We start from the raw sequence: 72,089 nt of genomic DNA on the forward strand, positions 1-72,089 counted from the left end.
ATAAGAGTGAGATTGCAGGATGGTGCGTTACCTCTATCATGCCAGGGCCAAGGATGTTTGTGAGAAGGCACAGAACATTCCGAAAGGGCAGGGTGAGCAGCCAGAGGTCATGATCCTTATTAGAACTAACAATAGAGAGACAAGGTCCTTCAAAGAGAATTTAGTGAGTTGGGTAGAAAGTTAAAAAGTAGGAACTCCGGGGTGTTGATTTCCTGTAATTCCGGTGACGCATGCTTGGTACACAGATGTGTGACTAACAATCTGGTGCAAGAAGCATGGTATCAAGGATACAGAACATTGGGCTCTCTTCCAGGATAAGTGAGAATAATGTAAGGAGGATGGGTTACATTGAAGGGGAACTAATATTCTCACAGGGAAGCTTGCTGGAGCCACCCTGATAATTTTTATCATGTTGCATGCGGAGGGGATGTTGAGATCCAGAGCTACATGTTAGTAGGTATCATTGAGCGGAAGGCAGAGATTAGATCGAAGAACCGCAAAATGAAGTCAAGATGGGACCACATTAATGAGCACATTAAATCGCACAGTTTGTAGAACGGTTAATGCAGATGTACTTAGAGCCTGGATTAGTACATGTCACGGTGATTCATCCATTACAGAGATCTGGCTGAGAGAAGGGCAGGACTTGTAACTAAACATTCCAGGATTTATATGACTCAAAGAGTCCAGAGAGAGCTGAAAGAGGTTGAAGAGCTGTACTGCTGATAAGGCAGAATGTCACTAGGTTGAGGTCATCCCAGAGAGTCACCCAGTAAGTTAATGTGGGAAAAACTCAGGAATAAGTAAGGTGCAATCACTGTGATGGGAATATACTGTCGGCCTCCCAAAAGCCAGTAAGAAAATGGAATAGATGTGTCTGCAGGTTGTGGGATGATGTACAAACAATAGAGTAGCTGTAGTGGGTGAATAATCTCCCTAGAATGAGTGTGTCTCCCTTAGCACCTGAGGCTTGGACGGGGCATTATTTGTGAGGTGTGTTGAGGAAGGTTTCCAGAAACATTACATAGATGGTTCACCAAGGAGGGGGACATGCTTGGCATAGTATTGGGAAATAAACCTAGCAAGATGATTGTAGTTTCATTGGGAAAGATTTACAAACTATAATTCTAGAGGTTCTCAGATGTTTATTGATAAGGATGTCTGTACCTGTAGGTGGATGAATGTAAGTTTGTGGAAGTCAAATTACAGCAGAGATGGGCAGGATTCATAGAGTTCATTCTGGAGCTGATGTTACTGGTTGTTACTGGAAGGAGCTGATGTTAGCTGATGTCTGACATGGGAGTGTGACAGACAGTCCAGCTGGTCAGAATTCAGGAGTTACCTGTTCCTGTGAGGAAGGTAGAGAAGGACAGGGACGTTCAGGAGCTTGGGAAGATGAGAAATATTGTATTTGTTTAAAAATGTAAGAGGAGTGACATGTAAGGTGTAGGATGATGAAATTGGACAGGATCTTGGAGGAACATACAGGAAGCAAGAAACAAGTCAGACTGTGAATCAGGAGAGTGGACAGTGACCAGGAAATGTCCACATTGAGGAGGATCAATGGGAATCCCAAGGCATCTTATGCATCCACAGTAAATAACGGTAGAGTGGGGAGAGGACAGGATCACTCCGGGACAAAGGTCTGGAGCCAGAGTTAGCATGTGAATTAGAAAATGAATATTGGTATTCACTAAGGAGAAGGACCAGGAGGAAAGCGAGATCAGAAAGGGGGATATGTTGATATTCTCTGGCGTGTTGGTACTAAAGAGGAAGTGCTGTTGGGTCGCTCGGACCATTCAGATGGGTAAATCCTTTGGGGGATTTAGTCCATTGGGAGACACAGACCACATGCAGTTAAATAAGATGGTTCAATTGCCGGCACCGTTCTGTAAGGACATAGATCTTAACAACATCTGGTCCATATTGCAAGGGAAGGGGACGGTCTGGCATGTGACAGCTCAAGAGAAGTCAGCAATTGAATGCAGGGACAGTGAACTTTACAATATCTAGACCTTCACTGCCAGGGCACAGACCAATAAAACTCTCAGCACTATGCCGTGAGCACACGGACCTGTACACACACAACACTGTACTACGCCGTTAAACACTATTACAACCCCAACAGTTCAAGGATAGAGACCAGTACAACCTCGATAATTAATTACAATTCACGGACACTATCAACCCCCCACCCCCACTGGGCGTCTTTCAGGATGTGACAGAGAGTTGACAAAGGAGAACCTTGAATTATGTGTGCTTAAATTTCCGAAGGTTTTGGAAATGCCATCGGCAAAAAGAGAAGCAGAAAAGTAAGCAGGTTATGGAAAGATGTAAAAGCAACAGAGTAGTGCGTGACTGTAATTTCCCCAATATTAACTGAGACTATCTTAGTGTGGAGACTCAAAGGACTGGAATTTGTGGCATCCTGGAAAGATTTACCGGCACTGACAGTCCATACTATGTCAGTTTCTGCAGATTTAGCATGCCGTCTAAAACTTTGATGATGATCTATAGGTCTATAGTGGAGAATAGCCTGACTGGTCTGGTTTAGAAACAGCAAGGCCCTTGAATGGAATAGCAACTGAAAAGTTGTTCGTGCAGCCAGTCCATCACAGGTAAAGCCCTCCCCACCACTGAACTCATCTACAAGGAGAGCTGTCACAGGAAAGCAGTGACATCATTAAGGTGCTGCTCGATTCTCGATGTTGCCGTCAAGAAGGAGTTATAGGAGCCTCATTTCCCACAGCACCAGGTTCACTAATAGTTATTACCCCTCAACCATCCGGTTTTTGAAGCAGAGGTGAGAATTTCATTCACCACAACAATGAAATCACATTCAGGGAATCCACATCTCATTTTCTTGATAGTTACTTCGCACTTATTATCATTTTATTTTGTTTTTTTTTTGTTTATTTACGCAATTTATTGTCTTCGTTATCTTTTGTACATTGGTTTTTGTCCTTCTTCGATGTGTGCAGTTTTTCATTAATTCCTTTGTGTTTCTTTGTATTTACTGTGCATGCCCGCAACAAAATGTATATGCTGATATTGGTACTTCAACAATAAATTTAGTTTCAACATTGAACTTCACAGAAGATGTCCTGTGACTATAGGCGGAAAAAGATAGGGCTTTCCTCTTTGGAGGGAAGCAGTATGAGAGGTGACTTGAAAGAGCTATGCAAAATAATCGGAGGCATGAGACGACTGGACATCTAGATAATTTTTCCCAATATGGAAGTGGCTAAAACAAGGAACCATAATTTTAAGGTGATTGGAAGGGGATGCTGTCTGAGGTTATCTTTTAAACGCAGAAAATGTGTGGAATTTGCTGCCCGGGATTGCAGTAATAGCAAATGCATTAGGGAAACTTAAGAGAACTTGCATTGGGACATGACCTTTGCAACTGATGAATTTCAGTGAGAGAGCATTTTGAAGACAGTCATCCCCAAAGAAAGACACAATTTTGGGGGAATTTGCCAAACTAAGGACAAGCTAATGATCACCTACCACCTTGTAGTTTATCCTCATCTTCCCCTACCTAGTTGTCTTGACTATTTTTTCCTGTTGAAAGGCCACAGCTCGTAACGTTGATGGTTTACTCTTTTCCGTAGATGCTGAGTAGCCTGCTGAGCTCCTCCAGTATTTTGTGTGTGTTGCATTCTAATGAGAAATATGTTAGGTAGGACTCGGGAGAGCAGAGACCGGGAGCAGCTGTAACTCTCACCAGTCCTGTGAGAGTTATTTAAAGATGAGTAGTTCAAATGTCAACTGGTTTCTGTGAGGGGGAAAGACAAGCATCCAATCTAAGAATATTGAATGATCAGAGATGTTGCTAACATAGTAAAAAAGGAAAAGGAGCCATAACGTAAGTTTTGGAAGTGCAAAGTACATAAAACCATTGATGAATATTCAGCAATATGCAAATTAACAGAGAAACAGCAGTGCTAAATGATAATGGGGGAAGGGGGATGACTTTTCTGAGCAAGATTGGACAGAGTACCAAAGCACCTTGTACATGCATTAAAAACAAAAGGGGCACCGCGGAGAAGGTAGTATTGTAGACTACTTACCAACATGGTCAAATCACCAAATAAATAATTCACATCAGTATTCATCAAACAGAACGTGAGGCAGGAAAAGAAGGTTAGGGAGTATATGCTGATATTCTATGGCATATTGATAACAAGCTGGTGGCGGCATTGTGACTCTCAAAGAACACTAAGGTGGAAAAGTACCGGGACTGGATGGATCATTGCAGGTTATTGAGAGAGTGAGGGAATGTTGCAGATTTCTAAGGCCTTCACTGAGATCTTTGTAGTGTCTTTTTAATTACACATGTTGCTACAAAGGACTGCAGATGAGCCAATATTGTTCACTCGTTTAGCAAGGGCTATAGTGACAAACCAGGAAACTACATAGTTGTCACAAATACTTGGTGCAGTTGTGGACAGTGAGGAGGAATACCAAAGGATTCAGCAGAAAACAGGCCAACTCAAAATGTGGGCAGAAAAATGGCAGATGAATTGTTGTACTCCTGGAAGTCAAATTTCAGATGTTTTCTTCAGAATCCCTCTCCCTATTAGAGTAGCTGGAATGTCAGTTATGCCAGTGACATGGTCTGCTTCAGGACGTGGTAGATCAGGGAGCTAGTCAGTGTCCTCGATAACTTCACATGAGGGAAGTTCACCAGCTGCAGCTCTTGACTGACTTTGTGAAGGAGATGGAGGTGGCGATCGACCAAACATCGATCATCTCGGACACTGAGACCAGATCATAAGTGATGTGGTCACGCCGATGGTGCAGGTTGTTAATGAGTTTGGGGATCACTAAGAGATACAGGAGGAAGAGTCAGACAGTGCAGGGTCGCCCTTGTAGCTGCTCCGCTCACAACAATTATACGATCTGAATACTGATGGGGAACGACACACCAGCAATAGCCAGGCTGCTGGCACTGAGAGCGTCTCTGATGCCCAGTAGGGGAGGAAGAGATCAGGTGGGAAAGTAGTTAAGAGAAGACTCAGCGTCTGTAAAAGATCTAGCAGGATGGTGTGCTGCCTCCTGAGTACCAGGGTCAGGAATGTGTTGGAACGGTTACCGAAAATTCTCAAGTGCTCATGGTGCATATAACATGGTAAAAAGTGTGTTGAGCTCCTACACAGTTGATATGGGGAGTTAGGAGACAGGAAAAAAGTTTTAAAAGACCAACTTCAAAAGCAGTAACCTCTAGATTACTCCTACTGCCAAATATTGGTGAGTATACAAATGGAATGATGATTCAGATGAATATGTGACCGAGGGTCTGATGCATGGGGCAAGATTGAAGTTTCTTGGATCACTGCAATTTCCTCTGTGGTAGGGAGACTTATACAGAAGAGATAGATTGCTTTTGAACTGGAGGTGGACCAATATCCTGCAGATTTGCGAGTGCTGCTCGGAATTGTGTAAATGGGAGTGGCAGTCAGTGTGACCCTGAGCAGGGGATAATACTGTCATCAATGAGAGAACATTTAGTCAACAGGATAGAGAGAAGCACAAACAAAGGAGAGGAAAGATAATTGCTTTAAACTGCTTTTACTTCACTGAAAAATGCTTGACAGGTCAGGTGGATGAAATCTTGTGTGACTGGCTCTGGGACTGCTGGATCACTCCTTTTCATGTTATACGTCAATGATTTGGGTGATCAATGATTTGGGTGACAGAATTATGGCTTTCTGGTCAAGTTGCAGACAATTCTAAGATAGGTTGAGTGGCAGGTAGTGCTGAGGAAGCAGGGAATCTGGAGAAGGACAGACATTGAGAGAAAGGATGGAGTGGTAGATAAAACATCGTGCAGAGAAATGTGATCATGAATATAAGCGGTAATGGCATAGGCTCTTTTCTCAGCAGGAAGCAAACTCAAAAAACAGAGGTGCAACGGGACTTGGGAGTCCTCCTGCAGGATATCAAAAGGTTAACTTGCAGCTTGAGCCAGTGGTAAGGAAGACAATTCAACTGCGAGAATTCAATTCAACAGGACAAGTATACAAAAGCAAGGTGTGATGCTAAGGTTTAACAAGGCATTGGTCAGACCGTACATGGAGTATTGTGAGCAGTTATGGGCCTCTTGTCTGAGAAAAGATGTGCAGGTATTGGAGGGGGTCCAAGAGAGATTCATAAGGGTTGATTGGGGAAATTACTAGGTTAATGTTTGAGGAGTGATTGCTGGCTCCAGGGCTGTATTCATAAGAACTGGGGGAATCTCACTGAAACCGATTGAATATTGAAAAGCCTATATAGAGTGGAAGTGAAGAACATATTTCCTTGAGCGGAGACATTCAGGACCAAAATGCACAGTCTCAGAGCAGAGTGGTATCCATCTAGATCTGAAACGAAGAAGAATTTCTTCAGAAAGTGGGTAGTGAAACTGGAATTCATTGCCACAGACAGGTGTGGAGACGAGCCATTCTTTATAAAACGAAGATGGACGCCTTTTTGATTAGTCTGTGCAACAAAGGGTTGTGGAGAAGAAGCAAGATATTGGAGTTAAAAGGGATAAAAAGGGAATCAACCATCGTGAAATGGTGGAGCAGATTGGATTCGGCTGAATGGCCTAATTCCGCCACTTTGTCTTATTGTCAGAGTGCAGCCATAACAGAAACACGACTGAGGGAAGGGCAGAATAGGCAGATCAGTGTTCCAGGATGCAAAGATGATGGTAAGAGGGGAGGAGGAGTTATCCACCAGAGGACAATGGACATAGTAATGATCAATCAAGAGGGCATCATTCTTACCTGAATCATCTCGTTAGGTCTTGTCGATATCACTTAGACATAAGGATATGGTATTATAGAAACCCCAACAGACAGCAGGAATTAGAATCACAGATATGAGAGAGACTTCAGTTGTTGTAAACATAACAAGGTAGATTTTAAATTCATAACATTGATTGGGCCAGTCATAGTGAAAAGGCATGAAGTTAAATTTGTAAAAAGAAAGCTTCCTTCATCAACATACAGAGGACTGTGATTGAGAGGATAAAACACTGGGCCTGTCGGCGAGCACTTTGGCTCCAATAACCAGAATTCTTATAGATTTTAAATAGTTTTAGTGAACAATGCAATCCATTAACAAGTTAAGTTCCTGAGCATGACCAGACTAAATTTGTGAGCCAGTAAGCAGGATCTTACAGTGGTTGACTGGGCTTGATTGTTTACAGGAAAGATGCCTCTACCAAGTGGGAGGACTTTAAAAGTGCGATGTCAGGAGTTCAGGACCTGCATGTTCCTGTTAGGGCAAAGGAAAAGGCTGGCAGGTTTCAGGAACCCTGGTTGATGACAGATACTGAGCCCTTGATTGAGAAATGGAAGTCATACACAGCATATAAATGATTTTGAACGAGGTAATCTCTTTATCATATATAGATAGGGTAACTATTGAAACAGTACTCCTACTTGCCCATACAAAAAAAAAATAATGAAATCATTAAATGGGAAGCAACATAAATTCCTGGGTCATGTCATCAGAAAGGGAGAAATAAAATGCTTAAGTGGGCTGAGTTGTAGCAGATGGAGTTCAACCCGGAGAAATGTGAGGTGCAAACACGAGGAAATCTGCAGATGCTGGAATTTCAAGCAACATACATAAAAGTTGCCGGTGAACGCAGCAGGCCAGGTAGCATCTCTAGGAAGAGGTACAGTCGACGTTTCGGTCCGAGACCCTTCATCAGGACAATGTGAGGTGGTACACTTTGGAAGGACAAACTCCAAGTCACAGTACAAAGTAAATGTCAGGATACTTGGTAGTGGCAGGATACTTAGTAGTGTGGAGAAGCAGAGGGATCTGGGGGTACATGTCCACAGATCCCTGAAAGTTGCTTCACAGGTAGATAGGGTAGTTAAGAAAGCTTATGGGGTGTTAGCTTTCATAAGTCGAGGGATAGAGTTTAAGAGTCGCGAGGTAATGATGCAACTCTATAAAACTCTGGTTAGGCCATACTTGGAGTACTGTGTCCAGTTCTGGTCACCTCACTGTAGGAAGGATGTGGAAGCATTGGAAAGGGTACCGAGGAGATTTACCAAAATGCTGCCTGCTTTACAGAGTATGGATTATGATCGGAGATTAAGGGAGCTAGGGCTTTACTCTTTGGAGAGAAGGAGGATGAGAGGAGACATGATAGAGCTATAGAAGATATTAAGAAGATTAGATAGAACATAGAACATAGAACATAGAATAGTACAGCACAGTACAGGCCCTTCGGTCCACAATGTTGTGCCAACCCTCAAACCCTGCCTCCCATATATGCCCCCACCTTAGATTCCTCCATATACCTGTCTAGTCGTCTCTTAAACTTCACTAGTGTATCTGCCTCCACCACTGACTCAGGCAGTGTATTCCACGCACCAACCACTCTCTGAGTAAAAAAAACTTCCTCTAATATCCCCCTTGAACTTCCCACCCCTTACCTTAAAGCCATGTCCTCTTGTATTGAGTAGTTGTGCCCTGGGGAAGAGGCGCTGGCTATCCACTCTATCTATTCCTCTTATTATCTTGTACACCTCTATCATGTCTCCTCTCATCCTCCTTCTCTCCAAAGAGTAAAGCCCTAGCTCCCTTAATCTCTGAGTGGATAGCTGGTGCCTCTTCCCCATGGCATCACTGCTCAATACAAGAGGACATGGTTTTACGGTAAGGGGTGGAAGTTCAAGGGGGATATTAGAGGAAGGTTTTCGACTCAGAAAGTGGTTGGAGCGTGGAATGCACTGCCTGAGTCAGTGGTGGAGGCAGCTACTCTAGTGAAATTTAAGAGACTACTAGACAGGTATATGGAGGAATTTAAGGTGGGGGTTATATGGGAGGCAGGGTTTGAGGGTTGGCACAATGTGGGCCAAAGGGCCTGTACTGTGCTGTACTATTCTATGTTCTAAGTTCTATGTTCTAACATTACAAGACCATATGCCTGGGAAACGCAGAAGTGGAAGTTAAAGAAGAAAATATATGGACACTGAGAATCAACTAACAGATCTAGTGTGTGAGATATCATTGACGCTGCGTGGGATCGTTCAATGTGGAAAGCCATGGTCGTCCAAGTGTGTAACACGCAGGGCACATGAAGAGAGAGAGAATCTCTTTATATCTACAAACGTACAAATGTATTAAAGTTAGGACGGTAAAAGTTGGATATGAGAAGGATCTGACAGGCAAGACGGGACAAACGCCCAAGAGATTCTATAGGTATATGAAGAGTTAAAGGGATGTTGGGGAGATACAACGTGCAGTTAAAGATGATTATGGCCACTTGTGTGTGCAACAAAGGGAATAGAAAGGTTTTTTATGAATCTTCATTTATAATCTCTTTATTTTTATTTTGTAGAAACTGATGGAAGTGAAGTCATTGCAGGAAATGAGTGGTGATGTGTTAACCACATATGAATTATCAGGGAGGAGGTGTTACAGCCTTACAGTGTATTGAGTTTGTTAATTCCCCTAGGCCTGACGCCGTGGGCTCAATGGGAAATCAACGATTATTTTTTCAGAGGACCTTGGGAGGTTTTTGCTTCATACCTGCCCACATATGAGGTTTTGGATAACTGCAGAGTGCCTAACTTGCTACTGCTGTTTAAAATGGGAAGCAAAAATAGAGCAGAAAACTATCAGCCAATGCGTCAGTCAGTCATGTCTTAGATTATTTCAGGAGGCAACAGGGATTGTAAGTGAAGATAACATGGTGCATGTTCTCTGTATGGATTTTAGCAAGGCCTTTAACAAAGCATCTCTTGGCAGATTAGTTTTAGAGGTTAGATTGCATGCAATCCAGAGGGAGGGAGCAGAGTGGATTCATAATTACTCAGTGATAGAAGCAGATGATATGTTGTTTCTCAGGCTGGAAAGTATTTTTTGTGATTTGTCACTGTGGTCAGTTCCGGGACATAGGTTGTTTGAAATTTATATGAAAGTATATATCTCAAATGCCACTAAAGTAGGTGGTGCTGCAAATAGTTCAGAGGGGATTATCTAGCAAAGTGGACTGAAGATTGGCAAATGGCCTACAAATCGGATAAATTTGCAGAATTGCATTTTGATGCTGTGAAGTCTGGTGCACTGGGGATTCTAATGGAACAGGATTAGATGAAAGCATAGTTGTTATCCCAGGAAGTAATGATTAAAAACAAGAGAACATTGGTTTAACAACAGAAGTGAGAGATTTTAAATGTTAAGAGTTGAGAAATTTAATTGGATTGCCTTTGTGCATAAGGATTGGAGGTAGACTTTTTAAAAAGCATCCGAGACAGCTTTCTTTACCAGTACATGGATAGTATCACTGACATTGGCAAAACATCAATGGATCAGAACATTGGAACTCGTCAACACAGAACACAGGATGTTTCAAATCAATTCTGGGATAAGCAGATAGGGAGTTCAATTATTACAGTTAATCATAATTTTGGATAAGTCTCTATTAGCTTTGCATGACGTGATGACTCAAGACTTGCCCATTCCTCCTTGCTAAATTTTTCAAGCTGTACCCGGTTAGTTGTTCAGCAATCCTGTGGTGTTGCCTTACATGTTTGATTGGGTTAGTGCCAGGAAGATGACTGGGCTGTTCACTGACATCAATTTTCTTCATTTGAAGCCACTCCATGTCTGCTTTTGCAATGAGCTTTGCGGTGTTCTCCGGATGAATGTCAAACTTCCTCTCCAGTGCAAGCTTTCGAGCAGAATTTTATCCAGGTTCCCTCTGTATTTAGCAGTATTCATGTTCCCATCAATTCTCAAAAGATTTCCTTTTCCTGCAGTTGAAATAAATTCCAAAACTTGAGTTACCACTACAAAATTTTGCAGCGGGAACGGTATTACCTGGCTGACATACAGCATCAGTTTAACAGCACACATACTGTGGAAAGCGGCCAGTGAGTGAGTGGGCCAGTGAAGGAGTGGAGCTTTGACGCTTTGAGCCGAGAGGCTTCGACGACAAGAGGCGGAGGACAAGCTTGCTCGCTGTTAATCATTACAATACCTCCTGAGACGGTGATGTGCCTCTCATGTGAGATGTGGCAGTTTTGCGGGAACGCCCCTCTCCCGCAGAGTGACATCTGCCAGAAGTGCATGCGGCTGGGCGATCTCGAAGACCATGTAAGGAATGTGGAGCAGCAACTGGATGACCTTTGACTTGTAAGGGAAAATGAGGCAGTCATAGATAAGAGCTACAGGGAGGTGGGCACACCTAGGCTGTCGGAAGTAGGTCGTTGGGTGACAGTCAGAGGGGGGAAAGTGAAGGAGAGCAGACAGGTAGTGCAGAGCACCCCCGTAGCCATTCTCCTGAATAATAAGTTTACCGCCCAGGATACTGTTGGCGGGGACGACCGACCAGGTGTAAGCCACGGTGGCAGGACCTCCGGCACCGAGTCTGACACGGTGGTGCAGACGGGTGGGACGGAGAAGAGGACAGCTTTTGTCATTGGAGATTCTATAGTCAGGGCAGCAGACAGGAGATTTTGTGGACGTGAGAAGGACACCCGCATGATTTATTCCCTCCCAGGTGCCTGGGTCTGGAAGATCTCTGACCAGGTGCATGACATCCTGGTATGAGAGGGAAAGCAACCAGACGTCATGATACATGTTGGTACCAACGACATAGGCAGGAAGAGGGATGAGGCCCTGAAGTGTGAGTTTCGGGAGCTAGGCAGAAGGCTGAAGAACAGGACCTCAAGGGTGGCGTTTTCAGGATTGCGGCCAGTGCTACGTGACAGTGATGGTAAGAATCGGAGGAGATGGCAGTTGAATGTGTGGCTGAGAAGTTGGTTCAGGGAGCAGGGTTTTAGATTTTTGGATCATTGGGATCTCTTCTGGGGAAGGTGGGGCCTGTACAGATTGGATGGGTTGCACCTGAACTCGAGAGGGAGCAATATCCTTGCAGGTAGGTTGTTAGCATGCTTCAGAAGGGTTTAAACTAATTTGCAAGGGGGATGAGACCCAGAGCGATAGAGCAGTGAAAGAAGTGCATGGAGTAAATCCAGATCTAACATATAGAGAGGCTTTAAGGAAAGAGAAGCAGAATAAACGGTGTAAAGACAGTGAGGTAGAAGGGCTGAGATGTGTGTACCTCAATGCAAGAAGCATCAGGAACAAATGTGATGACCTGGGAGCTTGGATACATACATGGAATTATTATGTAGTGGCCATTACAGAGACTTGGCTGGCACCAGGGCAGGAATGGATTCTCAATATTCCTGGATTTCAGTGCTTTAAAAGGGATAGAGAGGGGGAAAAAGTGGAGGAGGGGTGGCATTACTGGTCAGGGATACAATTACAGCTACAGAAAGCGTGGGTAATGTAGCAGGATCCTCTTTTGAGTCAGTATGGGTGGAAGTCAGGAACAGGAAGGGAGCAGTGACTCTCTTGGGGGTACTCTATAGGGCCCCTGGTAGCAGTAGAGATGCAGAGGAGCAGATTGGGAGGCAGATTTTGGAAAGATGCAAAAATACTAGGGTTGTTATCTTGGGTGACTTTAACTTCCCTAATATTGATTGGCACCTGATTAGTTCCAAGGGTTTAGATGGGGCAGAGTCTGTTAAGTGTGTCCAGGACGGATTCCTGTCACGGTACGTGGACAGGGCGAGCAGGGGGAATGCCATACAAGATCTAGCACTAGGTAATGAACCAGGTCAGGTCACAGATCTCTCAGTAGGTGAGCATCTGGGGGACAGTGACCACTGCTCACTGGCGTTTAGCATTATCATGAAAAAGGATAGAATCAGAGAGGACAGGAAAATTTTTAATTGGGGAAGGGCAGATTATGAGGCTATAGGGCTAGAAATTGCGGGTGTGAATTGGGGTGATGTTTTTGCAGGGAAATGCACTATGGACATGTGGTCGATGTTTAGACATCTCTTGCAGGACGTTAGGGATAAATTTGTCCCGGTGAGGAATATAAAGAATGGTAGGATGAAGGAAACATGGGTGACAAGTGAGGTGGAAAATCTAGTCAGGTGGAAGAAGGCAGCATACATGAGGTTTAGGACGCAAGGATCAGATGGATCTATTGAGGAATATGGGAAAGCAAGAAAAGAGCTTAAGAAGGGGCTGAGGAGAGTAAGAAGGGGGCATGAGAAGGCCTTGGCAAGAGGGTAAAGGAAAACCCCAAGGCATTCTTCAATTATGTTTAGAAGAAAAGGATGGCAGGAGTGAAGGTAGGACCGATTAGAGATAGAGGTGGGAAGATGTGCTTGGAGGCTGTGGAAGTGAGCAAGGTCCTCAGTGAATACTTCTCTTCGGTATTCACCAATGAGGGGGAACCTGATGATGGTGAGGACAATATGAGGGAGGTTGATGTTCTGGAGCATGTTGATATTAAGGGAGATGAGGTATTGGAGTTGTTAAAATACATTAGGACGGATAGGTCCCCAGGGCGTGATGGAATAGTCCTTAGGCTGCTCCACAAGGTGAGGGAAGAAATTGCTGAGGCTCTGGCTAGTATCTTTATGTCCTCGTTGTCCATGGGGATGGTACTGGAGGATTGGAGGGAGGCAAATGTCCCCTTGTTCAAAAAAGGTAGTAGGGATAGTCCGGGTAATTATAGACCAGTGAGCCTTACGTCCGTGGTGGGAAAGCTGTTGGAAAAGATTCTTAGAGATAGGATTTAGGGCATTTAGAGAATCATGGTCTGATCATTGACAGTCAGCGTGGGTTTGTGAAGGGCAGATCGTGTCTAACAAGCCTGATAGAGTTCTTTGAGGAGGTGACCAGGCATATCGATGTGGGTAGTGCAGTGGATGTGATCTATATGGATTTTAGTAAGGCATTTGACAAGGTTCCACGGGGTAGGCTTATTCAGAAAGTCAGAAGGCATGGGATCCATGGACGTTTGGCCAGGTGGATTCAGAATTGGCTTGCCTGCAGAACGCAGAGGGTGGTGGTGGAGAGAGTACATTCAGATTGGAGGATTGTGACGAGTAGTGTCTCACAAGGATCTGTTCTGGGACCTCTTATTTTTGTGATTTTTATTAACGACCTGGATGTTGGGGTAGAAGGGTGGGTTGGCAAGTTTGAAGACGACACAAAGGTTGGTGGTGTTGTAGGTAGTGTAGAGGACTGTCAAAGATTGCAGAGAGACATTGATAGGATGCAGAATTGGACGGAGAAGTGGCAGATGTAGCTCAACCCGGAGAAAAGTGAGGTGGTACACTTTGGAAGGACAAACTCCAAGGCAGAGTTCAAAGTAAATGGCAGGATACTTGGTGGTGTGGAGGAGCAGAGGGATCTGGGGGTACATGTCCACAGATCCCTGACAGTTGCCTCACAGTTGGATAGGGTCGTTAAGAAAGATTATGGGATGTTAGCTTTCATAAGCTGAGGGATAGAGTTTAAGAGTCGCGATGTAATGATGCAGATCAATAAAACTCTGTTTAGGCCACACTTGGAGTACTGTGTCCAGTTCAGGTTGCCTCACTATAGGAAGGATGTGGAAGCATTGGAAATGGTACAGAGGATATTTACCAGGATGCTGCCTGGTTTAGAAAGTATGCATTATGATCAGAGATTAAGGGAGCTAGGGCTTTACCCTTTGGAGAGGCGGAGGATGAGAGGAGACATAATAAAGGTATACAAGATAATAAGAGGAATAGATAGAGTGGATAGCCAGTGCCTCTTTCCCAGGGCACCACTGCTCAATACAAGAGGACATGGCTTTAAGGTAAGGGGTAGGAAGTTCAAGGGGGATATTAGAGGGAGGATTTTTACTCAGAGAGTGGTTGGTGAAGGAAATGCACTGGCTGAGTCATGGGTGGAGGCAGATACACTACTGAAGTTCAAGTTTAAGGGACAGGTATATGGAGGAATTTAAGGTGGGGGCTTATATGGGAGGCAGGTTTTGAGGGTCTGCACAACATTGTGGGCCGAAGGGCCTGTACTGTGCTGTACTATTCTATGTTCTACTGAAGCAGCAAGTAAGGACAGAGTCTATGGAGGGGAGGCTGTTTTCTGTGACGTGCTGAACTGTGTCCACAGCTTTCTGCAGTTTCTTGCCGTCACATGCAGAGCAGTTGCCAATTGAAATGGTTGTGTATGCAGACATAATGCTTTCTATGGTGCAATGATAAAAACAGGTAACAATCGATGAGGCCATGCCCAATGTTGCTGGCCTCCTGAGGAAATATAGATGTTGCTGAGCGTTCTTGTCAGGGCATCAATGTAGATGAATCAGGACAGGCTGGTGATGTTCACACTTGGATCACAAAGCTCTCTACCCTCTCAACCCCAATAACACTGATTATTTCCGCTTTTTATTTCAGGATTAAACTTTATGCATTAAAAGTTATGATAAAAGTAAAACAGTGCACGATTGTATATTTATGATATCACCCTGTCTGTACATTCAGAATGCCGTTAGGTCTGTGGTGTCATCACTAATAGAGCCCATGTACAAAGTACCAATATCAGTCATGTTTCCTCTTTGAACAATATACCCTTCAATTGTTTGCCCAGCAGCAGTGAGATCTCAGTGGGTAGGCACAGCTCAAACACAAATTTGCCGATGATAGAGCTGTTTTTGGCAGAACCTTAGATGGTGAAGCGGAGGCCTACAGGAGTGAGATGGATCAGCTGGTTCAGTGGGGTAGCAACAGCAGTCTTACACTGAATGTCAGTAAGACCAAGGAATTGATTGTGTACTTCAGGAAGGGAAAGTCATGGAAACACACACCAGTACTCATTGAGAGATCAGCAATAGGAAGAGTGAGCAGTTTCCAGTTCCTGGGTAACAACATCTGTGAAAATTTTTCTTGGACCAACATATTGATGCAATTATGCAGGAGGCATGCCAGCAATTATATTTCATCAGGAGTTGGAGGCGATTTGCTTTGCAATCAGAAACCTGACAAATTTCGACAGATACCTGACTGGTTGCACTACCACCTGGTATGAAGGCTCCGGTGCCTAGGATCAGAAAACACTGCAGAGGGTTGTAAGCTCAGCCAGCCCCATCAAGGACATGAGTCTCCCCACCAGAGAATACACCTTCAACAGGTGATGTCACAAGAAGGCGGTGTCCATCTTGGAAGACCCTCACCATCCAGGACATGCAGTCTTCTCATTACTACCATCAGGAGGAGCTACAGGTGCCTGAAGACACACACTCAATGTTTTAGCAATCGCTTCTTCTCTGCCATGAAATTCCTGAACAGTCCATGAACTCATGAACACTACTTCACTGTTTTTCTTGATTTTGCAATACTTATTTACTTTTATTTTTATTATATTTCATATACCTCAATGATTTCTCTGTATGTCTCTGTATTACTGTACTGTGGCAGCAAAGCAACATAATTCACAACATGTTCATGATAATAAACCTGATTCTAATTCCTGCATATCCTGCACCTGTAAACATATCCCTTTTGATCAGGGCTTCCCCTGCCTCCCCCCCCCCCCCCCAGTGGACACAGGCCCACATTTTCTGGAGAAACACCTGTGGAAGGGAAAGGTTCCTCCCACCACGCCCCCAATCCCTGATGCTGTTCGACCCTATGACTATAGCTCAACACATACAAATTACTATCAATTGTTCCAATTATCTCGGCAAAACCCCGGCAAATTCTTGCCTGTTTCCCAACAAAGTCCGAGGACAGACTTGATCAGGCCCCAGGAGTTTTTCCAGCTTTATGTGTTTAAGACTTCCAGCATCTCCTCATTTGTAATTTTTCAGGACAATAGCTTTTATTCTCTTCCCGACGTTCACCAGCTTCCATTCCCTTCTCCACAGTAAAGTCAAGACGTCAAGACGAGGGGAAACAGTCCTCACTCATTCTTTGCTCAACGCACAGGCACGGAGCAAGAAAGGGACCTTTTATCTCCTTATTTCTCATCAGATCAATTGTCAGACTGAACTGAGGAAGGATGGAAAAGTCCAGGGAGTAAATGGATGTGTAGAACAGGAGGGTGTTCCCAAGTAATGGAAATCCAGTGAGTGAGGACATTTATCAGAGTTTGGAAGGTTCAGTATCTGCATGTTCCTGTTAGAGTGAAGGGCAACGCTGATGGGATGAGGGAATCCTGGCGGATGAGGGTTATTGAGGATCTAATCAGGAAAATGATGGAGTTCTTTGTCAGGTGAAAGTAACTGGGATGAAGTGATTCCCTTGAGGAATAGAAGGAAAATAGGAGTACATTGAAGGGGGAAATCAGGAGGGCATAAAGAAGGGATGAGATAACTTTAACTGATTCTATGAATCTGTTGGGAAAAATTAGTAACTAGTGAGGGAATATATTCCTTGAGGGATCCGTGTGCTCATCTATGTGTGGAGATACAGCAGATGGGTGAGGTCTGAAATAAATACTTGTTATCTATGGAGAAGGTCATTTGAAACTGGGGAATTCAGTGAGGAGAACAGTAATGTCCTGAAACGTAACATCCTGATTCAACTTTGACCCTCCCACTTTAAAGTCTTATCCTCTACACAGTGCCCTCAGAGAGATTACACTGCTAGGTGTGTCTTAAAATCAGAAGAATAAGAGGTGGTCTGACTGAGACAGACACAGTCTCACAGGGTATTGACAGAGCAGAGGCAGAAATGATGTTTCACCTGGCTGATGTGTGGAATCAGAGTTCACAGGCTAAGAAGTTGCCTCTGCAGGACTGAGATGAGAAACTTCCTCACCTAGAATGCAGTGAAATTTTGGAATTCCCTCCACAAGGTTTCTGGAGTTTTGGGGCTCCGTGATGATGGGGATGGCGCAGGAAAGTGGCTCTGAGGTCAAAGGTCAGTCACATTCTGACTGAAGGACAAGGCAGGCACAAGGGGCCAAATGGCCTTATCTGCTGCTATTTCTTAACTTCTTATTACACATATCTACATTTGCATCTTTTAATATTTTGGCCTTCGGTCTGTTGGATTACACAGGGGTAACCAATGCACTGTGTTTAGAACATCCTCCGTACCCCATGTTCACTGTGTTCAGTCCAAAGTTCAAAGTAAATTTATTATCAAACGACATATATGTCACCATATACACACCTGAGATTCATTTTAAAGTGGGCATAGCCAATTAATCCAACAATCTCAATAGAATAATTGAAAAACTGAACAAACGGGGCAGACAACCAGCGTGGAAAAGGCAACAAACTGCAAATACAAGGAGAGAGAAAAACAAAAAATAGTAATAAACAAACAAACAAACAAACAAACAAATAGATAAGCAAGGAAGCAAGCAATAATATCAGGAACATGAGATGAGGTGTACTTGAAAGTGAGTCCACAGATTGTGGGAACAGTCAGTGACGGGGCGAGTGAATTTGAAGTTATCTGAACCAGGTCATTTGAATCCTGATAGCAGCAGTGAGAAGAGAGCATGAGCTGGGTGGTGGAGTGTGCTGCTTTGGTGCAACAATGGTCTGTTTCGATGTGCTCAATGCTGGGGTATTCGTGTTTCCATACCAGACTGTGATGCAACCAGTCAATATGCTCTCCACCACACACCTATTTAAATTTGTCAAGGTTTTCGATGTTGTGCTAAATCTTCGTTACCCCCGGAGGAAGCAGTAGTTGCAGTACAGAATCAAAATAATACTTATCTTTCACTGTGCCGATCTCTGCAATGTCAGAAGGGCCTCACTGATCCGACAATTTTTCTTATAGCTCCCCATCCCTAGTCCCCATCCCCTCGTATATCTTCTCTAAATCTCAGCACTGACAATGGCAGTGATCTTGCCTCAGACAAAACTCTCCCACTGCACAAGGAAAATGCCCTTTTTATACCATCTATACCATTATTCCATCAAAGGATAACATAATTATCACCCCAGTACTTTCCTTAGCTGGGTGGTTGCAGCTGAACTTTCTTATCTCTTACGACCTTCATCCCAGACACAGAATTTAGGAAGAAGGAGACAACGGGTCTGTAAGGAGGAAAACATTCTTCATCAGTATTTCATCTTCATGATGTGCATTCAAAAGAGACAAGGCGTTGGTCAATATGTGGGAAAACAAAACGTTACCACATTCCAACCTGACACCATTGTGTCTTTGAACTTCCATTTTATTTTGACATGTGCCAAGGAGGAATCACAATTAACTGTTTCCTTACGCAGGGAACTGCACCTTCTCCAGTGCCTCCCGGAGTTGAGGATGACACATTTTCACTCCAGAACTGAGGTGATCGATGAGACCAATGTGGCATCTGCTGTGTAGGATTAGTGTAAGAGAGTCCATAATGGTTAATAAGGTCCGGCCTGTATCTGAGCTGCATTTTGCATTTAAAATGTGCCTTTAATTCTTAATAAAAATATATACTAAATACTAAACATGGTGTGAAAAATATTTTACATTCTGAATGCCATTTGATCAATCCAGTCAGTCACGTTCACATTGTTTAAACCATTTCCACTCAGGTTGTCTCAGAGGTGATGCAACTTTTCAATGTTGGCAGCATTTCCTGACGGACATCTCGCTGTGCTGGGAGACCAACAGGTTTCGGGCAGACCAAAGAGCGTCTCTCACTGAGCTGATGATCTCCCAGCAGCCGTTTCCGTGCTGAATCACCGGAAACAGGAACATCAGCACTGAGGCCGGCAGGTCAAATGTCTCTTGTTTACATAGGGATGGTGAAATATTGCAACCTGCAGGAGCCCTGGCCTGACTTGAGGGTCCTGCCTTCTGTGATATCTCACTGTTGTGGAGGGAAGGAGTTGTGTTCAGAGCTCTCTGTGTGTGTATGTGTGTGTATGTGTGTGTGTGTGTGTGTGTGTGTGTGTGTGTGTGTGTGTGTGATCTGTTGGATGAACTGAGAGATTATGGGATGTTGGGAGGGTTTACACACATGATTGGGAGAGGTCGGATCAGACAGGTCACTAGGCCTGACTAATCTGCGGACCCAGAATCAGAATCGGGTTTATTATCTCTGTTATAAATGATGTGAAATGTGTTACTTTGCAGCAGCAGTGCAGTGCACAGACATAACATCACTATGAATTATAAAATAAATAGAGCAAGTGAAGGAATAATGGGGTAATCAGTGGGAATCTTTGTGTCATCTCTGGCACAAAGAAGATGGCTGTGGTGTTTGGAGCTGATCATCTCAGCCACAGGACATCTCTGCAGGAACTCCCCAGGACAGAGTCCTCGGCCCAAACACCCTCAGCTGCTTCATCAACGATCTTCTGTCCATCGTAAGGTGAGAGGTCGGGATGGTCACTGATGACGACACAATGTTCAGCACCATCTACCACTCCTCAGATAATGAAGCAGCCCACAACACAAATGCAGCAAGACTTGGACAATATCCAGACCTGGGCTGACAGGTGGCAAGTGACAATCACACCAAACAGTGTCAGGCAGTGATATCTGAGGAAGCGATCTCGGGAATCATAAGAGAAGTGGGAAAACTTATAAAATGTTTAAGCTAGGTGCCTTACAATCTGGGAAATTATGGCAGTAAAATTAATTAGACCCATGTTTAAGATCACTGAGAGGTGACGATATGACAGTCAGTGCAGTGTTTAGATTGTGGATGTGTTCAGTCAGCATGGCGAAGCTCACTGGAACAAAGGTAAACGGGTGGAGGTTGGATTGCAGACCACGGGAGGAGAGTTTATCATCAGATAATGAGAGTCGCGGCAGGAAAACAGGGTCAATAATGAAAACAGAATTACAGAGAGCACTGCGAAATGACTGTCAGTGAGATAGAGATAGACCACAGAGGAACAATTAAAGATCAAATACTACAGAGAAATGTAGATTCCTGATGATTTTTTGTAGGATACGCATGTCACCATTGTATAACAGGAACCCGTAGGATAATTGACTCCATGGAGTATCTTTGAGATCACACTCGAAGTGTTCCCTGATATTCACTGTAAAAGGGTCTGAATAAACTGACCTGTTCCCGAAACTCACCACTGCTGTTTGGCGGGTTCTTTCTGTGCTGGTCTATCTGAACCGTATTCAAGTGGGGGACTGGTCCCCACACCCACAACCCAACCCCCAGTCCTTCTGTCCCTCGAGCTGCTGTTGTAAAGGCTGCCAAGATGAAGACTGTCAGACTCAGTGACGTGGAGATTGCAGAGAAACACAATCAAAATACTAGAGGAACTCAGGGGGTCAGGCAGCAGCTGTGGAGAGGAGAACGGTCACCGTTTCAGACCGAGAACCTTCAACGCTGTTTATTCCTCTCCATATGCTGCCTGACTGGTTGCTCTAGAATTCCAGCATCTGCAGAATCTCTTGTGTTTGTGAGTGGAGATTTCATCCCAGTGCCCCTGCTGTCTGGGGCTGACGGGGTTTAGAAGACAGGCAAGTTTTTCCACAAGTGGGCCCTGTTCAGAACAAGTGAGGCCAGACCTTTGGAGCCGGGCTGTATGTGGTGCAGTCAAGAAGGGAAATGGAAATAAGGAGTTGAATGTTTTCCACACTGTGACGTACAATGTCCAGTCCTGTGGTGATTCTTTGCCATTGTCACAGCATCAGTCTCCTCACAGCAGATTCTCTCTACATCCCGTGTTCCATACCATTAACTGATTTAATAGTTGCTATAAATTTACATTAATCACCGTTTTTACACCTCAGTCTGACTCTCTTTATTGTTTGATCTAAAAAAAAACACGAGTTTTTTGAGGAACACCGAGGGTTAGGCAGCATCTGTGGAGAGAAATGGACAATCGACATTTCAGTTCGAGAGCCTTCATCTGGACTGTCTAAACCCGGAATATCTTCTGTCCATTTTTCTCTACAAATGCTGTCTGACCTGCTTAGTTCCTCCAACTGCTCTCTTTTCCTCCAGATTCCTGCATTTACAGCCCCTTATGCCTCTCTTTTCAAGACTTGTCCCTTCAGTTCTCCCATAGACTGAGCCAAGCTCTTGTCTCTGGCTTTATTTATATTAGACTTGTTTAATGTGTTTCTGATCCCTGCTGTGGATTTGAACACGATTCCTGCTCACTGAAGAGGAACATTCATTCCCGAGACTGCAGCGCCCCTAGAGGACAATTGCGGTACCGCCGGCGTTCAGCAGCTCCCTGATCGTGAAAGCATTCTGAACCAGGAAGTACGGAGAGTTAACATGGCTTCGCAACGACAGATCGAGAGTTTAACCGAGGAGGTAATTTGTCCCATCTGCCTGGATTTCTTCACCGATCCGGTTATACTGGACTGTGGACACAACTTCTGCCGCTCCTGCATCACACGGTGTTGGGAAAGGGAGGAGAGAAACTCCTGCCCAGAATGTGGAGAGGAGTTTGCGGACGGCACCCTCAGGGTCAGTTGGGCCTTGACAAACCTGTCTGAGAAAGCTCGAAAACTAAACCCGAATCAGAAAAAGAAGGAAAGTAAACTTCTCTGCGAGAAACATCAGGAAGAACTGAAGCTGTTTTGTGAGACGGACAAGACACTGATCTGCCTGATCTGTAGAGATGGGCGGGAACACAAGTCTCACAACTTCATGCCGGTTACCGAAGCAGTTGAAATCTACAAGGTAAAACTAGCCAGGTCTTGATCAGCTGTTTACTTAGTTGAATATTTTGGTCTAATGTCTTCACTCTCTGATTCCCAGGGTCGGGTTCAATCTTCCTTAGACTCTCTCACTAAAAGAAATCAGACTTCGAGGAAATGGAGCAACAACAGAAAGAGAAGATTTCTGGAGTTCGGGTGAGGCTGCTGAGCAGAATTTACAAATTCGCTGTGTAGTTTTGTTCCCTTTAATGCAGAATAGCAGAGTATCGCAGCTCCAGTAACCTGGGATCGATCCTGACCCCTAGAGCTGTCTGCGTGGAGTTTGCATGTTCTCCCCGTAACCAGTACCATCCTTTAGCCGACACTGAATGGTTGAACGGTAAATTGGCTCCTGTAATTAACCTTGTGATTGTGGGTGGTCTGTGAATCAGGTCGGAGTTAGTGGGTCAGAGACGGAATATATGTTTCAGAGAGACCTGGGGGAATGTGATGGAGGGGGTTGTTCTGAGAACCAGCAGAGTAGTTAATGTGCTGAATAGTCACCTTCCATGTCATAAGGAATTACAAAAAAATAGCCTCAAATAGGAAACTAGTCTTTCCTTTCATTTGACAGGGACAGTCACACAGCCTTCAGTCCCAGATCACATCCCATTTTGCTGAACTGCGTCGGGTTCTCACTGAGAAAGAGCAGCGCGCACTCCGAGATCTCAGGGAAGAAGAGGAGAGGATTCTGAATCCAATGGAAAAAAATCTTCGAGAGATTCAAGAGAATTTAAATTCTCTCCAAGAGGAAATCTCAAAGTTACAGGAACAGATTGATCAACAAGAAAATATCACATTCCTCATGGTGAGAGATTTCAGTTTGGTTCTCTAAAAGTGCACAGTCACAAACTGATGTATTTTATCTCAAATACTGTAGTTGTAACCTGATTTTCACCATGCAGATGTCTTGACTGTTTAGAATTGTCATTGTCCCAAACTGGCCTCCCACAGCATCCGTACATCAAAGGACAGTCTGCAACCTTCTCGGGAATGAGTTACTCTGATCAGAACACTGAGCTGCTGATCGTTTCTGTGATCCCCACGTTTAATATCCCTGATACTCAGAGTAACACCCAGTTACAGTCACAGATTATCAGTGTGTTTCTGATATCCTCTTTATCCTTTATTAACAACAAAATGATGTTTTATGATTGACTTTTGGTCTCGTAAAAACAGAAGCATTTTCTCCACTTCCACCCCATCAAATCCATTCGGAATGTTAAATTCTGGCATCTGATCCTCCCTGACATCGTATCCAGATAAAAAAGCACATCCTGTCCGGTCTCTCCTGTAAGTTCCATAGAATTCATAGAATCTCATAAAATTCCTTGTACTTCCTCCCGTGGTTCTGTGTCCCTCTGTGTCCCCCCCCCCCAGCTCCCCCCTCCCATGTATAAGCAGCAGCAGGGCAACGATCACCCCTCCCCACCAGCAAAAATTCATCAGCACCTTCCACTGAGCACTCAAGCGTGCAGCAAACATCAATAAAGACAGAGACCTGCAGTACCCCAAAGACTGCTCGTTCATCCAGTAATTCAACATAACACAGGTTCTCTCTCCCGGAAATGGGAAAAAGTGGTGACACGTTTCATAGCAAGAGGGGAGACATAGTCAACAGCTCGCTGATTTACGATGTTAAAAGTCTGTTGCATTGTTGTTTTCAAGCTCTGTGCCAAAAGAACTCAAGTGTCGGGTCACACAGCTAGCAGCTCGCTTGTTGCTTTCGATTATCCATCTCCCACGACACACCGATTCCCCACAGAAGCACCGACCTCGAGTCTGCCCACCTCCAGAGCCATGGAACCCTGGAAATCTGAAGGCATGCTAGTCTTCTAGGCCGCGTCCTCGATATATCGAACAGCGGCCAGTCGTGAGACCCCGAGAGTGGGTCTCATTCCTGCAAAGAACTGAAGGCAGTGAGTAACTCCAGGTCAGAGACTTCAAAAGAACCCTGAAAGGGAAAAGTAGAGATACTAAATACAGAAATAGAGCTATTTCCGAAGATGCGAGCAAAGCAGTCTCCATTAGGCGCCATCGTACTCCTCAACTACCAGCAGCTTTAAATAACTTGGCTCAGATTCCTGCTATTGGGATGCCAACGGTCAGTCTCAGTCAGTTGAGATCTGTGTTTGATTTATTTCAGGAGGAAGCTCGTCGGAAGAGAAGGTAGGACGTGGTCTATACTGAAACTCTGTATGGATTTGTAAAATAGTTCAAATGTTGCTGATGCTCAGTTTATAACCAGCTGTATAATATTTTCAGGATCAGTGATGCTGCCCAGATATTGTCAGTGACAGATGGTGCCCTACTGGCTGAAAAATTCTACCACCCCTATTTGTTTGACACAGCATTCGGAGAAGCGTTTGATGGCATTAAACGAGGTAAAACATACAGATTCATTTGCCTTTGTTTCAGACACAATTAATTAATAATAAACACAAAATTTGGCTGTAATAATAGGCTGAAGGGGAACTGAAGTTTATTCTGGCCCCAACTCCACCTGAAGGGAGGCATCACTGTCACGTGATCACGTGGAGAAGTCAGACCCCTGAACACATCAACACTGGGACAAAATATAACCAATTCACCGGACTGTTAGATGAACCAGTGCATCCTGATCCCATTCATACTGGAAAAAATATGTCAATGCATGCGCTTGAATCCTGCCACAGTAGTTCTGGAATTAATGTTTCATTAGTGACATTAAAGGGGATAACATTTGGTATCACTGCAGTGACAAGGATTGTCAGAAAAATACACCAGTCATTCGTGCCAGTCACCCTGTCTGCCCTGTCTGTGACCGCAGTCTGATTGACTCGGGTCTGTCCCCTGCTGGACTCGCGAGTCTCACTGTTGTAATCAAACCACCACAGTGAAGCATCGTCAGACTGAGCCCGGACACACCAATCAGCATTGACCTCGGTGAACGATGGGAGAAGCCCACACAGCATAACTGGTCTGACGAATCTCTCTCACACACATACAGAAGAAGGATTGGCAGATTATCGTCAGAGCCTCAGTATTGCACATTGTTAGTACCACAACAACACACACTCACAGTGACACATATCCAAATGCATCATCAAAGTGGGGCACATCACCAGAGAAACAGACACATTTCTGTGTGTTTGTCCCATATTCCTCTAACCATTTCCTATATATTTACCTGTCTAATTTATTTCAAAATATTTTAATTATCCCTGTTTCTCCGGCTTCCTCTAGCAAGAAATTGCACATGTACTCACATCCCTCACAGATCATTTAAAAAACTTTATCTTCAATCTCTGCCCTCTGTTTTTGGACTCTGATATTCTGGGGAAAGAGACCATGTGTATACACTTTACATTTGCCCTCATGATTTTATATACCTCAAAAAGGCCCCCCCCCCTCAATATCCGACGCTCCAGGGAAATAGCCCCAGCTTATCCAGTCTCTCCTTTTAACCCAAGCCCTCCAGCCCTGGTAACATCTTCCTGTAATGACATCATTCCCAGAGTCGGGGACACAGAAATGCACACAAACTCCAAGTGCGGTCTATGATCAACTTCAAAGGCCTTGGTGTAGATCATGTGGACAATGTCTACCGCCCTGTCCTGGTCAATCCTCTCTGTCACCTCTTCAACAAACTGGAATTGGTGAAACATGATTTTCCATGCACAACGCCATGCTGATTGTCCCAGATCAGTCCTCATCTTTCCAAATGCTGTTCGATCCTGTCTCTCAGAAACTTTCCCACCACTGACGTTTGGCTTATGGACTGGACTTCCCTGCTATGTTCTCCCCGTGATCGTATGGGTTTCCTTGAGGTGCTCTAATTCCTCCCACAGTTCAATTAACCCATGGTGAGGCTCGGATTAAATCAGGGGTTGCTGGGTGGTGTGGGTCATTGTAACTTGTCCCATGGTCAGGCTCGGATTAAATCAGGGGATGCTGGGTGGTGGGGATCATTGTAACTTGTCCCATGGTCAGGCTCGGATTAAATCAGGGGATGCTGGGTGGTGGGGATCATTGTAACTTGTCCCATGGTCAGGCTCGGATTAAATCAGGGGTTGCTGGGTGGTGGGGATCAAAGGGCCGGAAGGGCCTATTCCGTACTGTATCTGAAATAAATTACAGCTGATGAAAGTGCAGTCGACATCATCTCCATGGAGTTTAACGAGGGATTTGACAAGGTAGCAGAGAATTAGATCACATGGGATACAGTACAATCTGGAATAGGATACAGAATTGTCTGGGTGGAGTCCTGTGACCAGCGGTTGTGCTGCTGGGATCAGTGCTGGGTCCACTGTTTTTCATCATTCATATGCATGATTTGGAGAGAATGTAGGTGACGTGTTAAGTAGGTTTGTTGAGGACTCTACAAATGGTGGTTTCATGGGCAGTGAAGAGGTTATTTATTTATTTAGATACAGTGTGAAACAGGCCTTCCCAGACCAATGACCTGCTCCACCCAGCAACAGTCGCTCTTCAACACTAGCCTAATCGAAGGAGATTTTACAATGACCAATTAACTTCCTAACCAGTTTGTTTTTGTACTAGAGTCATAAAATGACAGAAAAGTACAACACAGAAACAGGCCCTTTGGCCCATCTAGTTCATACCAAAACATTTAAACTGCCTACTTCCATCGACCTGCACCGTGACCATAACCCTCCACACCTCTGCAATCCATGTATCTGTCCAGACTTCTCTTGAACATTGAAATCGAGTTTACATGTATCACCTGCACTGGCAGCTCATTCCACACTCTTCACAACCCTCTGAGTGAAGAAGTTTCCCCTCATGTTCCCTTTAAACTTTTCACCTTTCACTCTCACACATAACCTCCAGTTGTAAGTCCTACCCACCATCTGCATTTACTCTCCTCATAATTTTGCATGCCTCTCTCAAATCTCCCTCAGCCTTCTACCTTACAAGGAATAAAGTCTTAACCTGTTCAATCTTTCCTTATAAATTTGGCCCTCCAGTCCAAGCAACATCCCTGTACATGTTCACTGTCCTCTTTCATTCTTTTTCACATCTTTCTTGCAGGTAGGTGACCAAAACTGCACATTATACTGCAAATTATGCCTCACCAACATCTCATACAACTTCATCAGAACATCCCATCTCCTGTACTCAATACTTCCATTTGTGCTTTCTTTGTGACACTATCAAGAGATAAATCTGCAGATGCTGGAAATCCAAGCAACACACACAAAATGTTGGAGGAACTCAGCAGGTCAGGCAGCATCAATGGAAATGAATAAACTCATTGATGTTTAGGTCTGAGATTTTGTGTGTGTTGCTTTGAATTTCCAGCATCCGCACTCTTTCTTCTCTTTATGATTTGGATCACTCTGAACAGTTTTAGTTATGTACCTGCAGGAAGGATGTTATTAAACTGAGTGGGTTTAAAACAGATTTACAAGGATGTCACTGGACTGGAGGGTATGGGGTATAAGGAGAGGCTGGATATTCTGGGACTTCTTCCTGGATCTCAGGAGGCTGCCAAGGAAGTTGTAGAGGTTGGTACAGTTACAATGATTTAAAAGACATCGGGACAGGAAAGGCCTCAAAGCTCTCCATCTTTTTCTGGACACCAGAACTAACCAGCTCCTCTCTACCACCACTCTCCTCTGCTTAGCGGAACTCGTCCTCACTCTCAATAATTTCTCCTTTGGCTCCTCCCACTTCATTTAGACAAAAGGTGGAGCCAAATGTGGGTCCCAGCTATGCCTACCTTTTTGTTGGCTACATGGAACAGTCTATGTTCCAAGCCCACACTGGTGACCACCTCACACTTTCTCTACACAACACTGACGACTGCACTTGTGCTGCTTCCTGCACCCATGCTGAACTCGGTAACTTCATCCACTTCGCCTCCAGCTTCTACCCCGCCCTCAAATTCACATAGTTCATTTCTGATACATTCCTTCCCTTTCTTGATCTCACTGTCTCTATCGCTGGTGACAGTTTATCCACAAATGTCCATTATAAACCAACGGACTCTCACAGCTACCTGAACTATACCTCATTCCACCCTGCTGCTTGTAAAACTGCCATCGCCATCCCCTTCTCTCAATTCCTCCGTCTCCTCCGATTCTGCTGTCAGGATGAGGCTTTTTGTTCCAGAACAAAAGACATGTCCTCCTTTTTCAAAGAAAGGGGCTTCTCTTCCTCCACCATCAAGCTACCCTCAACCGCATTGCTTCTATTTCATGCACATCTGCTCATACCCCATCCTCCGCCACCCTACTAGGGATAGGGTTCCTCTTGTCCTCATCTACCATCCCACCAGCCTCTACGTCCAGCAAATAATTCTCCGAAACTTCTGCCATCTCCAATGAGATCCCACCACCAAGCACATCTCTCCCTCCCGCCCCATGCAATTCCCTTGTCTGTTCGTCCCTCCCCACGGATCTCCCTCCTGGCACTGATGCTTGCAAGCATAACAAGTGCTACATTTGCCTCTACACATTATCTCTCACTACCATCCAGGGCTCTAAACAGTCCTTCCAGCTGAGGTGGCAATTGACCTGTGAGTCTGCTGGGGTCATATACTGTGTCCGGTGCTCCTCGTGTGGCCTCCTGTATATCGGCGAGACCCAGCGTAGTTTGGGAGACCGCTTTGCCGAGCAGCTACGCTCCGTCCGCCAGAACAAGATCTCCCAGTGTCCACTTCCCATTCCCATTCCGATATGTCCTCCACTGTTGGGATAAGACTACACTTGGGTTGGAGGAACAACACCTTATTTTCTATTTGGGGAGCCTCTAACCTAATGGCAAGAATATCATTCTTAAACTTCCGGTAATGCCCCCAAACCACCCCTCCCCCTTCTCCATTTCCCATTGCCTTTTCCCTCTCTCAGCTCATCTTGCCATTCAACTTCCCAGCTCATCACTTCATCCCTTCTCCTCCAGGTTTCACCTATCACCTGGTGGATCTCCCTCCCTCCCCACACCCACCTTTAAATCTACTCCTCAGCCGTTTCTCTCCAGTCCTGCCGAAGGGTTTCAGCCATGGATGCTGCCTGGACTGCTGGGTTCCTCCAGCATTTTGTATTTGTTGCTTGGACAGGTATGTGGTGGGAAAGGTTTAAAGGAGTAATGTCAAATATAGGCAAATGGAAATAGATCATTAAAATCAGTTGGTCACCACGAATGAATTCGGCCTTACCTCCATTTTAAATGCCTCCAGTGTTCGTTCACCTCATCCTCATCCAGCTGTTGCTCCACCCATTCCTCACATCTATCTACTGTTAACCCCCGCCTTTCTTTCCATTTCAGAGGAAATATCTCGGCTTGAAACATCGTCTGTATACCTCCCTTAACGCATGCTGCTTGACCCGCTGAGATCCTCCAGAATTTTGAGTGTGTTGATCGGGAAAAATCCGCTCTCCATGTCGAGTAAATTCTCGGGCAGATGCTGGTTGTCCATCCGCTGTGGTTGGGCAAAACGTCAGCAAAGTTTTCTGTCGGCCGCCTGACTGTGCCTGAGGCCCAGCGGTTTCACTCCCCGTCCCGGGGCCGCGCTGCTCGAGTCTCGACTCTCTAATTCTCTGCTTCTCCCCCCAGTCTCTGTCACCCTGGATGTGGAAACGGCGAATCCGGAGCTCGAGGTGAATGAGGATCGGAAGAGTGTGAGACGGACCCGGTCCCGGAGGAATCTCCCTGACACTGGGAAGAGGTTCACATTCTCGGCTTGTGTGCTGGGATCGGAGGGGTTCACATCGGGGAGACATTACTGGGAGGTGGAGGTGACGGGGAGTCGGCGTTGGGGTCTGGGAGTCGCCACAGAGTCTGTGGAGAGGAAGGGAGAGTTCACACGGAGTCTGGAGACCGGATTCTGGATCATCGGGCGGATTGATGATCTGATGTTGGTTCTTACTTCCCCTCGATCCCGTCTCTCTGCCGGTCCAATCCCCGGGAGGGTGGGAGTTTATCTCAGTTACGAGTCCGGGACAGTTTCATTTTACAACGCAGAGACCAAGTCCCATCTCCACACCTTCACTGGGAATAAATTCACGGAGAAACTTTATCCTTTCTTCTGGATTGCATATACAAACGAGTGGCTGAGAATCTGCTCCGGTTCCGCTCCGGGTCTGTAAACGGGTCGGGTCCCGGAACCGGTGTCAGGAGTAAGTCAGTGTAAATATAAATGTGCGGAGAGTGAAATAAACACGATTTGAGAATTATCGATCCATTAATTTTAACTCGTTCACCGCATCCGTCAACAGAACAGAAACACTGCAGATTCAGCAGCAGCCGCAGGCGGCGGGTCCTGAGCTCCCCGGCTCCCCCGGGTGCTAAAGTCCACCGGGACTGACAGGGTAACTGGGCAAGTGGTGGTGCTGAGTGGGAGAGGGAGGTCAGGTTGAATCTTGGGTAACACGGGACAGGTACTGTTGGTAACACACAAAGGGGAGAGAGGGGTGGAGGGGGATGGTGATGAAGGTTGGGGTGGGGTCGCTGGGTTAAACAGTCAAAATGTAATTGGCAACTGGTTGTATTGAATGTAATTTGTTGGTGTTGCAATAAATAATTAATAATAACAATACACATTGATGAAGGTAGAGCAGTGTATGCAGTATATATGAATTTCAGTAAGGCATTTAATGGTTCCCTAGGTAAGGCTCATTCAGAAAGTAAGAAGGCATGGGATCCAAGGAGGCCTTGCTTTGTGGATCCAGAATTGGCTGCCCACAGAAGCAAAGGGTGGTTGTAGCTGGATCATATTCAACATGGGGGTCAGTGACCAGTGATATTCCTCAGGGATTGTTTGATTTTTTATAAATTACCTGGATGAAGATGTCGAAGGATGTAAGATTGCTGATGACACAGAGTTGTCAGATGTTACAGTCAGACATCGATAGGATGCAGAACTGGGCTGAGCAGTGGCAGTTGGAGTTCAACCCAGATAAGTATGAAGTGGTTCTTTTCGGTAGGTCAAATTTGAAAACAGAATATAACAGAAGACAGACTGTCGGCAGTGTGGAGGATCAGAGTGATCATGGGGTCCGTGTCCATAGGACACTCAAAGCTGTTGCCCAGGTTGACAGTGTTGTTGAGAAGGCAAATGGTGTGTTGGCCTTCATCGACTGTGTGACTGAGTTCAAGAGCTGTGAGGTAATGTTACAGCTGTATAAGACCTTGGTCAGACTCCACTTAGAGTACTGTGTTCAGTTCTGGTCACCTCACTGCAGATGGATGTGGATACTATAGAGAGAGTGCATAGGGGATTTACAAGGATGTTGCCTGGATTGGGCAGCATGTCTTATGAGAATATCTTGAGTGAACTTGGCCTTTTCTCCTTGGAGCAACGGAGGATGAGAGGAGACCTGATAGAGGTGTATAAGATGATGAGAGGCATTGATTATGTGGATAGCCAGAGGCTTATTTCCAGGGCTAATATGGCTAACATGAGGGAGCATCGTTTTAAGGTGCTTGGTAATAGGTACAAGGGGGATGCCAAAGGTAAGTTTTGCACACAGAGTGATGGGTACGTGGAATGCCCTGCAAGCGATGGTGGTGGAAATGGATTCAATAGGGTCTCTTAACAGACTCAGATTGGTTCATGGAGCTTAGAAAAATGGAGGACTTTGTAGTAGGGAGGTTGTAGGCAGTTTCTAGAGTAGGTTACACGGTCTGCACGACATTGCAGGCCGAAGGGCCTGAAATTTGCTGAAGTTCCACGTTCTATGTTCTAAAATGACTCTTTTGCTTGGTGTTGCTTTTGTGATAGACATTGGCTGGGATGTTGGGGATGGCTCCCTGTTGTCCTCGGTACCAGTACTCAAAGTACAGTAAAATTTATTTTTCAAATACCTATATGTACTACCTTGAGATTCATTTTCATGCCGGCATGTACAAGAAAGCAAAGAAAAAATAATAGAATTCAGGAAAACTACATAAACAAAGACTGACATCAAAGCAATGTGCAGAAGAAGACAAATTGTTCAAATAAATAAAAATATACTGAGATATGTTATATTGGTGGACCGTGGTCTGGAGAAACGATGTTTTGTTTGCTTGTATATATGTACAGTCAGATGGCAATACACCAGACTTAAAGGGATATGACGAATTTCTCTGGCCTCCTGAGGAGGAAGAGGTACTGGTGCATTTTCTTGATCATACTCCCTGTGCCACCAATAGTTTCCACTGATCTCACCCAGTTACTATTGTTTGCTCGATTTTGTATTTTCCTTTACAATCTCTCCGGATAGAAATCTGGTTTGAACGTATGAAAGCCAAATACCAGGAGCTGGTAGAGAGACAGGGGTGGAGGGAACGATGCGAGCCTATAGAGGTGGGTGCACACTATGCAGAACTTACTCTCTCCTTGAAATTACGGGGGCTGTGAAGAAAAGAAAAGTGCTGACTGAGCCTCCAGATATGTACGGTTTAAGAGGCGTGAACCGTGGACCCATGATGCAAGGACACAAGCCAGGGCCTGACTGTCCTTGGCTGGGTCGCCGGAAAGACCCAAAACACCCGATGACCGGAGGTTACATTACTGATGACGTGCTCCAGAGCATTCTAGGATGTATCTCAGCATCAGGCAGCACAAGGGGGCGATGAGTGACAATTCTGCACATTGTTGTCACGATGGATTCGGCTCAGCCAGGATGAGACACTGCTGGGATGAGCAGTCTGGCTGCCTCGAGGGGCGGGGCGATGGGTCCACTGTGCACTCCCATCGCACTACTCTTCAGCCCTTTAACTCTTCCACCTGCCCAGCTTCATATTCACCGCCTCCCCCAACCACATGCCCATCTCATTTTGTCTTACCTGTCACCTGCCAGTTTTTGCTCCTTCGCTGCCCTCCCCCTCCCCAAACCCACCATATTCTAGCTTCTTCCCTCTACCCCATTTTTGATGGAGTCTCGGTCCGAACGTTGACCGATTATTGATGCTGTCTTACCTGCTACTGCCCAGTAACTTACATCCACTGTGATGAATTGCTTTGAGGGGTTGGTCAGCTCCTCCTTGAGGAGTGACTGTTGTCCAGTTTGCCCACTGTCGTAACAAATCCACAGCAGATGCCATTTCATTGGCTCTTCACTCAGCCATGAAACATCTGACAGTGAAGATGCAGACGTCAGGATGATCTCCACTCAACACTACCAACCTCCCAAAACTAATCAATAAGCTCCAAGACCGAGGCCTTGATACCTCCCTGTGCAAATGGATCCTCGATTTCCTCACTTGCAGACCCTGGTCAATTCAGATTGGTAACAACATCTCCTTCACAATCACCATCAGTAAGGGTGCACAACAATGCTCTGTGCTTATCCCCCTGCTCTGCTCACTTTACACTGATGACTCTGAGGCTCAGCACAGCTCCAATGACATAGTAAGTTTGCTGACGGCACCACTATTGTTGACTGAATTAGAGCTGTTGACGAATTGGCATTTGGGAGGGAGACTGAAAATCTGGCAGCCTGGACTCTGCCAGTCGACAGCATTCCCTTACGTATGTCTTGCCTGTGCTGGGAGACCAAAGGGGTTTGTAGAGACCAAAGTTCTTCTCTCACTAAGTTGATGATCTTCCAGCAGCAGTTTCCATGCTGAATGACTCAATCACACTGAGACAACTTCTACCTTACAGTTCAGATTATCTTCAATACCCTTGTGGTCCTGATTGTGTGGTTGAAGTCTGTCAGGATCAACCAACAGCTTTGTCACCACGGGCTGTCCAGCAGGAGCAGGTCAATGGAGGTCCCACACTTTGGGTGTTAAGTCCCATTTTTCCGTATGCTTCAAGGAACCATGATGTCTTTGAAATGGATGTCCAAACGCCATGGCATCTGGCTCTTCACAACACAATGTTGTCTCCACATCCCTAGTTTCATGGTATTAGCTAATTGAATATTTGCTAAAAATATATATATATACATATATATTTCACCACAGTTTTACACCATAGTCTGGACCGGGGGAGAAGAGAACAAGATGACGGAGGGACTCAGCTGGTCAGTCAGCATCTATGGAGCGAATTAAACATTCAATGGATCGGGCTGAGATCCTTCCAGGATAAGTTTAATTATCATTCAAACTAATATGAACATCCACGAATACAGACAAACAAAACAGCGTTCCTCCAGGGCCAAAGTGAAAAACATACAGAGTAAACATACACAGTCATACAGAGCACACAGCACAGAAAGAAAGCATTCAACATATAGTCACATACAGACATGTGTATTGCCCAAGTCCCTGAATGACATGGCACACAGAAATAAAGCATTAAACATACAGTCACATACAGACACGTGTGTTGCCCAAGTCCCTGAATGACATGGTACCACTGAGACTAGTCAAAAACAATCCAACAGACCTAATAGAATCAATAAAAGATCACATCCAAAAGGACGGAAAACAACCAATTTAAAAAAGACAATAAAGTGTGCAAATATAAACAGAAAACATTAACAATAATAATAACAATAAATAAAGAAACAATACACATTGACGTATACACAGTGACGTAGCGCGCCAAGGTTTAAAAAGAGGAATTTTCAACGGTTCTTGTTTCAATCGAAGCAAGCTGCTGAGAAGAAGGGAATGAAGAAATCGGGTGGAAAAAGTCTTTTTTAAACACTGCTCGGGGAGAAGAGTCTGGACTGCGCAGGCGCGTGACGTAGCGCCAAGGTTTAAAAGGAGGAATATTAAACTTTTCTTGTTTCAGTCGAAGCAAGCAGCTGAGAAGAAGGGATGAAGAAAGCGGGTAGAAGAAAAGTCTTTTTTTTAAACACTGCTTGGGGAGAAGGGTCTGCACTGCGCAGGCGCGTGACGTAGCGCGCCAAGGTTTAAAAACAAACCACTACATACAGCGGGCAGCGTTGTGAGCAGAGTGGGACGCCTTTGGCTCAACAGGCTTCGGCCGGAACAGGCCGAGGCCAGGGTAGGTTCCGGTAATCTTTTTTCTCCAAATTATTTAGAGTAGAAAGAATGCCAGGCAGGGTGTTGGAATGCTCCTCCTGCGAGATGTGGGAAGTCAGGGAGCCCTCCGGTGTCCCTGACAATGACACCTGCAAGAAGTGCATCCACCTGCAGCTCCTAACGAACAGCGTTAGGGAACTGGAGCAGGAGCTGGATGACCTCCGGATCATTCGGGAGAATGAGGAGATTATAGGTAGTAGCTACAGGGAGGTAGTTACGCCAAAGGAGCAGAGGACAGGAAATTGGGTCATTTTCAGGCGAGGGAAGAGGAAAGGGCAGGCAGAGCAGCGTTCCCCTGTGGCCATTCCCCTCAACAACAAGCATACCGCATTGGATACTGTTGCGGGGGTGGGGAGGATGACTTACCTGGGACAAGCTGCAGGAGTCATCTCTGGCACTGAGTTTGGTTCTGCAGTGCAGAAGGGAGGGTGGAGAAAGAGGAGAGCGGTAGTGATAGGGGACTCGATAGTTAGAGGTGTAGATAGGAAGTTCTGTGGTCGTGACAGAGAATGCAGGATAGTTTGTTGCCTCCCGGGTGCCGGAGTCAAGGATGTCTCTGATCGCTTGCATGACATTCTGAAGTGGGAGGGTGATCAGCCGGATGTCGTGGTGCACATCGGTACCAATGACATAGCAAGGAAGAGTGAGGAGGTCCTGGACAGTGAGTATAGAGAGCTTGGTAGGAAGTTGAAAAGCAGGACCTCAAGGGTGGTAATCTCAGGATTGCTACCTGTGCTAGGTGCTAGTGAGGGTAGGAATAGGATGCTGTGGAGGAGGGACAAGTGGCTGAGGAACTGGTGTAGGGGGCAGGGTTTCAGATTTCAGGATCATTGGGACCTCTTCTGGGGCAGGTGGGACCTGTACAAGAGAGACGGGTTACACGTGAACCACAGGGGGACCAATATCCTTTCAGGGATGTTTGTTAGTGCTACTGGGGAGGCTGTAAACTAGATATGCAGGGGGATGGGAACCAGAGTGCCAGAGCTGACAGTGGGGCTGGGGTGAAAATAAATGATGTTAAAAGTTCAAGCAAATCCGCTAATAGAAAGGTTGTGAGTGGTGGTAAAAATCTTCTGAGGTGTATATATTTGAATGCTAGGAGTATTGCGGGGAAGGTGGACGAGTTGAGGGCATAGATTGACACGTGGAATTATGACGTTATAGCAATTAGTGGAACTTGACTACAGGAGGGGCAGGACTGGCAGCTTAATATTCCAGGGTTCTGATGTTTCAGATGTGATAGAGGCAAAGGAATGAAAGGTGGGGGGTGGGGGGTTGGTAGCATTGCTTGTCACGGAAAATGTTACAGCAGTGCTCAGGCAAGACAGATTAGAGGGCTTGTCTACTGAGTCCTTATGGGTAGAGCTGAGAAACAGAAAATGTATGGACACATTAGAGGGTTTGTATTATAGACCACCCAATAGTCAGCGAGAAGTGGAAGAGCAAATCTGCAGAGAGATTGCAGGCAACTGCAGGAAACATAAAGTTGTGATGGTAGGGGATTTTAATTTTCCACATATTCATTGGGACTCCCATACTGTTAGGGGTCTAGATGGTTTAGAGTTTGTAAAAGATGTTCAGGAAACTTTTCTAAATCAATATATTGAGGTACCAACTAGAGGGGATGCGATATTAGATCTCCTATTAGGAAACGAGTTAGGACAAGTGACGGAAGTGTGTGTAGGGGATCACATTGGTTCCGGTGATCATAACACCATTAGTTTCAACTTGATCATGGATAAATATAGATCTGATCCTAGGGTTGAGGTTCTAAACTGGAAGAAACGACAAAGGATCTAAAAAGCTTGGATTGGGACAGGTTCTTCTCTGGCAAGGATGTGATCGGTAAGTGGGAAGCCTTCAAAGGAGAAATTTTGAGAGTGCATAGCTTGTATGTTCCTGACAGGATTAAAGGCGAAGGAATATGAATAAGGAACCTTGGTTCTCAAAGGATATTGCAACCATGATAAAGGGGTAGAGAGAGTTATCTGACATTTATAGGAAACGGAGTAAATGAGGTGCTTGAGGAGTATAAAAAGTGCAAGAAAATACTTAAAAAGGAAATCAGGAGGGCTAAAAGAAGACATGAGGTTGCCTTGGCAGTCAAAGTGAAGGATAATCCAAAGAGTTTTTTACAGGTATATTAACAGTTAAAGGATTGTACTGGATAAAAATGGTCCTCTTGAAGATCAGTGTGGTCGGAAATGTGCGGAACCAAAAGAAATGGGGGAGATCTTAAATGTTTTTTTTTTCTTTTGTATCTGTATTTACTAAGGAAACTGCATGAAGTCTATGGAATTAAGGGAAACAAGTAGTGAGATTATGGAAACTGTACAGATTGAAAAGGAGGAGGTGCTTGCTATCTTGAGGCAAATTAAAGTGGATAAATCCCCAGGACCTGACAGGGTATACCCTCGGACCTTGAAGGAAACTAGTGTTGAAATTGCAGGGGCCTGGCAGATATATTTAAAATGTCGGTGTCTACGGGTGAGGTGCCGGAGAATTGGAGAATTGCTCATGTTGTTCCGTTGTTTAGAAAAGGATCGAAAAATAATCCGGGAAATTATAGGCCGGTAAATTTGACGTCGGTAGTGGGTAAGTTATTGGAGGGAGTACTAAGAGGCAGAATCTACAAGCATTTGGATAGACAGGAACTTATTAGGGAGAGTCAACATCGCTTTGTGCGTGGTAGGTCATGTTTGACCAATCTATTGGAGTTTTTCGAGGAGGTTACCAGGAAAGTGGATGAGGGGCGGGCAGTGGATATTGTCTACATGGATTTCAGTAAGGCCTTTGACAAGGTCCCGCATGGGAGGTTAGTTAGGAAAATTCATTTGCTCGGTATACATGTAAAAGTGGTAAATTGGATTAGACGTTGGCTCAATGGAAGAAGCCAAAGAGTGGTAGTAGAGGTTTGCTTCTCAGAGTGGAGGCCTGTAACTAGTGGTGAGCCACAGAGATGAGTGCTGGGTCCATTGTTGTTTGTCATCTATATCAATGATCTGGATCATAATGTGCTAAATAGGATTAGCAAATTTGCTGATGATACAAAGATTGGAGGTGTAGTGAACAGTGAGGAAGGTTTTCAAAGCTTGCAGAGGGCTTTAGACCAGCTGGAAAAAACAGGCTGTAAAATGGCAGATGGAGTTTAATACAGACAAGTGTGAGGTATTGCACTTTGGAAGGACAAACCAAGGTAGAACATAAAGGGTAAATGGTAAGGCACTGAGGAGTGCAGTGGAACAGAGGGATCTGGGAATACAGATACAAAATTCCTAAAAGTGGCGTCACAGGTAGATAGGGTCGTAAAGAGAGCTTTTGGTACATTGGCCTTTATTAATCAAAGTATTGAGTATAAGAGCTAGAATGTTATGATGAGGTTGTATAAGGCATTGGTGAGGCCGAATCTGGACTATCGTGTTCAGTTTTGGTCACCAAATTACAGAAAGGATATAAATAAGGTTGAAAGAGTGCAGAGAAGGTTTACAAGGATGTTGCCGGGACTTGTGAAACTCAGTTACAGATAAAGGTTGAATAGGTTAGGACTTTATTCCCTGGAGCGTAGTAGAATGAGGGGAGATTTGATAGAGGTATATAAAATTATGATGGGTATAGATAGAATGAATGCAAGCAGGCTTTTTCCACTGAGGCAAGGGGAGAGAAAAAAAAACACAGGACGTGGGTTAAGTGTGAAGGGGGAAAAGTTTAAAGGGAACATTGGGGGGGGCTTCTTCAAACAGAGAGGGGTGGGAGTGTGGAATGAGTTTCCAGACGAGGTGGTAAATGCCGGTTCTTTTTTACCATTTAAGAATAAATTGGACAGATACATGGATGGGAGGTGTATGGAGGGATATGGTCCGCGTGCAGGTCAGTGGGAGTAGGCAGAGAATGGTTCGCCACAACCAAGAAGGGCCAAAAGGCCTGTTTCTGTGCTGTACTTTTTCTATGGTTTCTACATTGAGGACATGAGATAAAAGTCATTGAAAGTGAGTCCATCGCTTGTGGGAACAGTTCAGTGATGGGGTGAGTGAACTTGAGTGAAGTTATCCCCACTGGTTCAGTGTCTGGTGGTTGAAGGGTAATTCCTGTTCCTAAACCTGGTGATGTGGGTCCTGAGGCTCCAGGACTTTCTTCCTGATGGCAACGGTGAGAAGACCGAATGACCTGGATGGTTGGGGTCATTGATTATGGATGATTCTTTCCAGCGATAGCGCTCCCTGGAGATGTGCTCAATAGTGGGGAGGGTTTTAGCCATAGTGGACTCCACCATAGCCACTACTTTTTGTCGGATTTTCTATTCAAGGCTGTTGGCGTTTCCATTCCAGTCCGCGATGCAACCAGACAATATACTCCATCACACATCTACAGAATCGATCCAAATGATGGTGCATGGGTGCTATCAGCAAGAACAAGCAGTTCCCCGCAGTGCAGACAAATGTACACATGCACACAGACAAACCAGCTTGACTTCCACCGAGTGAACAATGAAGAGCAGCACTGATGGGAGGAGCCAGCCTGCAACCCAGCATGGACACCGCGCCACATCGCCTCGGGTGTCTCCTCTCCTCGACTTCTGCAACATGCACACCCGCGGCTTGAGGTCAAGTCATCACTACAGCTGAGGCCACACAGCTCCTCCGCCACCTATCTCACCAATAAACAAGGGAAACGACCTGGCAGTATTTTACATTACCAATGTTTAACAAGGTCTTGTGATCACAACAGAAATGGTCAAGACAATCGCTCAATGTTGGATTGCATGTCGCCTTCACACATCGATTCCAGTGCCTTTCTGCAGCAGAGAGTAACACGGTCCGTACCAAGTCCAGCTCTTTCATCAACGAGCAGATCATCGATGGCGTAGAGATTTAGTACTTGAATTTCTTCATGACGAGTATTGTCTTGTAATCATGAAACTGATGTTTAAAGAAGACAAAAGCACCTTTTGTCGTCTCCGACGTGGTTACTGCATTCAATCACGGCATCATTTTACAGGAGGTCCAGAATGGGCAGTATTCAGAATAAGGATTGAAACTGTGCTGGAGCCTTGTGGTACATGCTTTCCGGCTTTGATATCTTCTGCCCGAGGGGAATCGGGTGAATAGAGAATGTCCAGGGAATGTTGGGTCTTTGATTACGCTGCTGCTTTAATGAAGCAGTGAGAGGTGTAGACAGAGTACATGGAGGAGAGGATGCTCTCTGTGTTGCGCTGAGCTGTGTCCAAAACTCTGCAGTCTCGGACAGAGCAGTTCGTGTATCAAGCCATGCCGCATCCAGTCAGGCCCAGATCTAATTAATAGGCAGGACAAGCTTGATCGGCTGAATAGTCTCCTCAAAGAACTCTCACTGTACTTCGTCGTTTGTGTGGTTTAATGTTCAACACATTACTGCCTGACGGCGTGGAAATAAGTTGGAATATTTGCTGGACATCCCTCGCTGAAAGAAAATTAAACTCCGCTGAACTTTTGCTTTCTGAGATCAGCTGGGGATGAGATTTGAATATTGTGGTCCTCTGGGTCTTACGTGATATGGCTGACACATAAAATCGGTGAGAATATTTCCTTTCACAGCCACAGTTGAGCCAAGAAACAACATACAGGTGGAAAATGTGGTGGGAGGTTATCTCTGAGATGAGTTTTGGGTTTGTCTCGGAGAGCTACACACATCATTGCCTTACTGGGGTGGAAAATATGTCACAACCCAGAGTAGGACCAACCTCAATACGGAGCCTCCTCATACACTCTTCCCACACCCACGCAAGTACTCATCAACTCCCTGATCTTTGAACACCTCCTTCCAAAGGGTGGTTTTACTTTGGTGCCAGATTTCCCAACCTTCTCCTGCTGTGGAACCGGGTCCTGAAGTTGTGGATGACCTTCTGGTAAAGGTGAGCACCAGAGACCAGAAACACAGCTTACAAACCTGAGGTGCAGAGGTCGGCACTGTCACATAACACCTAGCGTAACGCTCCAATCCGCCGGCAGTCCGTGTGTAAATCCCACCACTGTCTGTGAGGAGTTCGTACGCTCATGTGTGACCGTGGGCTTCCTTCGGATGTTCCGGTTTCCTCCCACAGTCCGCAGACGGACGGATCAGGGTCAGAAAGTTGTGGCCATGCTACGTGAGCTCCAGAAGCATGGCGACACTTGTGGGCTGCTCCCAACGTCCTCGGACTCTGCCGGTCACTGACACAAACAACGTAATTCAAAAGATGTTTCAAAATGACGCATAAAGCGGCTTTTATCTTCCCTTGAAGCAAGGAATAAAGGCAGAGATGAGTTTCTAGACCGAGAGCAAAGGGACTTGAGAGTCCTTGTGCAGAATTCCCTAAAGATTAACTGGGAGGTTGATTCGGTAATAAATGGAATGCCGGCATTCATTTTAGAGGATTGGATATAAAAGTGAGGATACACTGTAATGCTGAGCCTATATAAAAATTGGTTCAATAGCACTTGGACTGTGAGAAGTTTTGCGTCCCATGTTGAAGAAAGGATGTGCTGGCATTGGGGAGAGTCCAGAGGAGGTTCTGAATAATCGTCCAGGGAATACAACGTACGATTTGGCAACTCTGGTCCTGTACTCATTGGGCTTCAGAAGGGTGGGGGGGGGGGTGGATTTCTCATTGAAACATCTGGAATACTGAAAGGTCGAGATAGAGTGAACACCAAAAGGATGTTTCCGATAGTGGGAAAATCGATGTCCAGTGGAATTCAGTGCCACTGATGGCTATGGAGGCCAAACCAGTGGGTATATTTTGAACGGAGGGTGGTAGGTTCACGAGGTTGTCAAACATTACAGGGAGAAGGCAGAAGAATGGGGGTTGAGAGGGAAAGTAAATCAGCCATGATCAAGCTCAAGTTCAAGGTTATTGTCATCTGGATGTTCATATATACAAACAAACGAAACAATATTCCCCTGGACCATGGTGCACCCACAAACATATATCACACACAACATATAAACAAAATATTATTAAAAATAACAATATATTACCACAAATAAGTTAATAAACTGTAATTCAAAATGCACGTGAAGTGTGCTATACAGGTAAACAGTAAACAGCTCGCTGTCCCACTGTCAAGACCTTAGTGAAGGCAGGATAGTTATTGGTCTCACAGTCTGAGGGTAGACATTGTTACCCACTCTGGTAGTCCTAGTCCTCATGGTCCTGTACCTCCTTCCTGGTGGCAATGAGTCAAACAGATTGTGGGATAGGTAGCAGGGATTCTCAACATTGCTTCGAGCCCACCATTACAATCCTCCTGGTAAATGTCAAGTAGGGGAGTGGGGTAGCGGAGACCCCAGTGATCCTCTCAGTGGTATTTTACTGTCCTCTGTTGGAGCTTGTGATCCAGTGACTTGCAACTTCCATCTTCCAGATTCCACGGTCGAATGACAGAGTAGACTCGATAGGCTGAATGGCCTAATTCTGTAGATGGTGGAAATCCTGAACAACAAGAACACATAAAATGCTGGAGGAACTCAACATTCAAAGTAAAATTATTATCAATGTCTCTTTTTGTTCACCATATACTACATTCATTTTCTTGCGGGCATTCATAGTAGACACAAAGAAACACAATAGAATCAATAAAATACTACTTACAGTCAACCAACATACAGACGAATAACCAACATGCATCAGAAGACAAACTGTGATTACAAGAAAAAACAATTATCATTAATAATAATAAATTAATATGTGATAAATAATACTGAGAACATGAGTTGCAGAATCCTCGGAAGTGATTGTGGAATCAATTTAATTGTTGAGAGTTATGAAGTTATCCATGTTGGTTCAACAGCCTGATGATTGAAGGTAAATAAATGCTCCAGAAACCGTTGGCATGGTACCTTAGGCTCCTGGACATCCTTCCTGATGGCAGCAGCGAGAAGAGAACATGGCCTGGATTGTGGGGTTTCTTGACGATGGATGCAGTTTTCTTGTGACAGCACTCCTTGTAAGACGTGTTCAAAGGTTTGAAAAGTTTTTTCTTCGATGGTCTGGGCTGTATTCACCATGGTCATTAGTGTTTAAATACCAGGTTGTGATGCAGGCAGTCAGGATACTCCCCACTGAGCATCTATAGAAGTTTGTTCAAGTTTTAGAAAGCAGGCCGAATTTTCTCACGCAGGAAGTGGAGGCACAGCTATGTCTTCCCTGTAATGCCACTTATGTGCTGGTCCCAGGATAGATGATTTGAAATGATAGCACCGAGGAATAAAGTTACTACTCTCTCCACCTCTGATGAGGACTGGCTCATGGACCTACTGTTTCTTCCTCCTTTAGTCGACAGGTGGCCTTTAGTTTTACTGACATTGAGTGAGAGGCTCTTACGGCTCCATTCGGATGAGGATGAGCTAAGATATGAACTGAAGCTCATTGCAGCCAATTTAAAGACTCTTTAGGGCCAGACCACAGTCAAGGCTCCTTCTGCTACCTCACGTGGAGTGGTTGAGTCGGGTGGGGAAACTCCTCAGCCACTGAAATGATGCATCACCCACGGGGCATCCTGTGTGGCAATGGTTTAACATTATTCACCTGACTGAATGTATTGACTATGTGAAGCTAAAATGTAAATGTTTTTCTGCACCGTTTCGACTTTCGTACGTACTTTTATTGTGAATAAATTTTACTTTTGATACACAAAATACAGTTCAGATACAGGCCTTCAGCCAGCAAGACCCACCAACCATTAAACACCCAATTACACTAACTTGACAGTGCGGCTCCCAGGTTGGCCTCATCAGTCACCTCCGTTATGGGAGATTACTGGAGAAGACCGTGCATTTCCCGGTGTAAGTAAAGAGTTAATTATCATTTCTCCTTGGTGCATGCCGAAATAAAATGGAAGTTCAAAGACAAAATGGTGTCAGGTTGGGATGTGGTAACGGCCTGTTTCCCCTCGTATTGGCCAATGTTGAGGCTTGAAAGGCACTCTTGAGACCACACTTGTATTGTGTGCAGTTCTGGGCTCCTTATTTTAGAAAGGATATACTGACATTGGAGAGGGTTCAGAGAATATTCATGAGAATGATTCCAGGAATGAAAGGGTTACCGTACAATGAACGTCTGGCAGCTCTTGGGCTGTATTCCCTGGAGTTCGGGAGAATGAGAGGGGTTCTGATAGAATCATTCTGAATGTTAAAAGGCCAAGAAGAAATTAGATCTGGCAAAGTTATTTCCCATGGTAGGGGAGTCTAGTACACGAGGGCATGAGTTCAGGTTTGAAGGACATCCATTTAGAACTGAGATGCGGAGAAAATACTTTAGTCAGCGGGTGGTAAGTTTTTGAAATTACTTGCCACGCGTGGCTGTGGAGGCCAAGTCATTGGATGCATTTAAGGCAGAGACAGATAGGTTCTTGATTAGCCAGGGCATCAAGGGGTATAGGGTGATAGTAGCGGAGTGAGGATGACTGGAGAATTGGATCAGTCCATGATTGAATGGCCTGCTTCTGCTCCTATATCTTATGGTCTAATGGAATCTAAAAATATTTTTGTTACACCCTGTGCGGCCAGCAGGTGGCGGAATTGCTCCAGTTATTCGCTCTCACACTCTGCTTTCACCCAGTCGGAACAGATGTGTCAATGTATGCCAGTCCACACTCAGTGCTCCCCCTGACCAGCAGCGGTTGTGGGGAATTACTCTGGTCCTCTCCCTCTGTCCTTACCAGGGAGGGAACATCACAGACTGAGGGGATCATAAGGTACAGAAGTCTGGAAATACGGTGCTTCAGCAACTGTCGAGGAAACAGTCACCAACAACAACTGACACAGACATGATAGACAGTCAGAGCCTCTTCATGTTCTTGGATGTCAAATTAACAAATCGCAGTTATGTGTAAATGATCCACTTCCTCCATCCCCTGACTGTTCATTTCCTGCTTAAATGCTTGTTTGAACTGAAGAATTTCAGAGTTGTAAACTTTGATAATAAAATGAAGCTTTGAACCTCTTAAACGTCACGAATGTGTCTGTTTCCACCACTCCCTACCCCGGCCGTCATTCCAGGAACAAAGCACTCATTGTGTCAGGAAACATTCCTTGAACATCCTGATTCCACCTTGAAGCTTTACCCTTCACGTGGTGTCCTCAGCGAGATGACACTGACTGGGCCAGTCTCAAAATTAGAAGGACAGTACACGTTGGGCTGAAGGGCTTGCTCCTGTGCTGTACTGTTCCATGTTCAGTGTTTGAAATATCACAGACAGGGACACAACAATTTCTTCCCTGGATTTCCACCATGTCAGACGGTACACTGGGTCAGACCCCCGGTTAATTCAGCTTTATGTGTTTAAACTGGTCGGCCTGCTTTGTAATGTCAGCATGTTTCAGGACATTATTATTCCCCTCCCTGAATTTCCCAGCTCCATCACCTTCTCCACAGAAAATACAGATGAGAATTATTTATTTCAGACCTCACCCATCTGCTGTGTCTCCACACACAGATGACCACACTGGTCCTTCATGGGATATATTCCCTCACTCGTTATCCTTGTTGTTTTACTGTCATGGTCCGGTCCATGAAGTCCGCATTCCGGTTCATGGTCCGGTCCGTGGACTCAGGACTCCGGGTCTTCCAGCTGTCCTTTGTTTCGGTTGGGTTAATCATAAGCACTTGATTCCCATCTTGAGGCTTGGAATCTAAGTAGCCTTGGGGTCGAGTGTGGGCTGCTGGTTTATCTTTTCAAGATTCCCTGGGAGCAACCTGCCAGTTGAAGGCTAGAGCGGCCACTTGCCATCTTTAGGCTGCGTTGGTGAATCACCGCCTCATGGATCCTCGCTGTCAGTAGTCGGTACTGTCTTTGCAGTATGGATTCGGCCACTTCCCGGGCCAGCGGAGTGGCCGTCAGCCACTCTGAACTAGGTAGGGATCCGACTGTTTCCGTAACCAGCCGAGTTTTCTGGCCGTAACTGCGACTCGAAGCAACCCCGATGCGGAGATGGAACTGTCTATCGTTCTTCGATGTTTGTCTCTTCTTGTCCTCGCATCCGTGGGGTAAGTCAGGCCCTTCTGCCGTTGCCCTGCAGGGGGATCTGTCTTGTCTTGTCCTTGCCTCCGTGGAGTAAGGCAAGCCGATCTGTGTTGCCCTGCAGGGGCATCTGTCTTGTCTTGTCCTTGCCTCCGTGGGGTAAGTCAGGCCGTTCTGCCGTTGCCCTGCAGGGGGATCCGTCTTGTCTTGTCTTTTCCTCTGTTGGGTAAGTCAAGCCGTTCTGACATTACCCAACGGAGGGACGTTTCCCACCTTGGTGTGGAGATGAAGTTGAGCCCCTGCTTGGCTAGTGTAAGTCCCAGCTCTATGTCTATGTTCTGTCCAGTCTCATGTTGGTGTCCTGTTAGAGATGAGTCCCGGCTCTGTGTTGATGTACAGTTCCCAGTCTGTCTCCGAGCTCCAGCCTCCGAGTTATCAGCCTCCGTATTCCTAGACCCAAGACCCCAGCCTCAAGCCGCAAGACGCAAGACCCCAGCCTGTCTCCAAGCTCAAGCCTCAGGACCCCAGCCTGTCTCCGAGCTCAAGCCTCAGGTCCCCAGCTTGTCTCCAAGCTCAAGCCTCAGGACCCCCGCCTGAAATTCTTTTTCTTCACAAACATCCACAAAAACGAAGGAATGCCCCAAAGAATGAATGAGTTAACTGTTAGAACTCCAAATACCCCCATCTCCACCCCCCACGCATAAGCAGCAGCAAGACAACGACAACCCCTGCCCCACCAGCAAAGAAACGTCAGCACCCTCCACCGAGCAGTCAAGCGTGCAGCAATTATCAATAAAGACACAGACTTGCAGTACTCCAAAGACTACTTGTTCACCCAGTAATTCAATATAACACAAGCTCTCCCTCCCTAAAAAGGGAAAATGAGATGACGCGTTTCACAGCGAGAGGGGAGACATAACAAACAACTCACTGATTTACGATGTTAAAAGTCTGTTGCGTTGTTTTTTTTCCCCAAGCTCTGTGCCAAAAGAACTCAGGTCTCGTGTCAGACAGCCATCCGACAGCTTGTTGCCTTCGATCTTCTATCGCCCGCGACACACCGATTCCCCGCAAAGGCACCGACTTCGAGTCCACCGACTTCCAGAGCCACGGAACCCTGGAACTCTGAAGGCGTGCTTGTCTTCTAGGCTGTGTCCTCAATAAATCGAACAACGGCCAGTCGTGAGACCCCGAGAATGGGTCTCATTCCCGCAAAGAACCGAAGGCAGCTTGCAACTCCAGGTCAGGGTCTTCAAAAGACCCCTGAAAGGGAAAAAAAATAGAGATATGAAAGACAGAAATAGAGCTGTTTCCGAAGATGCGAGCAAAACAGTCGCCGTTAGGCGCCATCGTCCTCTTAAGCTCCCAGCAGTTTTTAATAACTTGACTCAGATTCTTGCTACTAAGAGGCCAATGGTCAGTCTCAGTCAGTCGAGATCTGTATTTGATTTATTTCAGGAGGAAGCTCGTCGGAAGAACAGTAGGACATGGTCTTTACTGAAACTCTGTATGGATTTGTAAAACAGTTCAAATATCACTGATGCTCAGTTTATAACCAGCTGCATAATATTTTCAGGATCAGTGATGATGCCTAGATATTGTCAGTGACAGATGGTGCCCTACTAGCTGAAAAATTCTATCATTCATATTTTTTCGACACAGCATTGGGAGGAACGTTTGATGGCATTAAGCGAGGTAAAACATACAGATTTATTTTGACCTAGGTTTCAGACAAATATAATTAATAATTAGACACAAAATTTGACTGTAATAATAAGCTGAAGGGGAAGTAAAGTTTATTCCTGCAACAACCTCACCTGCAGGGAGGCATCACAGTCACATGATATTCTGAAAATGTCAGACCCTTGAACACACCAACACTGGGGCAAAATATAACCAATTCATGGGACTGCTAGACGAACCACTGAATCCTCATTCCATTCAAACCGAAAAAAAATATGTCAATGCATGTGCTTGAATCTTGCCACAGTAGCTCTGGAATTAATATTTCATTAATTACATTAAAGGGGATAAAATTTAGTATTACTGCGGTGACAAAGATTGTCAGAAAAATACACCAATCCTTCGTGCCGCTCACCCTGTCTGACCTGTCCGTGACCGCAGTCTGATTGACTCAGCTCTGCCCCCTGCTGGACTCGCGAGTCTCACTGTTGTTATCAAACCACCACATTGAAGCATCGTCAGACTGAACCCGGGCACACCGATCAGCATTGACCTCGGTGAACGATGGGAGAAGCTCACCCAGCATAACCAGCCTGGCAAATCTCCCTCACACACATACAGAAGAAGGATTGGCCGATTATAGTCTGAGCCTCAGCTCTGCACATTGTTATTTCCCTCAGTGACATGGAAACTATTCTTTCTCTTCAGACACCGTGAATGTTTTTTACTTGAACAATTTACACATGTGTCGCACGTTGCCAACACACACTGAACATGTGAAGACACACTGTAACATACAATACTTCAATATGCACCCTTACCTTCAATGTGAACGCACACTCACTGATATTTACCACAACCAACACACACTCACACACAGTGACAATTATCTAAATGCACCATCAGAGAGGAACACATCACCAGAGAAACCGACACATTTCCGCGTGTTTGTCCCATGTTCCTTTAACCATTTCCTATCCGTGTACCTGTCTAAATTTATTTTAAAATATTTTAATTATACCTGTTTCTGTAGCTTCCTCTGGCAGCAAATTGCACATGTACTCACATTCCTTAAACATCCCTTTAAACATCGTTTAAAAAACTCTTCTTCAATCTCCGCCCTCTGCTTTTGGACTCTGCTATTCTGGGGAAAGAGACCATGTGTATACACTTTACATCTGACATCATGATTTTATATACCTCGAAAGGGGGTCCCTCCCTCAACATCGAAATCTCCTGGGAAATAGCCCCAGCCTATCAAGTCTCTGCTTTTAATCCAAGCCCTCCAGCCCTCGTAACATCTTCTGATAGTGACATCCTTCCCAGAGTCGGGGACTCAGAAATGCACACAAACTCCAAGTGTGGTCTATGATCATCATCAAAGGCCTTGGTGAGGTTCATGTGGACAATGTCTATCATCCTGTCCTGGTCAGTCCTCTCTTTCATCTCTTCCACAAACCGGTATTTATGAGACGTGATTTTCCATGCACAACGCCGTGTCCCTGATCAGTCCTCGTCTTTCCAAATGCTGTTCGATCCTGTCTCTCAGAAACTTTCCCACCACTGACGTTCGGTTTATGGACTGGACTTCCCTGGTATGACCGTCCAACCCTTCTTAACTGAAGGCTCAAACTGAGCCACCCTCCAGTCTTCCAGCAGCTCACCTGTGGTGAAATATGAAGGAAATATATCTGCCAGAGTCTCTGCAAATTCATCCTCTGTCCTAATGAGGGGCTGTGGGGAGTGTGTTTGTGGAAAAGGGACAAAGGGATTCTTATCACCCATATTCATCCTCCTTAACCTTCTGTTTCCATCTACACACACAGTTCACCACAGGCTTTCCAACCCCTCCCCCATCTGGTTCTGGTTCCATCTGTCATTCATCTCTCCCCTCGTGGTTCCCATGATCATACACAGGAAAAAAGTCTGCAAATGCTGGAATTTCAAATCCACGCACACAAAATGCTGGAGGAACTGTATACTAGCCACTTCCCAGTCCAGATGTCCGGTTTCGACATGAAATGTCGACAGTCCCTTTCCTCCCACAGATGCTGCTCGACACACTGAGTTCCTCCAGCAGATTGTGTGAAGACTGATTATTGGATAGAGTTAAGAAGGAGTCAGATAAAATTTTTAAAGGTCGACGGATTGCAGTTTGGGGAACTCATACAGAAGAGGAATTGATGCCAGCATTGATCAGTCACATCTATAGAAAGAAGGGCCTGTTCCTGTGCTGTACTGTTCTGTGTTCTCCGTTCTCTGTTTAGAAGAATGAGAGGAGATCTCAGGGAAACACAAAACTCTCTCGGGGCTCAACAAACAGGATGCAGGCAAGATGTTTCCACTGTCTGAGGAGTCGAGGGTCAGGGGTCACTGTCTCAGGATGGGGTGAACCCTCAGAGGATGGTGTATCTGGAATTCTCTGTACCGGAGGGCTGCGGGGTCTCAGTCATTCAGTTCATTTAAAGTTACAGAGTCATCCTAGTACAGCACAGGAACAGGCCTTCCGGCCCATCACCTTGGTGTCGACCTATTTACCCATACACTCATCCCATTGGCCGGCATTAGGTCAGTCTCCTTCTGTTCCTTGTCTCTTGAAGTTTCTCTTAAACACAGTGATTGCATCTGATTCGATCTCCTCCTCTGGTAGCAAGTTCCGACATCAGGCACTCACTGTTCAAATAATCTCACCTTTCAACTCCTTCATCCCTCCTCAGACATGTGACCTCTTGCATTTGAGCAAATGGAAGATGGTTTCAACCATCAACTCAATCTACACCCCTCATAAGCTTATATATTTCTGTCTGATCACCCCTCGGCTCATTTACCTGCATTTGGCCGGTATCGTTCTAAACATTCCCTGTCATAGTTTCTCTGCCCCAGACCTCAACTCCTCTTCTGTGCTAGTTCCTCAGGGCCCTCAATTTTCCCGTGTTACAGAAGATGATCGACCTCATTACCTACCATATTACAGACGCAAATGTGTTGCAGGCCCTAAATAGAGGAAGGTCAATAAATCCCCAGGTCCTGATCAAGTGTATCCGAGGACATTTTGGGAAGCTCAGGAGGAAAGTGTGGAGCCCATTTTGGAGATGCCTTTGACAAGGTCCCGCATGGGAGGTTAGTTAGGAAAATTCAGTCGCTAGCTGTACATGGAGAGGTGGTAAATTGGATTAGACATTGGCTCAATGGAAGAAGCCAAAGAGTGGCAGTAGAGCAATTGCTTCTCCGAGTGGAGGTATTGGTGTGGGTGGAGAATTGGTTAGCAGACAGGAAGCAAAGAGTGGGAATAAACGGGACCTTTTCAGAATGGCAGGCGGTGACTAGTGGGGTACCGCAAGGCTCAGTGCTGGGACCCCAGTTGTTTACAATATATATTAATGACTTGGATGAGGGAATTAAATGCAGCATCTCCAAGTTTGCGGATGACACGAAGCTGGGTGGCAGTGTTAGCAGTGAGGAGGATGCTAAGCGGATGCAGGGTGACTTGGATAGGTTGGGTGAGTGGGCAAACTCATGGCAGATGCAATTTAATGTGGATAAATGTGAAGTTATCCACTTTGGTGGCAAAAATAGGAAAACAGATTATTATCTGAATGGTGGCCGATTAGGAAAAGGGGAGGTGCAACGAGACCTGGGTGTCATTATACACCAGTCATTGAAAGTGGGCATGCAGGTACAGCAGGCGGTGAAAAAGGCGAACGGTATGCTGGCATTTATAGCGAGAGGATTCGAGTAGAGGAGCAGGGAGGTACTACTGCAGTTGTACAAGGCCTTGGTGAGACCACACCTGGAGTATTGTGTGCAGTTTTGGTCTCCTAATCTGAGGAAAGACATCTTTGCCATAGAGGGAGTACAAAGAAGGTTCACCAGATTGATTCCTGGGATGGCACGTCTTTCATATGAAGAAAGACTGGATGAACTGGGCTTGTACTCGTTGGAATTTAGAAGATTGAGGGGGGATCTGATTGAAACGTGTAAGATCCTAAAGGGATTGGACAGGCTAGATGCGGGAAGATTGTTCCCGATGTTGGGGAGGTCCAGAACGAGGGGTCACAGTTTGAGGATAGAGGGGAAGCCTTTTAGGACCGAGATTAGGAAAAACTTCTTCACACAGAGAGTGGTGAATCTGTGGAATTCTCTGCCACAGCAAACTGTTGAGGCCAGTTCATTGGCTATGTTTAAGAGGGAGTTAGATATGGCCCTTGTGGCTACAGGGGTCAGGGGGTATGGAGGGAAGGCTGGGTTCTGAGTTGGATGATCAGCCATGATCATAATAAATGGCGGTGCAGGCTCGAAGGGCTGAATGGCCTACTCCTGCACCTATTTTCTATGTTTCTATGTTTCTATGGAGGCCTGTGACTAGTGGCGTGCCACAGGGATCAGTGCTAGTTCCATTGTTATTTGTCATCTATATCAATGATCTGGATGATAATGTGGTAAATTGGATCAACAAATTTGCTGATGATACAAAGATTGGAGGTGTAGTAGACAGTGAGGGAGGTTTTCAAAGCTTGCAGAGGGACTTGACCATCTGGCAAAATGGACTGGAAAATGGCAGATGGAGTTTAATACAGACAAGTGTGAGGTATTGCACGTTGGAAGGACAAACCAACGTAGAACATACAGGGTAAATGGTAAGGCACTGGGGAGTGCAGTGGAACAGAGGGATCTGGGAATACAGATACAAAATTCCCTAAAAGTGGCGTCACAGGTAGATAGGGTCGTAAAGAGAGCTTTTGGTACATTAGCCTTTATTAAACAAAGTATTGAGTATAAGAGCTAGAATGTTATGATGAGGTTGTATAAGGCATTGATGAGGCCGAATCTGGAGTACTGTGTTCAGTTTTGGTCACCAAATTACAGGAAGGATATAAATAAGTTTGAAAGAGTGCAGAGAAGGTTTACAAGGATGTAGCGTAGAAGAATTAGGGGAGATTTGATAGAGGTATATAAAATTATGATGGGTATAGACAGAGTGAATGCAAGCAGGCTTTTTCCACTGAGGCAAGGGGAGAAAAAAAAAACAGAGGACATAGGTTAAGGGTGAGGGGGGGGGGAGTTTAAAGGGAACATTAAGGGGGGGGGGGCTTCTTCACACAGAGAGCGGTGGGAGTATGGAATGAGCTGCCAGACGAGGTGGTAAATGCGGGTTCTTTTTTAATATTTAAGAATAAATTGGACAGATACAAGGATGGGAGGTGTATGGAGGGATATGGTCAGTGTGCAGGTCAGTGGGACTAGGCAGAAAATGGTTCGGCACAGCCAAGAAGGGCCAAAAGGCCTGTTTCTGTGCTGTAGTTTCTATGGTTCTATGATTCTATGTGTGTTATCAATAGCTGCGGATGAGGGGCCAGAATTCTGGATGGTGAGTAATGAAGAACACCAGCCTAACAACAGGACATTTTACAATAACTAATTAACTTCCTGATTGCTTCGTCTTTGGACTAGAGTCATAGAGTTATAGAAATGTACAGCACAGAAACAGGCCCTTTGGCTCATCTAGTTCATGCCGGCACATTTAATCTGCCCACTCCCTTCAATCTGCACTGTGACCATATCAGACCACACCTCTGCAATCCATGTATCTGTCCAAACCTCTCTTAAAGATTGAAATCGAGTTTACACGTATCACTTCCACTGGCAGCTCATTCCACACTCTTACAACCCTCTGAGTGAAGACATTTCCCTTCATGTTCCCCTTAAACTTTTCACCTTTCACCCTTCACACATGACCTCTAGTTGTAGTCCCACCCAACTTCCGTCGTAAAAGCCGGCTTGCATTTAGAAAGGTATCCGTTAGTCTTGCGAGACCATGGATCTGCGCCTGAAAAGTCTTCACTCTCCAGGGCGCAGGCCTGGGCAAGTTTGTATGGAAGACCGGCAGTTGCCCATGCTGCAAGTCTCCTCTCTCCACGACACCGATGTTGTCCAAGGGAAGGGCAAGGGCCAATACAGCTTGGCACCGATGTCATTGCAGAGCCCTGTGTGGTTAAGTGCCTGTGAGGAACACAACAACACGCTCCTTCAGCAGGGGCTGGAACTCACGACGTTCAGATCACTAGTCCAATGCCTTAACCACTTGGCCTCTCTCATCTCCCCTCGGTCTTCTACCTTACAAGGAATATAGTCCTAATGTGTTCAATCTTTCCTTATAAATCAGGTCCTCCAGTCCAAGCAACATCCCTGTAAATGTTCTCTGTTCTCTTTCATCCTTATTTACATCTTTCCTGTAGGTAGGTGATCAAAACTGCACACAATATCCCAGATTAGACCTCACCAACATCTCATACAACTTCAGAATAAGATCCCGTCTCCTGCACTCAATACTTTCATTTATGAAGGGCAATGTGTCAAAGCTTTATTTTATGAGCCTAAACAAGAGAAAATCTGCAGATAATGGAAATCCAAGCAACATACACAAAATGTTGGAGGAACTCAGCAGGTCAGACAGCATCTATGGACATGAATAAACAGTCGATGTTTCAGGCTGAGATTTTGTGTGTGTTGTTTTGGAGTTCGAGTATCGGCACTCTTTCTTGTCATTATGATTTGGATCACTCTGAACAGTTCTGGTTACGTATCTATGGGAAGGATGTCATTAAACTGAGAGAGTATAAAACAGATTTACAACGATATTACTGCGACTGGAGGGTTCGGGTTATAAGGAGAGGCTGGATATCCTGGAACTTTTTCCTGGAGCTCAGGAGGCTGCCAAAGGAAACCATAGAGGTGGGTACAGTTACAACAATTTAAAAGACAACTGGACAGGAAAGGCCTCAAAGATCTCGTTTTTTTTTTCCTGGACACCAGAACTAACCAGTTCCCCTCCACCACTACTCTCCTCCGCTTAGCCGAACTTGTCTTCACTTTCAATAATTTCTCCTTTGGCTCCTCGCACTTCATTTAAACAAATGGTGGAGCCATGGGCACTCTCGTCGGTCCCGGCTATGCCTGCCTGCTTGTGGGCTACATGAAAACAGTCTCTGTTCCAAGCCCATACTGGTGACTGTCCACATTTTTCCTATGCTACATCGACGACTGCATTGGTGTTGCTTCCTGTACCCATGCTGAACTCGTCAACCTCATCCATTTTGCCTCCAACTTACACCCTGCTCTCAGAGCCGTCTCTATTCCCTGAGGAGACTGAGGTCCTTTAACATCTGCCGGACGATGCTGAGGATGTTCTACGAGTCTGTGGTGGCCAGTGCTATCATGTTTGCTGTTGTGTGCTGGGGAAGCAGGCTGAGGGTAGCAGACACCAACAGAATCAACAAACTCATTCGTAAGTCCAGTGATGTTGTAGGGATGGAACTGGACTCTCTGGCGGTAGTGTCTGAAAAGAGGATGCTGTCCAAGTTGCATGCCATCTTGGACAATGTCTCCTATCCACTACCTAATGTACTGGGTGGGCACAGGAGTACATTCAGCCAGAGACTCATTCCTCCGAGATGCAACACTGAGCGTCATAGGAAGTCATTCCTGTCTGTGGCCATCAAACTTTACAACACCTCCCTTGGAGGGTCAGACCCCCTGAGCCAATAGGCTGGTCCTGGCCTTATTTCCTGGCATATTTTACATATTACTTTTTAACTATTTATGGTTTTATTACGGAGCTAGAGGCGTCTGAGGATCGGAAGAGTGTGAGATACACCGGGACCTGGAGGAATGCCCTTGACACCGGGAAGAGGTTCACATACTGGCCTTGTGTGCTGGGATCGGAGGGATTCACATCGGGGAGACATTACTGGCAGGTGGAGGTGACAGGGAACCGGCGCTGGGGTCTGGGAGTCGCCGCAGCGCCTGTGGAGAGGAAGGGAAAGTTCACAGTGAGTCCGAGGACCGGATTCTGGACCATCTGGCGGTTTAATGACGAGATGTAGGTTTACACCTCCCCTGAATCCCGTCTCCCTGCCGGTCCCATCCCCGGGAGGGTGGGAGTTTATCTCAGTTACGAGTCCGGGACAGTTTCATTTTAGAACCCGGAGACCAAGTCCCATCTCCAAACCTTCACGGGGAATAAATTCACGGGGAAACCTTGTCCTTTGTTATGGACTGTATATACAGACGAACAGCTGAGAATCTGCTCCGGTTCTGCTCTGGGTCTGTAAATGGGTTGGGTCACGGGACCGGCGTCAGGAGTAAGTCAGTGCAAATATAAATGTGCGGAGAGTGAAATAAACACCATGTGAGAATTATCGATCCATTAATTTTAATTCTTTCACTGCATCCGACAACGGAACAGAAACGCCGCGGATTCAGCAGCAACCACGGGTGGCGGGACCTGAGCTCCCCGGCTCCCCCGGGTCCTAAAGTCCACCCGCACAAATACAGGGTAAGTGGGACAAGTGGTGGTTACCCACAAAGCACCGGTGTCCCCCAGAGGGTCAGGTAACATCTATGGAGGGAAATGGGCAGGTGATGGGCAGATCAAGGTGAGGGAGAGATAGGCAGACGAAGGAGGGGTGGAGTGTGGAAATGTGTCAGATACTGGGAGGTGAGAGGTGTCAGTGACAAAGGGCTGAAGAATTTGGAATCTGACAGGAGGGGAAAGTGGAGCCTGGAGTAAAGGGAGGGACGTGGGGAGGAGTGTGTGGGTGATGGGCAGATGGAAAGAGTGGGGGGGGGAGGGGAAAGAGAGAGGGTGATCGGGCTGGAAAATCAGGAGGAGAGAGACAATTAAAAAGGAAAAGTGACAGAGAGGGAGGGACCACCGAACGTTTGAGAATTCAATGCCGATGTCAATAGGTTGCAGGCTGCCCAGGCAGAACATGAGGAGCTGTTACGAGACAAATACTGTAGAGCCGAGATCGGTGTTCATTCCGTCCCTAGAAGTGGTTCTGTTCCTCGTCACAGAGACGTACACCAGGGGAACAGGCCCTTCAGCCGAGCAACTCCATCTCCACCACCGACCACCCATTTTACTCTCCCCATCGTCCCATCAATTCCCCTCAGGTATATTGGTGAGTTATCCAACAGTGGCCAGGGACAGACTCCCCACATCTTTGAGATGAGGGAGGCAGTCTGAGCCGGAAGTGTCAGGATAGAACGTGGGGCAGTGACTCTACCAACTGCGCCATCGAGCCGATCACCCTCTCACCTACTGGCTGAACCTGAGGTGATCGGTGAGACAGACCCCATCCGAGCAACAGAGTCTCGATTTCCAGCATATCTTGTCTTTATGATTCTAATTTAAATTATAAACACAGGAGATTCTGCAGAAGCTGGAAACCCAGAGCAAAATGCTGGAGGAATTCAGCAAGCAGGCAGTAGCTGTGGAGGAAATAAACAGTTGACGTTTTGGGGCCAAGAACTTTCATCAGGACTGGGAAGGGAGGGGCAAAAACTAATGTCCATTCTGCAGATCCTGTTCTCACAGTCAAAGGGTCAAACAGCACAGAAACAGGCCCTTCAGCCCAACTGGTCCATGCCAGCGGAGACGCCCAATTAAAAAAACATAGGAAATCTACAGCACAATACAGGCCCTTCAACGCTCAGAGTTGTGCCGACATGTCCCTACCTTAGAAATTACTAGACTTACCCACAGCCCTCTATTTTTCTAAGCTCCATGCACCTATCCAAAAGTCTCTTAAAAGACCCTATCGTTTCCGCCTCCACCACTGTTGCCAGCAGCCCATTCCACGCACTCACCACCCTCTGCGTAAAAAACTTAACCCTGACACCTCCTCAGTACCTACTCCCCAGCTCCTTAAACCTGTTTCCTCTTGTGGCAACTATTTTAGCCCTGGGAAATACCCTCTGACTATCCACACGATCAATGCCTCTCATCATCTTATACACCTCTATCAGGTCACCTCTCATCCTCCGTCGCTCCAAGAAGAAAAGGCCGAGTTCACTCAGCCTGTTTTCATAAGGCATGCTCGCCAATCCAGGCAACATCCTTGTAAATCTCCTCTGCACTCTTTCTATGGCTTCCACGTCCTTCCTGTGGTGAGGCGACCAGAACTATGCACAGACTCCAAGTGGGTTCTGACCAGGGTCCTATATAGCTGCAACATTACCTCTCGGCTCCTAAATTCAATTCCACGATTTATGAAGGCCAAAACACCATATGCCTTCTTAACCACAGAGTCAACCTGCGCAGCAGCTTTGAGTGTCCTATGGACTTGGACCTCAAGATCCCTCTGATCCTCCACACTGCCAAGAGTCTTACCATTAATACTATATTCTGCCATCATAATGTATAGTCCCATTTGCCAGCATTGGTCCAGAACTATCTAAAACTTTCCTATCCAATAAAAATAGTTGATAGAGTGGAAAATAGAGTTGGCGCGTGGCCAGATGGTTAAGGCGTCGGTTTAGTGATCTGAAGGTCGCTAGTTCGAGCCTCAGCCGAGGCAGCGTGTTGTGTCAGGCAGCATTCATGGAGAGGAATAAACAGTCGATATTTTGGGCTGAGACCTTCGTCAGACTCAGGAAAGCCTTGTCACCTCATGCTGTCTTCTCACTTTGACCATCGGCCTGGAGGTACAGGAGCCTTAGACCCACACCACCAGGTCCAGGAACAGTTATGACCCAACAACCGTCAGCTCCTGAACCAGTGTGGATAACATCACTCACCTCAACACTGAACTGATTCCACAACGTAGAGCCTCACTTTCAAGAACTCAACAAATCATGTTCTCAGTATTTTTAATTATTTATTTGTGAATTATTTGCACCATATGTCTTCTCTTGCACATTGATTGTTTGTCACTCTTTGTTTATGTGGAGTTCTTTATTAATTCTACTGCATTTATTTTCCAGTAACACGCAAAACACGCTGGAGGAACTCAGCAAGTCAGGCAGCATCCGTGGAAACAATCAGTCAACTTTTCGGGTCGAGACCCTTCGTCAGGACTCATGATAATCAGTCTGAATCTGAAAACTAGATTAGTGAACAGTGGAAATTCTCAACAGCTCAGAGCATGTGGGGAGAGAAACAGTAAGAAGCTGAAGAATACTTCAGAAGTCTAAAACTACAAAGAAAAACAGAAAGATCAGACTAATAATCACGGTTGTGTTGCAGCTCGGGGCATCAGAGTTCAGAGTTCAGAGTTCTATTCCGATGTTGTCTTTAAGAAGTTTGTCCGTCCATTCTGTGAGTGTGTGGGTTTCCTCCAGGTGCTCCCGTTTCCTCCCACATTCCAAAAATGTACCAGTTCATACATGAGGCTTTGTAAATCGTTCAGGGTTAAGATGGAGGGTTGCTGTGTTGCGCAGCTTGTTGGGCCAGAACCGCCTGTTCTGTGCTGTATCTAGAAATAGTCAGAAAAAAATTAAGAATTCTGATTCTGATCTGAGAGACGGTAAGAATTGTCGGCGCATCAGGACTCAGTTGGCATGGGTGAGGGGGGCCCAAGGAACTGTTTCCCTGCTCTCTCAACTTCAGAGCTCTACTTTTTTTTTAATGGCGCTTGCTGGTGCATCAGGAAGAAGTATCCGGGCCAGCTGTGTTTATGCTGACTGCTAAAATTAGTCGGCCAATAAATAACATTGCAACGTGAGATGTGTAATATGAAGAGGATATAACCAATTCATCACCGATCACTGTCCAAGAACAGTTACAGTGACTGACCACAGCTATTTCCTGACTCACAATCTCGCAGGCAATCCTATTGGTCCGACGCCAAACCAAACCCCGCCCCAACCCACGCTGTCCGACAGCGAACCCCGCACTCACAAGCACCAGCGCATGTGACAGGGCAAGAGTTGCACTGGAAACGGGATCTGGCTTCTGAAAGAGCCACAAGGAAGTTGTAGCTCGCTGCTTACAAGCGAGAACACCTCGTCCTGTGTAAAACTGAAGTCCTACCAGGGCGTTTTGTTTGAGAACTGTTTCGTTATTGCTCAGGAACTTTTTCCTGGTATCAGTGACAGATGATGGACTGATTGCACAATCAACATTGCCTTGTGTTTAATGACTAACTCCGGAGTTCAATGCTAACACAATGCACATCCTAAACACGAGAGATCCTGCAGATACAGGAAATCCAGAGCAATACACACAAATGCCGGAGCAACTCAGCAGATCAGGCAGAATTTACAGAGTGGAATAAACAATCGACATTTTAGGCTGAGACACTTCATCAGGACCGGAAAGGAAGCGGGCATGAGCCAGGATAACTTACTTTTCCATTCCTCATTCTGGTTACACTCTCAGCCCTTCTCTTCTCCTCACCTGCCCATCATCTCCCTCTGGTGCCCCCTTCTCCTCCCTGTCTTCATGGACCAGTGTCCTCTCTGAACAGATTCCTTCTTTTTCAGCCCTTTACGTCTTCCACCTTTCATAGAAACATAGAAACATAGAAAATAGGTGCAGGAGTAGGCCATTCGGCCCTTCAAGCCTGCACCGCCATTTATTATGATCATGGCTGATCATCCAACTCAGAACCCAGCCTTCCCTCCATACCCCCTGACCCCTGTAGCCACAAGGGCCATATCTAACTTCCTTTTAAACATAGCTAATGAACTGGCCTCAACAGTTTGCTGTGGCAGAGAATTCCACAGATTCACCACTCTCTGTGTGAAGAAGTTTTTCCTAATCTCGGTCCTAAAAGGCTTCCCCTCTATCCTCAAACTGTGACCCCTCGTTCTGGACCTCCCCAACATCGGGAACAATCTTCCCGCATCTAGCCTGTCCAATCCCTTTAGGATCTTATACGTTTCAATCAGATCCCCCCTCAATCTTCTAAATTCCAACGAGTACAAGCCCAGTTCATCCAGTCTTTCTTCATATGAAAGACCTGCCATCCCAGGAATCAATCTGGTGAACCTTCTTTGTACTCCCTCTATGGCAAAGATGTCTTTCCTCAGATTAGGGGACCAAAACTGCACACAATACTCCAGGTGTGGTCTCACCAAGGCCTTGTACAACTGCAGTAGTACCTCCCTGCTCCTGTACTCGAATCCTCTCGCTATAAATGCCAGCATACCGTTCGCCTTTTTCACCGCCTGCTGTACCTGCATGCACACTTTCAATGACTGGTGTATAATGACACCCAGGTCTCGTTGCACCTCCCCTTTTCCTAATCGGCCACCATTCAGATAATAATCTGTTTTCCTATTTTTGCCACCAAAGTGGATAACTTCACATTTATCCACATTAAATTGCATCTGCCATGAGTTTGCCCACTCACCCAACCTATCCAAGTCACCCTGCATCGTCTTAGCATCCTCCTCACTGCTAACACTGCCACCCAGCTTCGTGTCATCCGCAAACTTGGAGATGCTGCATTTAATTCCCTCATCCAAGTCATTAATATATATTGTAAACAACTGGGGTCCTAGCACTGAGCCTTGCGGTACCCCACTAGTCACCACCTGCCATTCTGAAAAGGTCCCGTTTATTCCCACTCTTTGCTTCCTGTCTGCTAACCAATTCTCCACCCACACCAATACCTTACCCCCAATACCGTGTGCTTTAAGTTTGCACACTAATCTCCTGTCTGGGACCTTGTCAAAAGCCTTTTGAAAATCCAAATATACCACATCCACTGGTTCTCCCCTATCCACTCTACTAGTTACATCCTCAAAAAATTCTATGAGATTCGTCAGACATGATTTTCCTTTCACAAATCCATGCTGACTTTGTCCAATCATTTCACCGCTTTCCAAATGTGCTGTTATCACATCCTTGATAACTGACTCCAGCAGTTTCCACACCACCGACGTTAGGCTAACCGGCCTATAATTCCCCGGTTTCTCTCTCCCTCCTTTTTTAAAAAGTGGGGTTACATTAGCCACCCTCCAATCCTCAGGAACTAGTCCAGAATCTAACGAGTTTTGAAAAATTATCACTAATGCATCCACTATTTCTTGGGCTACTTCCTTAAGCACTCTGGGATGCAGACCATCTGGCCCTGGGGATTTATCTGCCTTCAACCCCTTCAATTTACCTAACACCACTTCCCTACTAACATGTATTTCGCTCAGTTCCTCCATCTCACTGGACCCTCTGTCCCTTACTATTTCTGGAAGATTATTTATGTCCTCCTTAGTGAAGACAGAACCAAAGTAATTATTCAATTGGTCTGCCATGTGCTTGCTCCCCATAATCAATTCACCTGTTTCTGTTCGCAGGGGACCTACATTTGTCTTTATCAGTCTTTTCCTTTTTACATATCTATAAAAGCTTTCACCCCACAACTTATTCCATCAACCAACGCCCCCACCTCCCCAGTCCACCCACCCTCCTACTCACCTGAACTCACCTGTCACACTTTCTCCACACCCTCAGATTCTGCCTTCGCATTCTTATTCTGGCTTCTTCCCACTTCCTTTCCAGGGGACCTCAAGGGACAGAAGGCAAGGCAGGAATGATGTAAATGTAACGTGGAAGGGGCTTCCCGAATGCCATCGTTCGGTGTGTGAAAGGGAAAATGTAGCACTTCTGCATTTTCCATCTTCAAGTTGCAAGGTTTCCTCTGGCTGTCACACGGAATGAATAATGCTACTTTCTGTATGAGCAGAAACACCTACCTCCACTCAGATCCCACCAGATCGGCATCTTTACTGAGTTTCCGAAACCTCGTGTCAGGACGGAAACCAATCCAGACGAGTGATGTTTTAACCATTTATGGTGAGTGCACTTTCCAGGCAGGCAACCAATTAACATTTCAAGCTGAAGGACCGACAACAGAGATGAGAAGAAGAGAATCTTTTCAGTCTCGGCGGCAGAGAAGAAAAGGAATTCAAGATTCAAGATTGTAGTTTATTTGTCATCTGCACATCAAAACAGTCTCCTTAAGGTTGTCATTGCCAGGGGTGGGTGCAATGGTAAGCATCCACTACCTACCAATGGTTGTCAAATATCCTCTGACAACCAAGTCAAGCTCCCTGCCTTCGCTACTAATCCCATGGAGCCACTTCTACTGACAGGAGAAGGGGCAAAGACGGGTTACTGCTGCCCTAAATTAGTCGGTTTGGGAAAATGGGGCTCCTCAGCCATGGTTGGAGGTGCACATGGGAGAAGGAAAACTCTGATCTGAAACCTCCGCTGCCTTGAGGCTACACCTACTCACAGAGAAGGCTTTGGGAGTAAACCTCGAGGACAAATCTGGAGATGATGTCCCAAAGACAGGCCTGCGCTGAGCTCACTGCGAACTGGCAACTCCCGCAACACTGCTGGTGCCAACCTGTATTGGTCTCTGCTGTAGTCTTGAATCGATCAGCGGCGGAGCCTGATACAGAGGCATCATTGTGCTCTCCATATTGTGTTGCCCTGCCTTGCGTATACCCTTTAGATAGCCAGCTCACAACATTCATGGTAGATCCCGAACAACGGGGACTCTCCTACACCAAAGCATACGGTGAAATGCATCCTTTGCATTAACTACCAGCGCACCCAAGGGTGTGCTGGGGGCAGGTGTCGCCACACATACCAGTGCCAACACAGCATGCCCACAATGCCCGGCAGAGCAACACGGAACACAACAAGCAACAAAACAACAGCAAGAAGAAGCCTCATTCCTCCCTCGTACAAATACAGTGTTTAACCGCAACACAGACCTCCAGCTCCAGCCCAGTGGACACGGGATGTCTGTGATGTGAAAAGCTAGACAATTTTCTCTAGTTTAGTTCAATATCAAGAGCAGCAAGGTACTAGTACAGTGAAAACTCCCTCGCAGCAGCATCACAGACACATAACCGGAGATAGTATAAATGATGCACCTTTTCTGTGAAACTACTGAAGGTGTTATATTCCTGACAATCAGCAGGCCAAAGTCTTATTTATCAGTCTGGTTTGCATTTCTATCTGACCGTCTCTTTTCATGCGAAACATCATCATTATTTGTCATTTATCTGCCCAAAAGAAATGAATGCAAAAAAGTGAGATATTTCCTTCAGTTATGTAGGCCATTGGTTAGACCACATCTTGAAGTGCTGCACACAGGGTTTGCTTACTGTCTTTCAAATTTCCAGCATCTGCACACAGGTCCTGAGCCCAGCAATTCCACACCGACCATCAAGCACCAACTAATCCCATGTCGTGCTTCCCACACTCCATCAGACAGCAAGATACAGGGGCCGAATTAGACTATTTGGCCCATCGAGTTTGTTCCACCACTCAATTCTGGCTGATTTTGGCTTCCCTCGTTTCCCCATTCTCCGTTGCCCTTAACCACCCCTCATCAATCAAAAACCTACCTTGATCTCTTTTCTGCTCTCTCTTTTCATTTTAATTTAATTTAATTTTCTGTGTACATTTCTTCTTGAAATTTATATATGTGTATATGTGTTACTCTGTACTGCTACTGAAAAACAACTTATATCAGTGATATTAATTTTATTTTTTTATTTTATTTGGAGATACAGCACATAACACACCCTTCCAGCCCAACAAGCTCCACTGCCCAGCAACCCAGCTACCTAACCCCGGCCTAATCACTGGACAATTTACAATGACAATTAACCAACTTAACTGGTAGATCCCTACACTGTGGGAGGAAACGGGATCACCCTGAGGAAACCCACACACACACACAGGAAGGAATGCACAAATTTGTTTACAGAGAACGTCAGCATTGGACTCCAAACTCTGACTTGGCCTCCACAGCCCTCTGAGGCAATAAATTTCACAAATTCACCACAATCAGTCTGAAAAAAAATTTCTTCCCCATCTTCAGTCCAGAAATACATCCCTTTATTCTGTGACTGTGCCCTTGAGTACTCGACTGTCTTCCTCATAAAAGCATCGAGTCATAGAGCACGACAATGTGGGACTGCGACCAATCAATCAGCAGGAATGCATTAAGAGAGCCACGCGTACATATATTTGTACCGTGGAGAACATTTTGACCGGCGTCATCACTGTCTGGTATGGAGGGACTACTGCACAGGACCGAAAGAAGCTGCAGAAGGTTGTAAATCTAGTCAGCTCCATCTTGGGTACTAGCCTACAAAGTACCCAGGACACCTTTAGGGAGTGGTGTCTCAGAAAGGCAGCGTCCATTATTAAGGACCTCCAGCACCCAGGGCATGCCCTTTTCTCACTGTTACCATCAGGTAGGAGATACAGAATCCTGAAGGCACACATTCAACGATTTAGTAACAGTTTCTTCCCCTCTGCCATCCGATTCCTCAGTGGACATTGAAGCTTTGGACACTACCTCACTTTTTTAATATACAGTATTTCAGTTTTCGCACATGTTAAAAAATCTGTTGAATATACATAATTGAATTACTTGTTTATTTATTATTATGTTTTATTTCTCTCACTCTCTTTCAGCTAAATTATGTATTGCATTGAACTGCTGCTGCTAAGTTAACAAATTTCACATCACATGCTGGTGATAATAAACTTGATTCTGATATTCAACCAGGTCCGCAATCGAGATTTAAAAGGCAGAACTTTGTGGCAGTTTCTCAGCGTTGGACTGCGACCAACCACCAAGTGGGATTCATTCCAAAAAGCAAATACAAATAGCACAATTGCAAGCCCAGCTGCCATTCCTTTCATTGTGCAGGTGTTTAGAGTGACTTTGGCTCGTTTGGCTTCAGCGAGATCAGGCTTGCGTGAAGTAAACTATCTGCTAAGTTTCCATTTTTGTTCCTCGACTGTTTGGGCATAATACTGTAGTGAGAATGACTCCAGAGTACTGCAGTTTTGAACTGAGTGTGAGATGTGGGAAATCTGGGAGACCTCCAGTCTGCTGGATAACCACATCGGCACCAGGTGCACCGAGCTGCAGCTCCTCACGGAACGCACTAAGGAACTGGAGCTGCAGCTCGATGACCTTCGACTCATACAGGAGGATGAGGAGGGGATAGACAGGAGCTACAGGGAAGTAGTCACCTCCTGGTTACAGAAGACAGGTAACTGGGTGACTGTCAGGACAACGAGGGGAAAATCGATCAGCCATGATAAAATAGTGGAGCAAACTCCATGGGCCAAATGGCGTAATTTTGCTACTATATCTTGCAGTCTCACGACAGCACAGCAACAGAAATAGGCCCTCTGTCTATATATTTTGTGATGAACGATTATTCTGAAAGACATAAGGGTATATAAGTCACCCAGATCAGAGGAACTGCCCCCTGGGGGTCTGAAAGAGTTTGCTGTACAAATCGTGGAGTCATCAACAATGATTGTTCAAAAATTATTGGACTCCAGCATGGTGCTAGAGGACTGGAAATTTGCAAATATCACACCACCCTTTAAGAAAGAAGGAAGGTAGCAGAAAGGAAATTATAGACCGGGTAGCCTGACCTCACTGCCTGGGAAGATGATGGAGTCAATTTTTAAGGATGAAGTTATGGAGTACTTGATGACACCGGACTAGATTGGAGAAAGTCAGAATGGTTCCCTTAAGGGAAAATTGTACCTGACCAACCAGTTAGAATTCTTTGAGGAGATTACAAGTAGGATAGATGATGGAATAGGTGGCTTTGTTGCCAAGACTGCAGATGATCTGAAGACTGGTGGAGGGGCAGGTAGTGTTGAGAAAACAGGCAGGCTGCAGAAGGACTAAGACAGTTTAGGGAAATGGACAAGAACATACCAAAATACAATGAAATACAATGTTCAAAAATGCATGGTCATGCACTTTGGTAGTAGAAATAAATGTGCAGACTATTTTGTAAACGGGGCAAAATCCAAAAATTCTGAGACGCAAAGGAACTGGAGTCCTTCTACAGAACATGCTAAATGTTAACTTGCAGGTTGAGTCGGTGATGGAAAGCACATTCAGGAATACAAGAGCAGGGATGTGATGCTGAGGCTTTATAAGGCACTGGTGAGACCTCACCTTGAGCATTGTCAACAATTTTGGGCTTCCCATCTGAGAAAGGATGTGCTGGCATTGGAGAGGGACCAGAGGAGGTTCACAAGGATGATTCCAGGAATGATACGAGGAACGTTTGATGACTCTGGGTCTGTACTCACAGGAATTCAGAAAAATGAGAGGAGATCTCATTGAAACCTTTTGAATATTGAAAGGCGTAGACAGAGTCGATGTGGAAAGGATGTTTCCCATGGACAGAGAGTCCAGGAAAAGAGAGCACACCCTCAGAATAGAGGCGTGTCCATTTAAAACATGCAGAGAAACTTCTTTAACCAGAGGGTGGTGAATTTGTGGAATTTTTTTACCACAGGCCGCTGTGGAGGCCAGGCCGTTGGGTGTATTTAAGGCAGAGTTGATAGGTTCTTTGTTGGACACAAAATCAAAGGTTACAGGGAGTGGGGCTGAGGAGGGGAATAAAGGATCAACCATGATTGAATGGGAGTGGAGACTTGATGGGCCAAATAGCCTAATTCTGCTCCTATGTCTTATGGTCTTATGCTTAGTCGCAGCAACCTGCACCTGGACCATAGCCCCCCATACCCCGCATCCAGGTACTTACCCAAATTTCTGTTTTCCATTCTGTGACACCCTCTGAGAGAGATGCCCAAACCAGTACGAGATGCGAGGTCGTATTGTGGGTCTCAGGGTGAAGAAGCAGCCAGGACATCCTGAGGTGAAAAGTCTTCATCTCCCTGAAATGTGAGTCAATCAGTCTGACCTACTGCACAAAGGACATGAGAGGTCACATTGATCAGCTGTAAAGCCAACCATATTTTGTAAAACCGCAGAGAGACGAGGGATGGTGTTGTATCCCCGTATTGTTTCGTTGTTGCTCTGTGAATTGTTCTGCTGAATATTGCCAGAGTATGATGGACGGACTACTGATCTCACCCGTCTACTTGGTTATGTTCGCACACTTCATTGTCTTCCTGCACTGTACATTCCCTGTCACTGTAACACTTTATTCTGCAATATGTTACTGCGTTTCTCTTGCATTTCTTCAACGCACCGATGTGATGAAATAATCTGTAGGGAAGGCATGCAAAACAAAGTATTTCACTGTACCTCCGTACCTGTGACAACGACAAGCTATTTTACCAATGTGCATTCACTGTCTACAACATGCACTGTCAGGGTTACTCTGAAAGGACTCCGAAGGACATCTCCATAAGACAACCTATGTCGAGTGGCAGGAAAGCAGGAGCAACAAGATGCCTTCAATGCAACTTAGAGTCTTAAATAACACAGTACCTGTGACAATGACGAACCATTTTCCCAATGTGCACGCACTGTCTACAAAATGCAAAGTCAGGGCTACTCTGCTACTCGAGGGGCAGGAAACCAGGAGCAACAAGGTGCCTTTAATACACCTTAAGTCAACGGTGTGAACACAGGGAAGCATGCATCCCCAAGAGGGAGTTCAGAACGAGGCACCAATTTCAACACTTATGACCTGTATTTATCACAGGACCCAGGCTGGTTGAGGGTTAAACCAGACGGAGCTTCTTCCGTGAGAAGCGACGGAAAGTGATGAAGGAGTGGGAAATGATGAGAACCAGAAATGTTTGCTCAGCGTGACAGTGGGATTTCTGAACACCGATGAGCAGAGGAGGGTGTCACTGTCAGTTTAAATATAAACTTCCCCTGTAGTCTTACAGCCTCCCCAGAATATCTAAACCCCGTAGGTTCAGGGGAAATGAGGTGGCATTGATTTTCATCAGTGAGGTCATCAATCTCTCCCCTTCCAGCCTCCCTGACTGGATTAGACTCCGGGGCTTGATGGCGGGGTGTTCAGCTGTGTCTGAGGCTGTGAGAGCTGATGGTGACGGTGGATCAGAAGGTGTGAGTAGGCGAGGAGCTGGTTGGCCTCTGAGTGCTAGAATGGAGCATCCACCGGTCTCCAAGGGCCAAAGCAAGTTGAGTGTGATTGCGTGCAGGATGGGGGTAACAGGTATTGAGGGAGGCAGAGGACTCTCGGGACTTTCAGCTGCTCAGATATAATTGGAATACAAGATAAGCTCGCTGATAATATTAAAGGAAATACCAGAAGTTCCTTCAGACACATAAAGTGTAAAGGAGAGGTGAAAGTGGATATCAGACCGCTGGAAAACAATGCTGGAGAGGGAGTAATGGGAGAGCAAGGAAATGGCGGATGTACTGAATAAGTATTTTGCATCAGTCTTCGCTGTGGAAGACTCTAGCAGGATGCTTCAAGTTCAGGAGTGTCAGGGGTCAGGAATGTGTGAAGTTGCCATTACCAGAAGGTTCATGAAAAACTGAAAGGCCTGAAGGTCGATCAGTCAACTGAAGCAGATTGTGTAGAACCCCGTGTCAATAGACAATAGGTGCAGAAGTAGAACATTCGGCCCTTCGAGCCTGCATCGCCATTCTGAGATCATGGCTGATTATCTACCATCAATACCCGGTTCCTGCCTTCTCCCCATAGCCCTTGATTCCCCTATCCATATCTAGCTCCTTCTTGAAAGCATCAAGAGAATTGGCCTCCACTGCCTTCTGAGGCAGCGCGTTCCACACCTCCACAACTCTCTGGACGAAGAAGTTCCTCCTCAACTCTGTCCTAAATGACCTTCCCCTTATTCTTAAACCATGCCCTCTGGTACTGGACTCTCCCAGCATCTGGAACATATTTCCTGCCTCTATCTTGTCCAATTCCCTAATAATCGTGTATGCTTCAATCAGATCCCCCATCATTCTCCTTAATTCCAGCGTGTACAAGCCCAGTCTCTCTAGCCTCTCTGCGTAAGACAGTCGGACATCCGAGAAATTAATCTAGTGAACCTAGGAATTAATCTAGTGTCCTGAAAGAAGTGGCTGAAGAGATAGTGTAGGCATTAGGAATGATCTTTCAAGGATCATAGATTCTGGAATGATTTCTGAAAGACAGGAAAATTGCAAATGCCAATCCACTTTTCAGAAAGGGAGAGACGCAGAAGAAAGGAAATTATTGGCCAGTTAGTCCGAACTCAGTTGTTGGGAAGATGTTGGAGTCGATTATTAACGATGAGTTCTCAGGTTACTTGGAGGCACTTGATAAAATAGACCGCAGTCTGAATGGTTTCCTCAAGGGAAAATTTTGACTGACAAATCTGTTGGAATTCTTTGAAGAAAGGATGTTTCCTACGGTGGGGGTATCCAGAACTGGAGGGCACAGACTCAAAATTGAGGGGTGACCCTTTAGAACAGAAGTAAGGAGGAATTTATTTTTTAACCAGTAAGTGGTGAATCTGTGGAATGCTCTGTCACAGACTGCTGTAGAGGCCGAGAATGAGGGTATATTAAAAGCAGAAGATGATAGATTCCTGATTGGTCAGAGCATCAAGGGATATGGTAAGAGGGCAGGTGTATGGGGTTGAATGGGATCCTGCATCAGCCATGATAAAATGGCGGAGAGGACTAGATGGGCTGAGTGGCCTAATTCTGCTCGTATGTCTTATGGTCTTACAGTCTTAAATAAGAAGCAGGATAGACCAAGGAGAACTGGTTGATGTTGTGTACGCGGATTTTCGGAAGGCCTTTGACGAGATGCCACACTTGACGTTGCTGAACAGGCTACAAGCCCCTGGTATTACAGGAAAGGCATGAGTGTGGATAAAGCAGTGGCTGATTGGAAGGAGGCAAAGAGTGAGATCAAAGGGAGCATTTTCTGGGTGGCTACTAGTGATCATTGGTGCTCCACAGAGGTCTGTGTTGTGACAGATTCTTTTTCCGTTACGTGTCAATCATTTGGATGATGGAATTGATGGTTTTACTGCACGGTTTACAGATGAAATGAAGATAGGTGGAGGGGAGATAATTTTGAGGAAGTAGAGAAGGACTGAGGAAGATTAGGAGAGTGGGTAAAGGAATGGCAGATGGAATACAGTGTTGGGAAGTGTATGTTCATTCACTTTGGAAGAAGAAATGAAAGGACTAACTACCTTCTAAATGGAGAGAAAATACAAAAAAACTGAATTGCAAAGTGATTTGAGAGTCCTTGTGCGGGATTCCTTAAAGGTTAATTTGCAGATTGAATCGGTAGATTTAAACTTACTGAGAAAAATTTTTTTTTTAAGAAATCTTAAACTTTGTCAGGTGTACATCAAAACATCGAAACATACAGTGAAATGTGTCATTTACACCAAAGATCAACAGTCCGAGGATTGTGCTGTGGGCAGCGCTTATGCTGCCTTGCGTCTGGCACCAACATCGTGTACCCACAACTTACCAACATGCCTTTTCAATATGGGAGGAAACTGGATCACCTGGAGGAAACCCTCATGGTCACGGGAAGAACATGCAAACTCCTCACAGACAGTGGTGTGGAATGAACCCCGGTCACTGGCGCAGTAAAGCTACTCTGTCTGCCATACTACCGCACTGCCCGGCAGTAGACAAAGTCTAAACACAAGCTGGAAGCACCGACAGGGCAGGACAACCCCAGACCCCAGGGACGCCGCGCGACACTGCCTTCGCTGTTTCCTCTCCTGGACTGGTGTAAAAGGCGAGCCCGCAGCTTAGGCCTAGACATCATTACAACTGAGGCCACACAGCTCCCTGCCACCTGTCTCACCAATAAGCAAGGAAAATGGACTTGCAGTGTCGTACACTGCCAACGTCCAACAGTGTCTTGTGATCTGAAGTAAAACATCGCAGGCAATCACTCGCTGTTAGAGTACATCCTGTCTTCATGCACTGGCTCCAATGCCTTTCTGTAGCAGACAATAACACACCAAGTCCTGCTCCTCCACCAACGAGCAGCTCACTGATGGGCTTGACGTGCAGTACCTGAAGTTCTTAATATCCAGCTTGGCTTGTGATCATAAAAAATACATTAAAAAAGGCAAGCCACCTTCGGTTGTCCCCGGAGAGGCCGCTGCGTCGGAACTCACCGCCATCTCACTGGAATGCAGAATAAAGGGTCGCAGCTACTGAAAGAGTGCGGTGCAAGTTAAAGATAAAGTGCCGAGAATCGATCTTCTTCCGCAAGATGTCCTTTCAGGAGTCTGAGGACAGTGGGCTGGAAGCTGTCTTTGACCCTGGTGGGACGGGCTTTCGTATCTTCTGCCCGATGCTTCTGCAGGTCAAATCATTACAATAGTGCATTGAGGCAGGACAAAGGAAAACGATAACAGAATGCAGAATAAACATAAGAACATAAGAAATAGGATCGGGAGTAGGCCATCTGGCCCATCGAGTGCAACGCCATTTAATAAGATCATGGCTGATCTGACCTGGGACTCATCTCCACCTTCCTGCCT

General features: G+C 45.6%; 1 pseudogene; it reads left to right on the plus strand.

Annotated features, from left to right (window-relative positions):
• Positions 1-21,997: 21,997 nt before the first annotated feature.
• LOC134346084 (nuclear factor 7, brain-like) lies at positions 21,998-30,798 on the plus strand (annotated as a pseudogene).
• Positions 30,799-72,089: the final 41,291 nt, after the last annotated feature.

The sequence above is a fragment of the Mobula hypostoma genome, chromosome 5 (assembly GCF_963921235.1).
Source record: "Mobula hypostoma chromosome 5, sMobHyp1.1, whole genome shotgun sequence".
NCBI lineage: Eukaryota > Metazoa > Chordata > Chondrichthyes > Myliobatiformes > Myliobatidae > Mobula > Mobula hypostoma.